At 42.5% G+C, this 71,011-nt stretch overlaps 2 protein-coding genes across 2 annotated transcripts in view; both read left to right on the forward strand.

Annotated features, from left to right (window-relative positions):
• Positions 1-282: 282 nt before the first annotated feature.
• Xpot (exportin for tRNA) lies at positions 283-39,551 on the forward strand. The gene is made up of 25 exons (XM_027392298.2): positions 283-619; positions 4,927-5,060; positions 8,860-8,942; positions 10,727-10,783; positions 11,225-11,294; positions 12,714-12,932; positions 14,356-14,540; positions 14,653-14,821; positions 16,726-16,962; positions 18,734-18,772; positions 19,257-19,319; positions 20,927-21,051; positions 21,551-21,695; positions 21,867-21,986; positions 22,245-22,339; positions 23,306-23,375; positions 24,298-24,536; positions 25,407-25,692; positions 27,940-28,129; positions 29,195-29,311; positions 29,585-29,700; positions 30,574-30,621; positions 32,853-32,924; positions 35,965-36,021; positions 38,966-39,551. Exons 2-25 carry the CDS (start codon positions 5,001-5,003, stop codon positions 38,990-38,992), a joined length of 2,889 nt encoding a protein of 962 aa, XP_027248099.1. The 5' UTR covers positions 283-619; positions 4,927-5,000; the 3' UTR covers positions 38,993-39,551.
• Positions 39,552-42,708: 3,157 nt separating this feature from the next.
• Positions 42,709-71,011, forward strand: part of LOC100770091 (serine/threonine-protein kinase TBK1) — a 38,908-nt gene continuing 10,605 nt past the window's right edge. The window contains exons 1-11 of the mRNA XM_027392299.1: positions 42,709-42,808; positions 45,369-45,514; positions 49,980-50,120; positions 52,383-52,512; positions 56,352-56,533; positions 59,003-59,163; positions 63,293-63,403; positions 65,332-65,511; positions 68,335-68,531; positions 70,017-70,075; positions 70,402-70,493. Of these exons, the coding sequence (XP_027248100.1) occupies positions 45,428-45,514; positions 49,980-50,120; positions 52,383-52,512; positions 56,352-56,533; positions 59,003-59,163; positions 63,293-63,403; positions 65,332-65,511; positions 68,335-68,531; positions 70,017-70,075; positions 70,402-70,493 (1,340 nt within the window). The 5' untranslated portion in view covers positions 42,709-42,808; positions 45,369-45,427. The remainder of the gene's footprint in view (positions 42,809-45,368; positions 45,515-49,979; positions 50,121-52,382; positions 52,513-56,351; positions 56,534-59,002; positions 59,164-63,292; positions 63,404-65,331; positions 65,512-68,334; positions 68,532-70,016; positions 70,076-70,401; positions 70,494-71,011) is intronic.

Consider the following 71,011-nt stretch of genomic DNA (forward strand, 5'->3'; position numbering starts at 1 on the left):
CTGAGAACCCCATAGGACCTCAGTAACCTGCTCAGGGGAGGGCCGGATGCTCTCTCCCGACATGCACCACAGCCCCGTCGGCCCCGCCCCCGCCCCCGTTCCCTGCGAGCTCCAGGGAGCACGTGTGCGGACCGCCGCCCGGAAGCGTCCCTTGTGCGCGTTGCGTGCTGGGAGTTGTAGTCGGGGGGTCCCGGCCCGCGGGCGGCTGTCTTGCACTCTCCATGAGGCTTCTGCTGCTGGTGCTGCTGGTGCTGCTGGCGCCGGTCCGCGCGGCACGACGCGGGGGGCGTGCCTCGCGCTGAGTCAGCGGCGGCGTTAGCGGGGGCCCTTGCGCAGTTTCCCTTCCCAGGCCGCCGACCCTGCCCGCCCGCCGGCCGGCTTGCCAACCTGCCCGCCCCGCTCCACGCCACGCAGGAGAAGGCGCTCGGGGACGCCGAGCCGGCGCCGAGAGGAGCGCGGCCCGGGCCAGCTCGGCTCCGGCGCTAGCGCTGCGGCTTGTAGCGGAGGACTACAGCGACAAGGACGAGGGCCGCTCGCAGTCCTCCCTGCGTGCGGCGCCGCTCCCGGCGGCTGGCCGACCCATCGGGAGTGCCGGCGAGGAAGGGAGCCTGGAGTGATGGTGACTGGAGGCTGGGGGGCGGAGGGCCGGGGACCCTGCGTGGCCGGGTGGGCCGGGCTTGGGGTTCGGGGACGAGCGGTGGCGGCCACGTCCCGAGTGTGTGGCTGCCGGTTGCCGGGTGTTTCATCACCCGGGCGGCCACGAGGCTTCGCCCAGGGAGGGATCGGGGCTTAAGATAGGGGGCGAGGCCGGCCTTCAGGAGGCTGCCCCCCAACCCCATTTGTGATAGTTTTGGAGTGTATCCCACCATTTTCAGCTGTAGAGACCTCAAGTTGATATGCTCCCTTCCCCGGGACAAATAGGAGATAGAAGTGCTGTTTCTGCGTAGTAATTTGCCAGCACGAATAGCCCCCCCCCCGCCCCCCATCTTTGCTTCTTTTACAGTCTTGCAGCAGTGGAGAAGCGTGATGTTTCCCTGTAACCTGAAAAACGAGTACTTTTTTTGAGAGCCTTCAGTAGTGTTACTGGGGGAAGTTACGTTGTATTTAAGCGACTTGTCAAGTTGATGTTAAAAGGTTGGAAAGATTAAGACAGTCTCAAACAGGCTTAAGTAGATGTGCAGGAATTTTCCACATTGTTTGATTATTGACTTGATGGCTAAGGAAAAAAAATTACAGCTTCGTAGTTTATTTCTCGACCCCACCCCCACCCCGGCTTTATCCACCTTTGCAGGTTGTGTAAAATGTTTGCCATATTGTAACAAATGTTTAAGCCGGCTAGGCTCTGTGGGTCAGAATACTAGGAGTCCTTTCCCAGTCTTTATTAGGAGTTTGTTACCTTTTAACACTAGCTATAGCTTTTCAATGCTTAGTTCACAGATAGGTGAACATTTATTTTGAGCACCTTAGTGGTTTTTTTTTTTTTTTTCCCGGAATTTGTAGATGGCCAGGGTTTGAGAGGGATTCCTTCTCTATGGATAACTGTAGCAAGTTTGCTTAGGGTTTGTTGTTGTTGACGATCATGTGTTCTGCCCCCCCCCTTTTTTTCCTCTCTCTGTTTGTCAAGATTCGAGTGAAATGGCAAAGTTTAAGCAGTTTTTTTCTCCAAAGCAGTGGATAATTGAAAGGAAGTTTTATAAGGTTCTCAATCAGGGGTTTTCATAAATTCTTAAACCGACTTTTCTCTCGGAACATTTATAAGAGGAATAATACTTTACTTTCCCTGGAGGAACCATTTTGCTTTCCCATCTGTTCAAAATACCATTCTAGTTTTAAGAATGCTTCAAATAGTTCATCCCATGTGCCTACCTCTGAATTTATCAGCTATTGGAGACATGCTTTGCCTACACAGTATTCTTTAGAACTTTGCCTTTTTTTTTCTCTGATAGAAAGGAATGCATACTTACATTCTCTGTGTAGCCTCAATTTTTGTTTTGTTTTTGAGACAGGAATCTCACTGTAGCCCTGACTAGCCAGATAATCTGTATGTAGATATACCAGATTGGCTTTGAAGTCACAGAGATCCTCTGCCTCTACCCCCTCAAGCAATGGGATTAAAAGGAGTGTGCTACCTTGACTAAAGACTGGGTTTTGTTTTTTTGTTGGTTTAGTTTTTTGGTTTCTCTTTTTCTTTTTTCTTTCTTTCTTTTTTTTTTTTTTTTTTGGTAAGTTTTTTTTTGGTTTTTCAAGACAGAGTTTCTCAGGTTGGCTGTCTGGAACTCGATCTGTAGACCACGCTGAAGTCACCCAAGACCTACCTGCCTCTGCCTCCCCAGTATTGGGATTAAAGGCAGGAGCCACTACTACCCCGGCTGGTTTTTTGTTTTTTGTTTGTTTTTTTAAAGATTTTATTTATTTATTTATTATGTGTTCAACATTCTGCTTCCATGTATATCTGCACACCAGAAGAGGGCACCAGATCTCATAACAGATGGTTGTGAGCCACCATGTGGTTGCTGGGAATTGAACTCAGGACCTCTGGAAGAACAGTCAGTGCTCTTAACCTCTGAGCCATCTCTCCAGCCCCTGGATTTTTGTTTTTTAATGACAAGATTGGAATATAGCCGGGCGTTGGTGGCGCTTGTCTTTAATCCCAGCACTTGGGAGGCAGAGGCAGGCGGATCTTTGTGAGTTCGAAGCCAGCCTGGTCTACAGAGTGAGATCCAGGACAGGCTCCAAAGCAATACAGAGAAACCCTGTCTCGAAAAAAAAAAGATTGGAATATAAAGTTAGGACTTAAAATTTTACATGTATGTGTTTATCTTGTATGTATACAGGTGTGTATTTGTGTGTACATACAGAGGAGTCTCTTCTTCCACCATGTGGATCTAGGGAATGAAGAGCCTGTACCCCAGTCATCTTCCTGCTTCAAACCCAGAACATTTTTTTTGGTTGGGGGGAATTCAAGACAGGGTTTCTCTGTAGCTTTGTAGACCAGGCTGGCCTTGAACTCACAGAGATCCATCTGCCTCTGCCTCCCAAGTGCTGGGATTAAAGGCGTGCGCCACCAACACCCGGCCTAAACCCAGAACTTTTAAAACCCCAGACTGGCATTTTTAAATTCCAGGAACAGCCGCCTCCCAGCATGGGAGGCAGAGACAGGTGGATCTCTTGTGAGTTCCAGGACAGGCTGGGCTACAGAGTGAGTTCCAGGACAGCCAGGGCTGTTACACAGAGACACCCTGTCTCAAAACAAAACCAAAAAATTTCCAGGATAGTGATGCATGTTTCACAGTCATTGTTCTTGACGGGTAAGGAGAGAAAACAGAGCTTGTAAGGAGTATCTAACCCAGTTTGGTAGGGTCAGACAGCAGGGGCCAGAGCCACATTAGTGCATGAGGTGATCTGTGAGTTGAAGGCCCTGCAGGAGCCTTCACCATGGAGCTGAACCGAAAAGAGCAAGTGTGTGCAAAGGTGAATAGAATAGAGTGCCACTTGAGAGCTGCCTGGTAATACGGTGTTGCTGGCCCTGCTGAGTAAGTAGCCTGCAGTGTGGAGGAGGCTGGTTGTTTAGAAGCGTTTGGATCTTCATCCTGTGGGCAGTCGGCATTGAGATTGCCTTGCCATGGTTTGCAGGTTGGCTATGAGTGGTGAGAGAAAAGGCTGACCTTCCTTTCAAGGCTCTCAGGATCTCATATCCTGATTCTGATTCCAAAAGGACCTCAGAGAATGGGAGCATTAGGGAACCTGCACCCTGGCGTTGTCATGGACGTTTCTAAAACACGAGACCTCCGTTCACCTCTTGGTCTCTTTAATTTCCCCTTAGCGGTAATTAATTTAAAAATAGACACACAAAAAAAGCTTTATAGCTTTACAATAGGAATGTAAGACCTAATTTCCCTGACCTCACAGTGTTCCAGAAAAATGTGTTTTGTGTATTTGATGTGTCTATGTGTGCTTATGTTTTGCACTTGGAAGCCAGAGGTCTATATCAAGTGTCTTCCTCCATTCTATTTACTCTCTTGTATCCCGCCCCCTGTAAACACTCCCCACCACTTTTTTTTTTTTTTTTTTTGAGGCAGGGTCTTACTGAACCTGGAGCTCACCAGTTTGGCTAGAGTAGCTGGCCAGAAAGCTTTGAGGATCTGCCTAGTGTTTTTCCGCCACCTCCCCAATTCTGCCACACCTTTATGTGGGTGCTAGGGAGTCAACTTTATCCAGGTCAAAGTGCAGGAAGTACTTCACCACCAAACTCCTCATCCCAGAGAACACAGCATTCACATGGTTTTAAGTTTGTTCCAGGTGTGTTGCAGAAAAGCATGTTGTGTGTCAAAGAACTAGCTGTCTTTGGAAGCTTATCCTGTTCTGCTTTGAGTATATTAGACTCTGTGTTGTGAGGTTAGGTTACTTTCCAGGGATTCAGGGGAGAGGAAAGCTGGTGTGGGGATGGGGGAGTTCTGCAGTTAGGGAAGGCATTTATGAAATGCATTTCTAGTATTGGCTGCAAGACCAGAGACCTGTAAAAGGCAGAATTAACTCTGTTCCAATGCTAAATGAGTCAAGCCATTCTAACTTTTTAAAAGATGTCTTATGATCATACTAAGTGTAGGCAAAGTCTTACAGTCACTAAAACAAGGGAAGATGGATATCATTTTCCCCAGGTAGACATTGTTTGACAGGCAGCCCCAACACTGACTACATGCATGCATGCATGCTTCTGGAAGAGTTACTTTCCGTACTTGGCTGGTCAGCTTTGCAGGACAGTACCATCTGAGAGCCTTCATAGTGTACTTGTTTAGACTCCAAAATTAGACCCTGGTGTGTGCTGCAGGCTCCCTTGACCTTAGGGTGGACTTTGCCTCTTCAGAGTTGTGTCTTTTCAGCCGCTTCTTATATTCCAGATAATCGTCTATTGTTTTCTGTGTGCAGATGATTGTGGATTCTTCTGTGGGATTAGAAGCCACGTCTGTTGTGATCGGAAAACTCCAGGAATAACAGCAGACATGGATGAACAGGCGCTTTTAGGGCTAAACCCAAACGCTGATTCAGACTTTCGGCAGAGGGTAAGTCGGTCGGTTTAGTCCTTCTTAAACGCATGCCATCACAAATGTGCATTGGAGGGTTTAAGCAGAAATCACATCTGACTTGAGTAAACATTAATAGGACCAGACAGATTTGAGGTGGGTATGTTCTGAATATTGAAACATCATGTGTTGTGATTGACTTTTGTTAAATGGGCTGAACCAGGGTGCTGAAACCTGACCTGTGAAGGCAGGTCCTTGGCATTTCTCTTGTTGCAGAGTTGTAACAGTTACAAAGGTAGAGAATTTTTGCAGAACCTTAGTGCCTAGTGCTGTGCTCTACTTTCCCATTGCTTGCCTTGGACTGGAAGTTGTTTCACTCTTGTGTTGTGGACAGCTAGCCTCACTGTTATTTAGCCTTTGCAGACTAGAAATAAGCAGTTTTGATATGCCATACCTTAAGTTGTATGAAATGATTTTGTGACAAATCCATTTGGAGATGCTGGTATCCTTGGGTAAATATAAACAATTAAACCCAATATAGCCTATAAATCCACTAAGGACTTTAACTGAGTGATAAAAGAAGACACTAAAAGAACAAGCCTTTAATTAATTTTTAAAGACATGAGTGTTCTGAAGTTTAGGACCAGAGGAAGGAGGGGTTTTTCTTTCTTCCTACTCCTTATAGCAAAGTTGAGAGCTTCTGTAAGTGAGCTAAAGTTAACAACTGAAGCATTACAGCTGTATTGGAGTAGAAATTTCTTTTAAAGTGGTTTTAAAAACAAATGAGCAAATACTTCCCAAACAGTTTCTGGTGATATGATATATGCTTCTGCTGATAAATAAATAACTAGCCCCCCAAATATGGCATATAATAGGAATCTAGATGTGAGTATCTCAGGAACCTAGAAGTCCAGGCTTTTTTATGTATAAATGCTTGTATTTTCATAGGGATTTAAACCAGCTGCTTTCACAGTAGCTGAGACATTGCAGTCTGACCTTTAGCCTAGCTTGATGTTGCACTCGGATTATAATTAAAAGCTTTTGGCTGTTTTATATGTGTCAGGTGATGGGGGGGTTGTTTGTTTTTTATAGTTTTTGTATTTATTATTTGGGAATTTCACATCATGAACCCTCGAGACACACTTCCCATTCTTCCCAGGTCTCCCAGGTCTGGCCTCCAAACCACCTTCCCCCACAAAAAAAAGGAAAAAAAGTTCAAATTGTGTGCCCATATACTCACAGGAGCATGGTCAAACTCCCAGTGGCTAGCCCCTTAGAGAAAACTAGTCCTTCCCCACCTTACCTCTTCCAGAAGCCCTCAGCTATGAGGAGCTACCCTTTAGCATCCTTACCATGATTTTCTATTGATTGATTGGGAATTTCATATCATGCACCCCAATCCCACTCATTTCCCAGTCCCTCCATATTTCCCCTTCACCCTTGAAGCACCCTCCAAAAGAAAATTTTTAAAAATTCAAGAAAATAATTTTAAAAAAACAAACACTACACTCTTCCATCTTCCCCACTGTCCGTCACCCCTTCATTTGTCTTAGTGGCATTGGGAGCTTTTGTATACCCTTTATCCAAGCAGCTTCACTTGCAGTTGTTCACTGTAATGAGTTATTGCCTCTGGCTTTTGGTCCTAATCTCAATTTTTTTTTTAAATAACTTAATTTTAAATCATTTAATTTTATGTGCATTGTAATTGTAAGCTACTATGTGGGTGTTGGGAGTTGAACTCAGGTCTTCTGGGAGAGCAGCCATGCTCTTAACCCCTGAACTCTCTCTCCAGCCCCCTTATCACAATTATTATTTTTGTTTTGTTTTGTTTTGTTTTTCGAGACAGGGTTTCTCTGTATCGCTATGGAGCCTGTCCTGGAACTCGCTCTGGAGACCAGGCTGGCCTGGAACTCACAGAGATCCACTTGCCTCTGCCTCCAGTGCTGGGATTGCTTCCCTCTAGGCTGTTAACTGGGAATTGAACCTAGGCACGGTCTCCTACTACTGAACTTTACCCTAGTTTGTTTTGTTTTGGCTTGGATTTTGTTGTTTTTTGTTTGTGAGAACAACTTTTTCACCATGTGGGGTCCCAGGGATTTTATCGGAGCTATCTTGCAAGCATTGTTCAGTTTGTTTCAGGAAGCATCTTGCTGTGTTGCCTAGACTGGCTTGGTACTCACCTTGAACTCCAACAACAGTCCTCCTGCTCCCGCTTCCAGACTGTTGGGAGTTACTGCAGTAGCCCACCATAACTAGTTTTCCTTTTAAGAAATTCTACAAAAAAAAAAAAAGAAAAGAAATTCTATTATTGTGCCAATGGCATATGTGTTGATGTTGGGGACAACTTGGAGAATCATCTGTCTTCTCACTTTTATGTGGGTTCCAGACTCAATCTCAAGTCACGGAAGCACTTTTCACCTGCTGAGAAATCTCCCCACTCCCCAGCCCCTTTTCTCAGCTTTCATTTGTTTGTTGAACTGGTAGGGGTTGGGGGTTAGCTTTTATATTTATCTATTTGATGGGGCAAGAGCATGGTGAGCCTGCCATAGTGTAGAGTATGTATTTAGAGGGCAAATTGCAGAAGTCTGTTTCCTCTTCCTCCACCAGGTGGGCTCTAGGAATCAAAATTCAAACACTGAGCTACCTTGCTAGATCTGTTACTTTGTTTTGTTTTGTTTTGTTTTGTTTTGAGACAGAAGCCTCAAACTTCTTATGTAGCTGAGAATGACCTTGAAGTTTGGTCCTACCACCTACACCTCTGGAGTACTTAGATAACAGACAAGCATGGCCACACCTGATTTATATGGTGCCTAGGGTTTAGCACCCTACCACCTGAGCTGCATTCCTGACCCTTGCTGCTGTTTGAAGAAAACTATGTGTTAGTGAGAGTTTTAGCTGATGAACACCTCCCCTTTATTGTGAGTGGATTATTAACAGCATGCATAAGTGACTTCATTTGTCCACTGTCCTAGCTGTCCTAGCTGTTCCCAATGGTAGCCCTGGGTTTTATAGGAACTCTGACATTACCAAGGATTAGAGTCAGGTCTCCCAATACTGCCCTCCATCTCAGATACCAATTGTGAATCCAGACCATCTGTGCTTATGAAAGGCGTGTCCCACTACCACCTGGCCCCTCTGTACTTCTGATGACTGCCTGCTAAATGAAGAACTACTCAGTCCTTCACAGATTTGATAATTGGCTACAATGAGTCAGGACTCAGAAAAGCAGTGTACTTTTGAATGCCAGTTTGATATAAAGGATACAGCTCAGAAACAGCCAAATGGAAGAGAGCATTAGAAGGGCCAAGGGCTTCTGTGCATTTGTGCCTCCTTCCTAGCACTAGCCTAGAAAGTAGAGTTTGTTAAAGAGATTGGCATCTTTCTCCCCTCTCACCTGCTACCCCCTGTCCATCCTAGATTAGTCATTGGCCAGGAAATTCTGTGTTTTTTTGTTTAGCATTTACTTACAGTCTGCTTTGTGCACCCTTCATAGACCCCTTTACGAGTGTGCATACCTTAATATTATTGCACCTGATAAGCACTTAGGCATTTCTTCTCTGTCATCTTCTTAACCCAGTGGTATCTGCAGGGTGTTCTTGCAGCATCTCGAGATCTTTACCATAAGGAAACTGTTCTGGGTGTCTGATAACTGGTCACTGATCTATTTCTGGCAAACATCTGGACTTTGCACATATTTGGAAGCCTGGGTTGGATGTTTTCGCTGACGTATTAAACCCAGATCCGTTGTTGATTATTGGTTCACTCCACTCTTTGTTTAGTGTGTGTACGGCATCAGAATTCAGAACCAACTGCACTGCTTTATTTTGCATTCTTTCAGGCCCTGGCTTATTTCGAGCAGTTGAAGATTTCCCCAGATGCCTGGCAGGTGTGCGCCGAGGCTTTGGCACAGAAAACATACAGGTAATTAAGGCAGATTCTCTATAGTCTATGAACATGAAGCATTTTAAGTTTCTCTTTGGAAAGTATTTTCATAAAAACGTTTTGTTGGCTTGCCTTTTAGAAAACTGTTGGTAGCATGAAAAGAGAAAAATAGCAAACCAACTTTTGAGCCATTCATGAATTGATTTTTCAATAAAACTATCCTTTTTTTGTAAATTTATCTATTTTTGCTTTATTGGTGTTTTGCCTGTCTGTATGTCTGTGTTGAGGTGTTGGATCCTGGAATTACAGTCAGTTGTAAGCTGCCGTGTAGGTGATAGGAATTGAACCCAGGTCCTCTGGAAGAACAGTCAGTGCTCTTAACCGCTGAGCCATCTCTCCAGCCCAAACTATCCTTTTCTTTTGTGTATTGTGCCGTGGAATAGGCTACACTAAACATGTCCTTGTCTTACTGTTGGAAGTTGGTGAAGGAAGTAGTCATTATCTTAATCTAAAGTTTTCACTTAGGGTGTCTCAATGTTCAGTTACTATTCTTTGATGTTAGGACCAAGGTCCTATTGATGACACTAAAAGTCTACCCGGGGCGTTTCCAGCATGGGCCTCTGAGGAGAATTCAGGAAGGGTGAAATATATCTCACCCGCTTTCCCTGCAGCTCTTCAGTTCTCTGATTACTGAAGCCACACACATACCAAGTGTGGAAAGGCTTCCCCTGCTGCATGCAGTGTGGCTTTCTGGGTAATCTTTCTCAAGCAGCAAAAGTAGTTCATGGAAGTAGAAACTCGTATACTCACTTCATCCTTGGTTAACTTCTTATTAAGGAAGAAAAACCGGCTTGGGAAGCTTGTGGGAAACAGCTAGCTAGCAGGACACAGGTAGCCCGCTGATGGGAGCAGAAGCATGGGGCCTTAGTGTGGCTCTCTAGCTGGAGTTCAGGCCTGTAATCCTGTTCAACTGCAGCCTGGTTGAGTTTATTGAGACTTGTTTTTCTTAAACATCTTGGAGTGTCTGCATTCCTACTTGGACTGCTCTTTACATAGGAGATAGTGTCCCCTCACAAAGCCTGTTTCACGCCCCTCCATCTGGACTGAACCAATCCCTGGACTCCAAAGGAATCTGGTCAGAATTGTTGGCTGTATTACCCCTAGAGGGAGTTAGATAATGGATAGCTGTGGGGTTGTTTGGGTTTTTTTTTTTCCTTTTTCCTAACAAAGGTGGGTTTTTTGTTTAGTTTCTGTGTGAACTTTGAGTGGTCCTACCCTGTTTATTTTGAGTCTGCCTGTAAGAGGACTGACTAATATTTACATTCAGGTCGGCCGTAGACAGCATCCTTCAGTCTCTTACTGCTGTGACGTTTATTTCATCTTGCATCTTCCTAGCTGTTCTAAAGCAAAACACAGAAATTGTTCCAGGAACCTTGACGCTGCACACTAGAATTTGGGGCAGTGGCCTCTACTTAACAGAGTACTGTGTTTAAGGAGTGTATCAGAGCATGAGCTTATGTGGCTTATAAAATGTCAGGGTCCTGCCACATGTTATGAATTGTATTTAGAGCTCTCTTAACCCTTTAAACCCAGGGCTTGGGCCTGGGGCTGATTGGTGAAGCCTTTGCCTATAATTCATGAGGCCCTGAGTTTGGTACCTGGTGCCATAAAACAAGACAACAATAAAAATAAGTAAAATAGAATTGGTAAGTAAAAAGCTGGGCAATAAGCCTAGCTTTAGAGACCTCACAGTTGTTAATAGTATTTTGCCATTGTTTTCCCCAATTTGTTTTCTGATTATCTAACCTTTTTTTCTTTTTCAGTGATGATCACATAAAGTTTTTCTGCTTCCAAGTATTAGAACATCAAGTTAAATACAAGTAAGCCTTTTCATTGTTTTTAATCTCAAAGATTTGTTGGAACAGGCATGTTGTTTAGTTTGTTTTTCTGTCCTTGAGGAAGCCAAAGTACAGATAGCAAACTACCAGTGTAGTAATTATATCTGGGCTACAAATGTGTAGACTGAACTAGCCAGTCTACAGGCTTATTCTGTGGTTCACAGACCTCAATGCATGGTTGGTTTAAAAAAAATCAAATAGCTGTCATTTGTTTGAATGTAAACTGAGCCACAAATCTGAGATCACTGAGTATCGCTATCTGACAGGCTCATCTGTGCATTCCTTGCAACTGTATTAATGGATAGTGCAGTGTCTTTTAGGAAATACAATGGGATGCTGTAAAACTCTCTCTTTTGATAGGTAAGATTTGCATTCAAAGCCACAGACAGCAAATGTATTTGGTCACTCTTGTCCTTTTAACAGGTACTCAGAACTCAGCACAGCTCAACAACAGCTGATCAGGGAGACGCTCTTGTCGTGGCTTCAAGCTCAGGTAAAATAGTCATTTCATCCGGTTCGTTTGCTGTCTCAAATCAGCGGTTTCCTGTCTTGTACTTAAAGGCTGCTCTTGAAGATAATGGGTTGAAACAGTAATAACTTAAATTGTATTCATAACCAAAACCATTGTATCTTCCATAACATATTATGGGAACTTCTTTTTGGAGACAGGGTCTCACTTTGTAGCCCTGGCTGGCCTGGTACTTCTGTCTCTGCTTCTCAACTGCCAGGGTTAAAGGAACCTGCCACCACACCTTCCTGAAACTTGGTTATAAAAAGTAATTTAAAAAAAAATTTTTAAGCTTTCATTTTTTTCATTATGTGTATATGCCTGTTTCTGTGTGTACATATGTGCCCCTGATTGCAGGCACCCACAAGATCCCTGGAACTGGAGTTACAGGTGACTGTGAACTGCCCACTGTGGGTTGCAGCTGCTGAACTCAGGTTCTCTGCATGAGTGGTACATGTATTTAACTGCTGAGCCATCTCTCTAGCCCCCAGTGTTTATGACATTGTTAAACTATGTGACAGCAACTGCTTTTTTGTTTGGTCCTCAGAGGTTGCCTGTGTTGACGGCCTCTTTATAAAGACGCTTTTAAAAGGCTAGTATGGTTTTTTTCACAGCATATTTATTTTGGTTAATTTTAGTTAAGCTTAACATATAAAAAGCCGCTAATGTAGCTACTTGGGTAGTGGTCGTTGTGGTGTACTCCTTTAATCCCAGCACTCAGGAGGCAGAGGCAGGTGGATCTTTGTGGGTACAAGGTCAGCCGAGTTCCAGGACAGTCAGGGCTACACAGATAAACCCTGTCTCAGTGGGGAAGGTGAAGGGGAGTTGTGTACATGGAGCTTAGTAAATGAGATCCCTTAGTTCATGCCTATATCTCAATACTCCAGAGGCGAAGGCAGGAAGATTATGATTTTGAAGCTAGCCTGGAGTTTGAACAAGTTAAAGGCCAACTTAAGCTGCTTACTAGACTTTGTCACATAAAAACAAGGCCTGAGCTAGGCCAGGTGACTCAAACCTTTGATCCCACACAGGCAAATCCCTTTGAGTGAGGCCAACCTGGGCTACTTAGGAAGACCCTGACTCAAAACAGGCAAAAAACTCCCTGCTCCCCCAGCCCCCTGGGGGAGGGGGAAGAGCTGGGCTGCATCTCTGGGAGAATGTTTGAATACCATACAAATTTATCCCCAGCACTAGGAAAATAAAATTCTAAGAGGCAGGCATTATTCTCTTGCTCATCACGTGACCAGTCACTTGCACACATGGGTAATTTTGCAGTTTGCTGTGCTGCAATCTGGGCAGTGTTGACGTTTAATTGTGTTTTTTTGCCAACTGATGATAAATAGAAATAACTAATGTGCTTTTGAATAGTTTGGATTTAATTTCATGGATATTTCTGTTTGCCAGATGGTGAATCCACAGCCAGAGAAGACCTTCATACGAAATAAAGCAGCCCAAGTCTTCGCCTTGCTTTTTGTTACAGAGTATCTCACTAAGTGGCCCAAGTTTTTTTTTGACATTCTCTCAGTCGTGGACCTAAACCCACGGGGAGTGGATCTGTACCTGCGTATCCTTATGGCCATTGATTCAGAGTTGGTGGACCGAGATGTGGTTCACACATCAGAGGCAAGTAGCTTGGAACCTTTTATAGGGGAAATGAGCATATGATGAAAAGGACAGGGAGTCTTACTTTTTTAAAAAAATAATTTACTTAACTTTATTTTTATGTGGTTTGGTGTAAAGGTATCAGATCCTCTGGTACTGGAGTTACAGACAGTTGTGAGCTACCATGTAGGTGCTGGGAATTGAACCCTGGTCCTCTGGAAGAGCAGTTAACCTCTGAGCCCTCTCTCCAGCCTGGGAGTCCTATCTTTTGCATGTTCTTTTTGTTTGTTTACCCCACCCCACCCCCAAACAGGTTTTCTCTGTGTAGCCCTGACTGTCTTGGAACTCACTCTGTAGACCAGACTGTCCTGGAACTCACAGAGATCCACCTCTGCCTCCTGGGTGCTGGATTAAAGGCGTGCATCATCCTGCCCATCTTTTTGCATGTTCTTAAATTACAAATGTACCTAGCGTCTTGAATTGGCTGACAGTGAAATTTAACCCCTCCCACCACTGAAGATTGAAATTAGAGCATAACATGAGATTTGTAAACTAAGGTAGTATTTTCACCAGTGAAGTGCACGTTTATTTTTTCATAGTTCCTGTGAAATGCTGTTTATACTGAATGCTTGAACATGTGAAAAGCAATGGCTTATGAATGTGCATGCCAGTGGCACTGCCTCCATAGCCTCGGCCAGTCATGGTGCCCAAGCCCTCCGAGTTACTCTTTATTTATGTATCTAGACATCTCCTTTGCCTTTTGTTTGTTTGTTGTTAAGTGGTGCTAGTAATTTACTGTAGTGTTTTCATCACTGCCAAGGAATCTTTACGGCTGAGGTGCAGCCTTAGTTGAGCCTATTCCTGAAGTAAGCAATACAAAGCGATGGTGAAATAAGGAGAGCCACTGCCTCGTGTGCAGGAGGCCCTGGATTTGATCTCTATCACTTAATTATAAAAGTAATTGGTAAAGAGTGTGGGAATTTTAACTGGCTTGGGAAACTGGAGTAGGGTGGCCTGAAGTTGGAGGCCCTCCAGAGTTGCATATGGAGAGCCTTATCTCAATCAAAAACCCACTGGAAATAGCTTTATATGTATATAATATTTTAAGATGATTATAACTACAATACATTTAAGTCATTGCCAATTTTTTTTAAATATCTTAAGTGTCATTTTTGTCTGATAGAAATAATTTCACATAGTTAAAATTTCTAAGCAATGCTTATTTATAGTTTGTATTTAATGAATGAAGTCTGGCACCAAGGAATAGAACGGAAAAGGAAACATGAAGAATCACAGGATGTAATTTTAGAGAAGATAAATAGGAAGCCATGGTGGGGGCTGCCTAGTAAGCCTGGAGGTTTCATGTAGAGGAAGTCACTGTGTGCAACTGTACTTGGATGTCTAGCGCTGTTTCATAATCTTCCTTGTCTTTTGTGTTCTTTAGGAAGCTCGCAGGAATACCCTGATAAAAGATACCATGAGAGAACAGTGCATTCCAAATCTGGTGGAATCTTGGTACCAGATTTTACACAATTACCAGTATACTAATTCAGAAGTCCTGTGCCAGTGCCTTGAAGTAGTTGGGGCTTATGTCTCTTGGATAGACTTATCCCTTATAGCCAATGATAGGTTCGTATGCCTATAATTTTTAAACTGAAAACTGTCATTAAGTTAAAAACTTGAGTTGGTGTCTAAAACTGGTGAACCAAAAATGTTAATATCTTTATTCCCCCATCACCAGGTTTATAAATATGCTGCTAGGTCACATGTCAGTAGAAGTTCTACGGGAAGAAGCATGTGACTGTTTATTTGAAATTGTAAATAAAGGGATGGACCCTGTGGACAAGATGAAACTAGTAGAATCCTTGTGTCAAGTATTACAGACTGCCGGGTTTTTCAGCATTGACCAGGTCAGTATCTCTTACATGTACGCTTTGAAAACTGTCACAGATACTGAACTAATACGGCTTTTTTTCCCCCTCGAGTTTTGGGTATGTCCTTGATCTGACAGTAAACTACTATATTTTGAGAGCCCCAAGTAATATCTGTGGCATTTTCCTTGCACATTTGGCTATACCCATTCTGACACCATTCAGAATGGTGCATGCAGTTTGCAAGTTTGCAGTGTTCCTCACTCCTGAGTAACAAGAAATACAGTGTTTACACTGCATTTGGCCCAGGTTAGACCTAGTGACCATAAAAGTTTCATTTTCATTGTAGACTTTTCCATACCCTTGTTTTGTTTATGTTTCTCTCTCTCTCTCTCTCTCTTTTTTTTTTTTTTTTTTTTTTTTTTTTTTTTTTTTTTTTTTTTTTTTGGTTTTTCGAGACAGGGTTTCTCTGTAGCTTTAGAGCCTATCCTGGCACTCGCTCTGTAGGCCAGGCTAGTCTCAAACTCAGATCTGCCTGCCTCTGCCTCCTGAGTGCTGGGATTAAAGGTGTGCACCACCAATGCCCAGCTCAATGTGAAGGCTTCTTGTTCTTGTTTGTGTGCTAGGAATCGAGCGGAAGCGTCCCAAAGCTTCTTGCTAGCACTGTCACTGAGCGGCACAGCAAGAAAGCTGCAATGGCATTCCAGGTTTGGCCACAGTTGATCAATAGTGTTTCTAAGACATCTTGGAGTTTTTTATTGCTTTTAGTGTGTGTGTATGTATGTGTTTTGGAAAGTGGGTGTGCTCACATGTGCTTGAGCTCACACCAAAGGGCACATGGTAAGGGAGTTCCCAGGACAGCCTCCAGGGGTCAGTTCTCTTCTTCCACCAGGTAGCCCAAGGATGGAACTCAGGTTGTCGGGCTAGGTGGCAGCCCTGCCTGGCCCTAAGAGATCTCTGTATTGGTGATAATGTCAGTAATAAGGCTTTAGTAGGTTCCTTCTTCATGCACTGAAAGTAGTTCTGTTACCATCTATTGTCTTATTTAATATCTGGGGCTCTTTAAGAAAAAGAAATCTAAAATAGTAGAAGTAGAGCCTCTGTGGGAGAACAGCTTATTGATAACTACTGAAAATAATCAGGTCTGCCTATCTCATCGGCAGTGACTTAAAGTGAGCCTCTATAGTAGCAGCGCTGTGTCTTTGTAGGGAAGTTGAGGCCTAAGTAATAACTGCCCGGGTCATTACATGTGCAGTGCCGCAGCACAGACGTCATAGCTGAACAGTTAGGGAAGGTGGCTCTAAAACTTACTTTTACTTAAGCTCTTTTTTCCTCCTCCCACCCCCCAATTGTTAATATCCATAGGACTGTCATTAAAACCACAGTTGCAGGGATGGAGAAATGCCTCAGGGGTTGAGAACACTGGCTGCTCTTCCAGAGGCTGTAACTACAGCTCCTGGGAATCCAGTGCCCTCTTTTGGCCTCTCTAAGCACCAGGCATACATGTTGCACAGATATAGGTGCAGGAAAAACACCAAACGTGCAATATTTCTCTAACTCAAAAAAGTAAAACATAGTTGCTTTTAGACTACTATCAGATAATAATGATAGCAGAAAAATTCAAATTCTGATAATTTTCCTGGCATAATGATGGAGTTGGTAGCTGTTGTCATAACATTGAGCCCTAGGGCCAACAAAATGCTCAGCAGATAAAAACACCCTTATCTTGATCCTAATGACCTGAGTTTGATCCTTGAAATCCATGGTTGTCCTGACAGTGGCATATCCACACCCACACCAACCCTCTGTGACGTACACAGATCACATGATAATATTTTTAGAGATTGAACCCTGTAATTGGCACTACATTCATGCTAAAGGTCAGGGTTTCCTCTTCCCCGAGGCTGGTGGTTGTAACTGTGGTCTTTGCTTACTGCTCATAGGAAGAAGATTTGGATTTTGTGGCCAGATTTTCTAAGCTGGTAAATGGAATGGGACAGTCCTTAATAGTTAGCTGGACTAAGTTAATTAAGAATGGGGCTGTCAAGAGTGCTCAAGAGGCCCTTGAAGCTATTGAGACGAAAGTACCACTTATGTTACAGCTGCTAGTTCATGAGGATGATGACATCTCCTCCAACATTATTGGATTTTGTTATGATTATCTGCATATTTTGAAACAGGTGAGTCCTTGCTTTGTTCTTATCCAGTAGATATGTAAAGAGCTGTTGAAAATAAGAAAAAGTAAAAAGAAAACACCCATAATCCTTGTTCAGCTTTATATATATATAAATTCTGTTGATTAGACTTGGTGAGCCCTGCCTGTGATCCCAGCATTCAGAATGGGGGAAGGTTTTCACCATCATCTGCTCCACACATAGCAAGTTCAAGGCCAGCCACGAACAACATGAGTCCCTTGCCCCAAGAGACACAATACATTCATAAATCATAAGTGTGGTCTGGGATTATTTTTGTTTTCTTTTTGTTGTTTTAAACCTGTATTTCTAAACACAGGAACAACTTGTTAAATTCTTTCTTGATGGTTGTTTCCCAGTTACTGCCGCACACTGAGAACGTAGATGGCAGCACCCTCTGTGGGTATAGCATATTTACTTAAAAGGTGATTTGAGGGCACAGCAGCAGCAGTGGCTCCTCTCTTGGTTGTACCTTCCCCAGCCTCAGTCTTGGTCTGGGGCACAGTACTTTCAGTGAATTCCCATTCTCTAGAGTGTGCCCCAAATCCAGTTTGAAAGTGGTTGATGTACCCTTTATCAGTGGGCACATTCTACGTGACCAGCTGATGCTGTTATATACGGAGTAGATAGCTGAGTGGACTGATCATCACAGTTCTCCCCCAGCAATGCTAGGTTTGATTTATATTTGGTTAATTGACTTATTCAAGCTTAAAGTAACATCTTTGCAAGAGGAGTATAGCTTTCGTTACTTGCCTGTGTGTCTGCGTGTGTGTGTGAGTGTAAAGACTAGGAGTCAGTGTGGGCTGTCTTCCTCGTGCATTTCTCCACCTCACATTTGAGTCAGGGCCCTTGCTGAACCTGACTGTAGGCTGGCTGGTCAGTGTAGTGCTGTCTGCACCTACACATCGTGCTCTCCATGTGTGCTACCATGTTTGGCTTACACAGATGTTAGGGACCTGAACTTGGGGTCCTCTGCTTGTGTAGCAGGCACTGTAATAGCTGGGCCATCCCCCCAGCCCTGTTTTCAGGGCTAGGTTTGTTTGCAGTGCTGGAGACCGGATCCCGAACCTGGAATTTGCTAGGCATCCCCCGTCACTGTGCTACCTCCCACCCCAAGCTGTCTTTATTCTTAGAAACGTAGCTGTTTCCGTGCACAAGTTAAGGGTCTTTAGGATTGTGGAAGCTTTGGTCTTTGCTTTAAGAAGCTGAGCATGGTCATGCACTCTAATCTCATCTGTTGGTGGGGCAGAGGCAGATTTCTGTGAGTTTCAAGGCCAGCCTGGGCTGTATAGTGAGTTCCAGGCTAACCATAGCCACATACTGAGACCCTCTTTCAAAACAACAAAAACATCATTTGCTGTCTTACAGCTTAATTCTTTGTAAATATACCACAAACAACTTAATCAAATTAATCTTATTATTGCATGTATGTCAAGTTATTCACCAGGCATTATTATATCTGAAGTTATTATATCTGAAGTTAGGAATCTGTTAACTATAGATTCGCTGTCAAACTACTCAGCAGAAATTTGTGTATCTTATTTTGTTATACTGGAGATTGGACCCGGGGACTTGTACATGCTAGGAAAGTGCTCTATATGTAACTGTACCACCAGCTCCTGTGTGAATGCTTTAGAAGATAAGCAATTGCTTAGAAAAATACTTCAATAAGCAAATATAACATTAGAAATAAATTATTGTTGACTTTGATTAGCAAGTATAACATTAGAAATAAATTATTGTTTGCTTTTATTTTAAGCTTTCAGTGCTCTCAGATCAGCAAAAAGCTAATATAGAGGTAAGTGGTTTCTTTAAAACAGTGATAGATTTTTCTTCCTCCGAATCAGTGAGTTTACTGGGGTTCTTTCCCCAACGGTGAGTGAGCAGAGACAGTGCATCACAGAGAGCCCACCCCAGCTTTGGGTGCTACTCCCAGAGGCTGCAGTGGTGAGGTGTCTTCCCAGCAGCCCCTCATGAGTGTACAGCCCTGGGGAGGGAGGGAGGGCTTAGTGGACCTGGTGAGATTAGGGCCTTGTGAGTTGTTTCCTGAGTCCTGGGTAGCCTCCCTCCAGGACAGATTGTTTTAATTTGGATTTGTACACAGCACTCTCCCTTTGTCATTCTTCACGCCCTCTTCATAAGATTCCCTGAGCCTTGAAGTGAGCGATGTAGGTGCCCATCCAAGGCTGACCAATTCTTTGTCTGAAATCTACCTTGAAATAAAGCTCAACTTCCAGATGAAAAAGAACAACTAACAAATGTTATTTCCTCATTAATTTTAGGCAATCATGTTGGCCGTTATGAAAAAATTGACTTATGATGAAGAATATAACTTTGAAAATGAAGTAAGTAATTTTTTATTTGTTTTTGTTTTTGTTTTTTTCCAAAACAGGGTTTCTCTGTGGCTTTGGAGGCTGTCCTGGAACTAGCTCTTGTAGACCAAGCTGGTCTCAAACTCACAGAGATCCGTCTGCCTCTGCCTCCCTAGTGCTGGGACTAAAGGCATGCATCACCACCGCAGGGCAAATAATTTTACATCAAAGAAAAACTGGTTTTCATTTTTCTTTGCTTGTTTGCATTAAATTAGTATTTTATATTTTAGTTTTAGAGCCTTTTAAAACAAGAAATAATGTCCTAAATCAATAGTGTTTATACTGCTGTAGTTATTTACATTAATGTCAATTTGGGGCGACACTTATGGAGACCTGAATCCTTTGCTGTCTAAAGGGTTGGAAAAGTGACTCATTAGATAAAGTGCTTGCTGTGTAAAAATTTGGATCTGTGTGATGACTGTAGACCTCTGGATTTGGTGGTGCAGTCCAGAGCTGGGAAGGCAAGCATCTGTGAAGCCTTGGGGTACATTAGCTAGCCAGCCTATCCTGGGCATTGAGTCCCAAGACTTGATGAGAGAACCTGTCTCACGCACACCAAAGGTGACTAGCTCCTGAGACTGACTTCTTGTCACATGCACACGCACGCACGCACACATACAGAATCTTGTGAGCTAGGTTTAGTGATATATGCCTGAAATTCCAGCAGTTGGCAGCCTTAGGCAAAAATATTGCCATAATTGTTGAGCCAGCCTGGGCTATAAGCTGAGTTACAAAATAAGACCCTGTCTCAAAAAAAAAAAAAAAGAACCTTATAGCTCAATGGTAGAGCCTTTGCTTACTACATTCAGGCCCTAGATTATATCTATAGCAACCCAAAGAAGGAAAAATAATAACTTTTAACATTGAATTTATTAACACTATTATAATGCTCCATTTGCTAAGTACTGGATTGAGACCCAGTCAGTGAAGGAGGGTAAGAATGAGGCTTAACTGGACTTCTTCATCTAAAAGTTTGTCCAGGGTCATGAGAGGATGACTTCCCACTAACTATAGGGCTGTCCAGTACTTCCTGAACACTCAAGGTATGAGTAGCTTAGGTCTGTGCTTCACAGGGTAATAATGGTAAGAACCAGCACATTAGCCCCAGTTGTAACCCTGTTAGCACTTTGGGGGAAATAAAAGGTGAATGAAGACAGTAGGCAAGTCTTGAAGCCTAATGTGGACCCATGTCGACTGTATTCTCTCAGCCCTGTTCCCTGTTCCCTGTCCCCTGTGTGTGACCCCGGCCTTTGATTTTAGAATTACTAATTAGTGAGCAGGAAGGGAAATGTTACTGAGCATTTGTGATTTTGTTTTCTATTCAAATATAAAAGGTAAACATGAACTGACCATTTATGTAAATTTAAAGGTCTCAAGTTTTACATATTTATCACTATCATGAGGGTGGGCCAGGGTGTTGCTGCAGAGGTCGGAGGATGGCTTTGGTCAGTTCCCTCCTCCCTCCTCCCTGGGCTGCAGGTAAGGAGTACAGCCCTCAGGCTCTGGGGACAAGTGCTCCTAACCTCGGTGCCATCTTGATGGTGACGCCTTAAAGACTGGGCTTTTAACTTGTGTCGCAGGGTGAAGATGAAGCCATGTTTGTAGAATACAGAAAACAACTGAAGTTGCTGTTGGACAGGCTCGCTCAGGTGTCACCGGAACTAGTGCTGGCTTCTGTTCGAAGAGTGTTCAGTGCCACACTGCAGTAAGTTCTACTGTTCTACTCGTTCCTGCTGTGATCTGCAGCAAATGAGTCATGCCATGCTCGTCGCTCCTTACATCTCAAGAGACAGTTTTGCTGCTTATCCTGTGTCTCCTTCTGTGGTATAGACTACATTGCTTGACCAAAAAAGAAAAAAAAATGGCTTGACTTTTTAATCATTCAAGACATTTTTAGAAATGGTTTTTATTAGCATGTCAGTTATACTTAACAATGAGTTTCATTATGGTATTTCCATACACACACATTCAGCCATTTTCAACTCCCCCTCCCCCCAATACTGTTACTTCCTCTTGTCCTCTTCCTGCTGCTTTGGTAACCAGTGGGTTTCACTGGGGTCGGTTCGTTATAGGAGTGTGGGCACCTCACCAGCAGCTGTACCTTTGAAAGAAGTTTGTTGTTGCATTACTGTCCTGAGTATCACGAGTTTTATGAAAAGTTTATGTTCAGATCTCACAGACACACACTTCCTATGCTTTGGTAGGAACTGGCAGACTACACGCTTCATGGAAGTTGAAGTGGCAGTAAGGTTGCTGTACATGCTGGCAGAAGCCCTCCCAGTGTCACACGGTGCTCACTTCTCAGGTGACGTTTCAAAAGCTAGTGCTTTGCAGGACATGATGCGAACGGTAGGTATCCTGAGGGCCCTTTACTGTAAGCGTGACTTGCTCTTTGTGTTGTGCTGTGAGCTCACAGAAGTTTCTTAATTGTTGGAGCTTGGTATGTTTTTACAGAGGGAGTCATGGATGCTTCGGTAAACAAAACTGGGTCTCTTCTTTTTTTTTCCCCCCCCTTTCTAGTTGGTGACGTCAGGAGTCAGTTCCTACCAGCACACGTCTGTGACGCTGGAGTTCTTTGAAACCGTGGTTCGATACGAAAAGTTTTTCACAGTTGAACCTCAGCACATTCCATGTGTACTAGTAAGTGTGACCTCATTCCCGTTTTTAATGATCAGATAGTTTTCTGTCCTTGTTTTCTGTAACTTTTCTTAGAGTCAAAAATTTACCTACCTAATGATGGGTGGTGGTTTTATGTAAATCAAGTCCTTAAGAGCCTATTTGTGTGTAAAATAACATTCCCAGTCCTGCCTACGAAGTTCAATTTGATGTGAGTAAAAATGCAGTATGACAATGAAGTCCTTGAATGAGACCGGAAATGATGAGTATCTCTTTCTTCAGATGGCTTTCTTAGATCACAGGGGTCTGTGGCATTCCAGTGCTAAAGTCCGGAGCAGAACCGCCTACCTGTTTTCTAGATTTGTCAAATCTCTCAAGTAAGTACTGGCTTTCAGTGCTGTTTGTGGAGGTGGCTGAAGATAGAGGCGGCTCCTCCCACAAGGACAGGTGCACAGGGTTGGTGTAGTTGTGAGGGCTTCTCTCCCTACTGCCTGACTGGCTGCTGCATTCAGCACTGGCAGGTGGCTTGTTTGCATGTTTTTATGCAATTTAATGTATTATATTTTATAGGCTTTATGTATTATTATTGTTTGTTTGATGTATGTGGGGGTACAGCTTTCCCACTAGGATCAAGGTATCAAACTCAAGTCATTAGGTTTACAGAGTAAATGCATTTAATTGCTGTGCCATCTCTCTAGGCCAGGGTACATGTTTTTTGTTTGCTTGTTACTGGAGATGACACACTCATGATTCCATTGCCTTTGTCTACCTCCTAAGTACTGGGGTTTATATAGGCTTTCGCCATGATGCCCTTCTTGAGAGTCCATTTTTAACATAATGTGTTGTAGGCAGTATCTTTTTTTCCCCCTCTGGTTTTTTTGAAACAGGGTTTCTCTGTAGCTTTTGGAGGCTGTCCCAGAACTCGCTCTGTAGAGCGGGCATATATATATATATATATTGTTCTGTCTGCATGTATGCCTGCAGACCATAAGAGGGCACCACATCTCAATTACAGATGGTTGTGAGCCACCATGTGGTTGCTGGGAATTAAACTCAAGACCTCTGGAAGAGCAGCCAGTGCTCTTGTTCCCTGAGCTGTGTGTCTCCAGCTCCATATGCAGAATCTTTTTAAGTACCTTTTTTTTTTCAATGAAAAGTACTTAAGTAGGGGCATCATCTTGGCAGTATGTCACTACAGAGCAGGTAGACCTTCCAAGTGGCTCGCAATCAGATTGGCTAGCATAAAACTGATCCTTTTGTCCTTCTGATTTAAAGGAGGGTTGTTACTTTAGCAGTTTGTGAGCACATTACTTACCCATGCTTTTCCTCTTGATTTCATTCAGTAAACAAATGAACCCTTTCATTGAGGACATTTTGAATAGAATACAAGACTTATTAACCCTTTCTCCACCTGTAAGTATCTCCCGGGTGTCTTCCCCAGATATCTTTGAGACTGCCTGTGCCATTATAACAAGCTTCACCCTCTCGGGTTTTGCTTGTTTGTAACCAGTGGGAGGGGAGGTGTGTGTGCAAAGTTTATTTGGATCTGTTTCCTGAGACTTGATGACAAGCATATTTGTAATGGAAGGAATTTGGCAGTGTGGAATATGTTCTCATTTCTCTGTGGTTAAATGTAGCTGAACTATTAGTGGAGTAGAAAAGAGATCAACTTCTAAGTCTCTAATGTGATCATATTTGCCATTCTCGGTGCCATTTAAAACTGAAGTTTTTGTCTGCAGATTTAGTGTTTAAAAAATTCTGTCATAGCTGGGCCGTGTTGGTGCACGCCTTTAGTTCCAGCACTAGGGAGGCAGAGGCAGGTGAATCTCTGTAAGTTCAAGGCCAGCTGGGCCACAGAGTGAGTTCCAGGACAGCCAGGGATACACAGAGAAACCCTGTCTTGGAGGGAAAAAAATTGTCAGTGTCACTTCACTAAAAGGATTTGAGTTGAGAATTTATAAGTACATTTTGCTTTACATGTACTTATACATACACACATATACGTGTGTGTGTGTGTGTGTGTGTGTGTGTGTGTGTGTGTGTGTGTGTGTGTGTGTGTGTGTGTTTTAAGACAGGGTTTCTCTGTGTAGCCCTGTCCCTCGTGGAACTCACTTTGTAGCCCGGGCTGGCCTTGAGATCCTCCTGCCTCTGCTTCCAAAGTGTTGGGAATAAAAGTGAGTGCACTACTACCACCCAGCAGAAATTTCATTTTTTGTAAATGCTTGGTTATATGAGCTGATGTGGGTAGATTTATTTCCTGTGTCTTGTGCTTACTCTGGGTTAAGTGAGAGACACTAAAATGTAAACATTCAGTTAAGACAAAACTCCCTTCTAGGAGAATGGTTACCAGTCCTTGCTGAGTAGCGACGATCAGCTCTTCATTTACGAAACAGCGGGCGCATTGATTGTTAACAGTGACTACCCAGCAGAAAACAAGCGGGCTTTAATGAAGGACCTCTTGACACCACTGATGGAGAGGTTTAAGGTTCTGTTGGAAAAACTGATGATGGCACAAGATGAAGAGAGGCAAGCATCTTTTGCCGATAGTCTCAACCATGCAGTTGGGTTTGCCAGGTGAGCCCAATAGCAATTAAAATTTTAAAAACGTGTCTGTGTAGGCAGAACTTCTTCTATGGATCTTTTTAGCATGGGCACACTTAACTGTTTTCAAAGTTCAGTTCCTCAGATTCTCCACACCCTTGTCTTTCCAGTAAGTTAAACTGTAGCTAGTGAAGAGGACAGGTCATTTGCTGGCTGTGTTTTTACCATGAAGACTGTCTGAATCCTTAGTACTCTAGCTTCTGACTTTAGTGTGAATCAGTCTTGTATTTCAGGTTAGCCAAAGTGTGTATACCAAAAGCATGCCAAGACATTGGTTTAGTGTTGGTATCTTCAAGAGAGGGTGTTGTTACTCCTTAGCTGTTATATTGTGTCCCAAAGACCACCAAGCAACCACTTAACTTCCTTATGTACATTTTTTATTAAAAGTGTGAAAATTGAAGTGATTCTAGTAAGTTATTCTGGGAAGTTGTTCTACGCTGTATACACCAGGCCCCTGGGATATGAATAACTTGACTGTGAATGTCATTCGGTTGTTTTCTAAATTTAACAAGTAGTTCGGACAGATTGCCTAATAGATTAGTCATAGTTAATACGTTTTTTTCCTGACGCCTTTGTCAGGATCTTAGAGAAGCAGATAGATAGACTCAAATTGTGTTAACTGCATCTTATTTGCTTAATTTATTTAATTTTTTTTTTTCTGGGATGACATCTGGAAGCAGTCGTTTTCACATAACCATTAACGAAGGAGGAAAGTAATTCTGTTGTAGGAAATGCTTGGTTTCTTAGTGTTGTCAACTTGCCATCTGTTGTGTGTTGTATTTTGATAATCTGAACTTGTAAAAAATAAGACTAAACTTGGTTGTCTGGTTTTTGGTCATGTAGTCGAACTAGCAAGGCTTTCAGCAACAAGCAGACTGTGAAACAGTGTGGCTGCTCCGAAGTTTACCTGGACTGTTTGCAGACATTCCTGCCAGCCCTCAGCTGTCCACTGCAAAAGGACATCCTCCGAAGTGGAGTTCGGACTTTCCTCCACCGGATGATCATCTGCCTGGAGGAAGAAGTTCTCCCTTTCATCCCGTCTGCCTCAGAGCACATGCTCAAGGACTGCGAAGCCAAGGACCTCCAGGAGTTCATTCCACTCATCAATCAGATTACGGCCAAGTTCAAGGTAACACAGACCTTCAGAGACAGGATGCTTGTGCCTGCCTTACCGTTCTCTGCAGGCTTAAAATCAGACGTATGCATCCGAAGATATCTGTTTGGTCTTGCCCTCTTTTACTGTGTGCTGTGGAGGTGCTCTTTTACACGTGGAGGCCAAAACCATCACCTTCCACGTTGTTTTTTGATACGTGGTCTGTCACTGAACTTGGAGCTTCTTGATAGGGCTAGACTGGCTGGCCAGTAGTAGGCCCTGGTGGCCTCCTCCATCTTTGGGAGCACCACCACACCCAGCCTCTGGTTAACAGGGGTCTGGGGTTTCAGACTCAGATCCTCGTGTGTGCAGGAAGCTCTTTGCAGATTGAGCCCCCCTCAGCCCTGCATTTACCTTGTAAATACCCTGAGTTATCTGGTTGCACGGGGTCATGGGATGACTAACATTCCCAAAGTCTACTGTCATGATACACAGCAAGGCAAGGGAGAGTTCTAGGTTGAAAACAATAATTGGTTTATGTGCATGAGTGTTTGCCTGCATGTATGTTGGTGCACCATGTGCATGCCTGGTTCCTGAAGAGGTGAGAAGACAGTGGGCCACCTGGAACTGGAGGTACAGAACATGGAGTTGCATGCCTCTATGTGGGTGCTGGGGAAAGGGCCTAGGCCCTATGCAAGAGCAGCAAGTGTTCTCAATTTCTGAGCCTTCTTTCTAGCCCCCCCCCCAAGATGTTTTAATAAAAACATTAATCATTGTACCAGGAGAAAAGTACCAGGAAAAGCAAGTAAATCTGGTGCTGAGTTTTAGCTGTGAACACGGTACACTGTGACTTGGATGCTGGGAAGAGTCTAGAAGTAAGCCAAGGCATTAACAGGTCTGAACTGGCTAGGGAGAGCAAAAGCCAAGCACTGGCACAAGGCTTTAGTTCACAATCTGCCCTGAATGTTTTTGGATATTGCTCTGTATTCCTCATAGTAACCTTATGTGGTAAAAACACCGCCTTATAGACTAGGAAACTGTGTCCCAGATAGGTTAAGGGAGTCACAGATGTTAGTTTAATTTTTTTTTTATTAACAGTTTCTTTTTTTTTTTTTTAAGATTTTATTTATTTGTTATGTATACAACATTCCGCTTCCATGTATATCTGCATATCTGGTATATCTGCACACCAGAAGAGGGCACCAGATCTCATAATGGATGGTTGTGAGCCACCATGTGGTTGCTGGGAATTGAACTCAGGACCTCTGGAAGAGCAGCCAGTGCTCTTAACCTCTGAGCCATCTCTCCAGCCCAATGTTAGCTTAATTTTACAAGATTCATTTCTTAGTATTTTTCCACCCTTAAGAATTTATTTTACTTTTTTAAGGTTTTATTTATTATGTATACAACATTCTGCTTCCATGTATATCTGCATACCAGAAGAGGGCACCAGATCTCATAACATGTGGTTGCTGGGAATTGAACTCAGGACCTCTGGAAGAGCAGTCATTACTCTTAACCTCTGAGCCATCTCTCCAGCCCCCACACTTAGGAATTTAAATTTTAAAATATTTCTTGGCCAACTTTAATTAGGATCACTTGTTATCTCATCTTAAATTTTCTCGTTTTTTAAAATTCTTAGTAAGAACGTGTGTGTGTGTGTGTGTGTGTGTGTGTGTGTGTGTGTGTGTGTGTGTGTGGGCGCACACGTGCATGTGCGTGTGCATGCATGCATGTATGCATGGGTGTACATGCATGCTAAAGAGTGGAGGTCAGAATACAGAATACACACAATACAGAATACAGATCCTTCCATCTTTTCATGTGTTCTGGAGGTGGAACTTGGGTTACCAGGCTTGCACAGAAAGTGCCTTTTTTTACACCAAAATTCTAAGATACAAGATCAACTTCTTAAGATTTACTCTTATGTATGTGTGTGTTGTTTGGCCTGAGCATATGCCTGTGCACCATGGGCACGCACTACCTGGAGAAACCAGAAGAGGGCATCAGATTCCTTGGAACGGAAGTTACCAATGGTGCTGGGAACTGAACCCATGCCCTCTAGAAAAGAGCAGCCAGTGCTCCTAACCCCTGAGACATCTCTCCAACCCCATACATGTTGAATTCAATCTTGAGTTTTTGGGTATTGTACGTGTTTGTAAATTCACTGAGTCGGCAAATACCTCCATAGACAGCAAAGAGCTGTTTTAACACAGCCCTCAAAGACTCATGGTGCGATTCTTCACCACTTCTGGGGTGCAGTAACAGTGTTCTTCTTTCCAGATCCAGGTATCTCCGTTTTTACAGCAGATGTTCATGCCCCTGCTTCATGCCATTTTTGAAGTACTGCTGCGACCAGCAGAAGACAATGACCAGTCGGCTGCCTTGGAGAAGCAAATGCTAAGGAGGAGTTACTTTGCCTTCCTGCAAACGGTCACGGGCAGTGGGATGAGCGAAGTGATTGCAAATCAGGGTAGGGATGTGCACCACACCTAATGTGTCTGCTGAAGTCCCTGTCACAGTTGTACACCCCTTGATCAGCAGTGGTCTGGTGGCCCTGAGATTGTTGAGTACTTTAAGACTAGAAATGAGTTTGTGTGTATGCGAGTGTGCGTGTGTGCGCGTGCGCGTGTGCGTGCGTGTGTGCGTGTGTGTGTGTAGGGCACTTTAAAATCAGTTTGTATTCAGTTTCTCTTTTTCTGTATTCTTTCAATTGCTAGAAAGTGGGATAGTGAGCATGTGCCAGGATTGGCCTTGGGTCTTACTGGCCAGTTTGCTATCTTGAAATTGAAAATAGTACTGGCCAACCATGGTGGTGCAGTCTTATAATCCCACTTATCTGGGGCAGGGGTGGAGGGTGCTGAGGCCAGACAGTCAAGTGCAAAGCCTTCCTGACTGCACAGTATTCAGGGCCACCCTTAGAAGGGAAGAGGGGTAAACTGGGCATGGTGAGAGTCATAGCTGTCTATTGCTGTGATGAGACATCATGACCAAGACAGCTTATAAAATAAAGACCTTATTGTTGCTTACAGTTACAAAGGGTGAATCCATGACCACCATGGCAGGGGGCAACAGCCGGCAAGCATGGTGCTGAGCAATAGTTGAGGCAGAGAGTCAACTGAGAATACTGTGGGCTTTTGAAACCTCAAAGCTCAACCCCAGTGACACACTTCCACCAACAAGGTCATACCTCCTAATCCTTCCTAAATAGTCCACCAACTGGGGACCGAGCATCCAAATGTATGAGCCTACAGGGGCCATTCTCGTTCATAGTGCCTTTAATTCCAGTATTGGTAAGGCAAAGGAGGCAGACATCATGAGTTTGAGGCCAGCCTGGTCCACTCAGCAAGATCCAAGAAAAAAAAAAAAAATCAGCAGAGCAAGATATTAGAGGAATCCTGGCTTCTCTGGTGCTGAGGATCTAGGTGTTTGGTTTTGAAGGAAATGAAGGGATTTTTATCAACCCCATAGATTAAAATGAATGCTTCAGGTTGTGTTTTTTTCCTTTTGAAATTAAAGCCTAGTATTTTTTCCTCAGGTGCAGAGAATGTAGAACGGGTGCTAATTACTGTTATCCAAGGAGCTGTTGAGTATCCGGATCCAATTGCACAGAAAACATGTTTTATCATCCTCTCAAAGCTGGTAGAGCTCTGGGGTGAGATGAACTTCTTGTTTTTGTCTTGTTTTTCGGTTTTATCCTGACCTCCCTCCACCCCGAGTGCTAGGACTCAGAACCCAAGACCTTGCACACTCAGATGAAGCGGTCCTGCTGAGCTACACCTCCAAACCTGCTTCATGGGGGCTGTTAGAAGTGAAGTGGAGCTCGATCCCCACAGAAGCGGGAACGAGGACTTGATTTTCCCCTAATGTGACCGTGACCTGACTGAGTTCATTTTCAACGAGATGAGAATGTGGGTTCTCTTGACAGGAGGCGAAGATGGACCGGTGGGATTCGCTGACTTCATTTACAAGCACATTGTCCCTGCGTGTTTCCTAGCGCCTCTAAAGCAGACCTTTGACCTGGCCGATGCACAGACAGTGCTGGTAAGCATCTCAGAGTCTGTTCATCTCGTAGGAGCTTCTCTAAACACAGGTTGATTTTGCTTCAAGGGGATCCATGAAGTTATTTTTCCTATTCTGGGGACAGAACAAGGATGTCACACATTTGGCAGGTGCTTTACTACTAGGCCACATCCCTCCTCTTTGTCACCCCCCCTTTTCTTCTCTGTCTACCTCACTCTCTCCTTTTCTCACCTTCCCTCGTCAGTTTCCCTCTTTTCCTTCCTCCTCACTTTGTTTTCTGGCAGAGGGTTTTGCTCTGTAGCCGTAGCTGGCCAGGATCTCACTGTGCTCAGCAGGCCACCCTCAGACTTGCAGGCAGTCCTCGTGTCTCTGCCTCCAGAGTGTCTGACGATCATGCCCTCCAGTTCGGCTTCCCCTGCCAGATCTCATTTCAGAGCTTCACGTTAAACGGCTGCTTTCTCACTTCAATGCTTGAGTAAAAGCCATACATTAGGACTGCGCTTTGTATTTTTTTTCTTTTTGTGTCTATGGGTGTTTTGTGTTCATGTGTGTCTCTGTGCCATGTGCAAGCCTAGTGTCCCGAAAGGCCAGAAGAAGATGTCAGATCCCCTGGGACTGGAGTCACAGATGGTTGTGAGCCATTGTATGTGTGCTGAGGATCGAACCTTGATCCTCCAGAAGAGTAGTCAGTACTCCTGACCCCTGAGCTCTCCCTCTAGCCCTTAGTGACTTCTCTCTTGCTTTCTTCTGTGCAGCCTACTTACTTATTCCTTACTTCCTGCAGACACTAGCTGTGTATCTTTTCCTGCAGTAGCCTGGAGGTGGGAGGGATAAAAGTGTAGTTTTGTAATGAAGAACTGCCCATGTTAAAACTTGAAACTTGCTTTTTTACAGGCACTTTCTGAATGTGCTGTGACTCTGAAGACAATTCATCTCAAACGGGTAAGGCCCACAGCCCTTGTTCCTTCCCTCATGCTTGTCCCATAGGGGCTGCGCTTTCATTGGGTCTGACTCATTGAAAGGTGACTTCAACACCGATGTGTGCGTGTATGGGAAGGACTGAATGAAATTAGCAGTGACTGTCACTGCCCTTCGCATTGTGGGTCACAAGTTGATTTCAATATTCAGCTTCTGTACAGGCTGATTTCTGTGTCGTGTGTATGTGAAGGCCAGAGGCTGCCTGTGGGGAGGGCTCACCCTCAGGTGTTGTTTTCTGAAAGGGGTCTGTCACTGGGTCCTGGGGCTCACTCTTAGGCTAAGCTGGCAGGGCATGGCAGGGAACCATTGTTTCTGCCTCCTAGCACTGGGGTTAGAAGAATCCCTCAACACCTGGGCTTTTTGTAATTAAGGTGGGTGTTGGGGGTGGAGTCTAGGTGCCCAGGTTTAAACAGCAAGTACTTTGCCTTCTGCTGGGATTGTGGTACACATAAATGCTGACTTTGCAGTCCTTATTGTTAGTCTGTCAGAACTTGTAAGATCAGGACAAAAAGAACATGGCCTAATGCAACAGGAAAGACATACCCAAAGGTGGGGAGAGAGGCAACTCTACCAGAGAATTGTGTGTGCTGTCCTGTAGGGGACCCGCGTGCATTCCTCTTCTACACAGGAAGTCCCTCAAGTGGCCTGGCCCTCCAGCTCAAGGGATCCAATGTATCCAGTCTCCGTGGGTGAGCACACACAAGCACACATGTGTGAGCCCACACACAGAGAGGGAGGAAAAAAGGAGAGGGAAAGGAGAGAGAAAAAAAAACATCTTTAAATTCTGCTTTAAAAAACACAAAACAAGGATATCTTGGTTTTATTCTGGATTAGTAGCTTGTACTCTAATATTCAAAATCAGGAAACAGAAACAAACAAAACTGTTTAAATTGGGATTTTTACTAATTTGGATCGAAGGCGTGCTTCAGGTCTCTGTTCTAAATTGCTTCTCATCCTTTATCCTAAACTCTCAAGCATCCTCTGTTACTACTCTGCCTAATATGGGTTCTATTTTCAAATAGCTATCTCGTGTTTAAAAGTTATTTATTTTTGATTATGTGTTTGTGTTTTTAGTGGTGTGTGGTGTGTGTGTGCCCACACAAGTATGTAACTGATAATACAGTTGTATGGACTGCCGTGCAAAGTGTTGGAAATATGCAGAATGGGTAGACTGCCAGGAAGGTGAGAAGAGAGAAATATGCAGAATGGGTAGACCTCTGGGAACATGAGAAGAGAACTGAGAAACCCTTGAGAACCAGTGTGGTGTTCCTTCCCCACAGAAGACAGACTTCCTCTGAGGGGTCAGGAAATTGAGACCTAGGCCTTTTTAGGTAGAGAGCCAAGAGTCAAGGTAGAAAGGAAAGATAAAAGAACCCTGTGATTAAGAAGTACTGATAATAGTAAACAGAAGAATTCAGATGTTATAGGGGTCACTTTTTGGGTTGTTTTGAAACAGTTTTCCTCCGTAGCCAGGCTGACTTCACACTCAGAGCAGTCCTCATCCTTCAGCCTCCCCAATGCTAGGTGTGGACCACTGATTGTATGTGGAACCATCATCTTAATAAAGCTCTTAAAAGTTATCAGATGCAGGCCAGAGAAGATGACTCAGCCCATCAGGTGCTTACTATTTAAGCATAAGAACCTGTGTTCGGTCCTCAGCACCCACGAAATAGGGAGACATGGCTGTGCACGTCTGTGATGTCAGTCCTAGGGAGTTGGGGGGTTCACACAGGTAGATCATCCCTGGAGTGTGCTGTCTGGCCAGACAAGCCAGATTGGCCAACTCTGGATTTAATGAGAGACCCTGTCTGAGAAATAAGGTGAAGAACAGTATATGAAGACACTAGATATGTTAACATGTACTAAATGTTAAGTGTCCCTCTAAGAAATGTACATTTGTACATTTGTTGTGTATTATCTATTACACAATGTTATTTGTACATAACATACACAGATATTATTATAGTTCATCAGATCCATCCAATAACTTAATTTTTCAGATGGAGAACTTGGAATTTAGAGCAGTTAGTTCAAGTTGGCTTAGAGCCAAGGCTTCAGATCAAGGCTGTCTGACCTAGAGTCTGTGTTTTTATGCTAATACTGAACTGCCTTTGTGTAGGTATGTTGGTCTAATCTCCCAACATCATTAGTGCTGAGAAGGAATATAGCTAACTGGGTTGTCTTTTCATCCACAGGGCCTTGAGTGTGTTCAGTATCTTCAACAAGAGTACCTGCCCTCCTTACAGGTTGCTCCAGAAATAATTCAGGTAAGAGCTCTCCTAAGAGATTTTGCTCTAATTTTATTAAATAAATGTGAATGCATACTTCAAGTCTAAATTTTAATTCAAGAAAGCCAGATAGTGTTTAGCTTGTTTTACTGTCAATAGCCTGGAGTCTAGACTTAAGTAATCCATGAAATTGAATGAGAACAATTTTATGTTTTTATTCTTACTAACCTCCAATACAAATCCAATTTCCTACCATCCATTAAATGACAGGTCTCAATAATAGTAACACTGGCTGTAACCATACCTAATAGAAATCATGTTTTCCTTTTCTGTGTGCATGTGTGCACATGTGTGTGTAGAGGCTGGAGGACAGCTTTAGGTACCATCCTGAGGAACACCACCCACCTCCTTTGAGACATCTTTCATGGGCCTGTGACTCCCTAGAGCAGCTGGTCCACAAGCCTCTGTTGCTTCCTCCAAAGTGCTAGGGTTACCATGACATGCCACCACACTTAGTATTTTTATTAGGTTCTGAGGTTTGGTCTCTGGTGCTTTGCTAACTGAGGAACTTCCCCCAACCTGACGTCACATATTTTCATGACATATGGGTTGGAGACACTTAGAAATATGATTTGTGTGTGTCACTATTTTGAAATTATGAATGATTGGGTAGTACTACTTACATTGTTACCTAGGAAGATGCTAAGTTTTGTTACCAAACTAAATATAGTAAAAATACAAATTCCTGGGGCTCAGTGGTTGAGAGCACTGGCTGCTCTTGTTCAGGACTTGGGTCAGTTCTCACCACCCATATGTCAGCCCACAGCCACCTGTAGCTGCGGTTCCAGGGGATCCAATGCCCTCTTCTGCCCTCTAAGGGTTTGTGGTACACATAAACTCATACAAGCCCATACACATACAAACATATCCTTTTTAAAGGCCACGTTCATTCCAGTTGCTTTCTTTTCTAATCCTGGAGTATTCCATGCTTTTGAAATGAAAACATTGAGGCGGGCATGGCAGCTAAGGCATGTAATTCCACCACTTAGGAGACTGGGCAGGAGGACTAGCATGAATTTGAGCCTGCCTTAGGTTAGACAGTGAGTTCTGGTCCAGCCTGAGCTGCCAAGAGAAGACATTCTCTAGACTACCAGCAGTGATCATAGCCTATGAGGCATCTGCTCTGGCAGGCATGCAGTCCAATGGTAGCATGCTTGCTTGCCTACCATGTTCAAGACCTTGGGTTCAAACCCTGACATGCATGGCAAAGAGGAAAGAGGAAACTGAAGGGAAGAAACAAAAGAACTTCTGCTCAGGTTTGTGTGTCAAGGTTTTAATGTTTAAGTCTGAAGTTAGGTTTTGAGGTGGGTGGTTAGAAAGTTGCCACATACTGTGACACTTAAAGTGTAATAGCACATACATCGTTCATACAGCTTCCCATACTTCTTGTGCTAATGAAGTACATGAGCTAATGAAGTGTCGAACTGAACTTAATTTGTCAGCTAGAGTTAGAACCTCTTGTAAAAGGCTGCCAGGCCTGAAAAAAATCAGCTTATCTAGATTCCAAGATTTGTTTTATTCTTCAACAGTATTTTGGGTTTGTTTTTTGTTTTTTCTCTTGTTGCTTGATTGGTTGGGTTTTCTCAAGTTTTGAGTTTTTTTTTTAATTATGATAAAGAAGACATATCAGATATACCTTAACGTCTACTGTACAGTATTATTAATTAAGAAACAAAATTATGTTTATATAGCTTTAGATAGGTCTCTAGAAAATTCATTTTACATAATTTAGATTTGGGGTTTTTTTTGTTGGTTGGCTGACTGGTTGGTTTTTCGAGACAGGGTATCTTTGCGTAGTTCTGGCTGTGTGTGTGTGTGTTGTGTGTGTGTGTGTGTGTGTGTGTGTGTGTGTGTGTGTGTGTGTGTCCATGCTTGTGGGCACCAGAGGTCAACCTTGGGTATCATTCCTTGGGAGCTCCACCTTATGGAGCATACCAGCTGCCATTTGTATTCTCACTAACAGTGTGTGTGTTACGCATTCTCAGTGTGGGAGTGTGGCTGTGTATTCCCACTGTGTGTTGTATATTCTCACTAAAAGTGCATGTTATTGTGTATTCTCACTAACTGCGCATTAGGGTTTCTCCACATCCTTGCTGACTGGCTTTTGTCTTTTGTTTGTATGTGAGGAGATGTTGACCTGAAATAAAAACCCTTTCACTTCTGTCTCCCAAGAAGCCACAATGTCATCCATGTTATACTGTGTCCAGTTACTTCATTTGTTCTGTTTTATTTCTCTTTCTCCTTCTCCTCTTTTTTCTTTGCCTTTTGAGACAGGGTCTTGCGTTTCCCTTGAACTTCTGGGCTGGAAGGCCTTTCTCAGGTTCTGGAGTAGCAGGGACTATAGACATGAACAGTTGTGCCTGGCTTTGGGGTTTTGTTGGTTTATTTGCTGGTGACCATCCTACCAAGTCTGAGATAACACAGGTTTTGGTTTCTTTCTCCCTGATGATTCAGAGAAAATGAAAGAACAACTTATCTGGGTGTAATGTTTGAAAATCCCATGTATAACCTTTGATAATGAGAGATGGTTTGACTTGATTTTGATGAGCTTGTAACAGAAATACAGTGGACTTGAAGTAACATTACTGCCCATTGATAGGTGCTCAAATAAAGAAAATATGGTATATGCTTGCAATGGTATTATTCAGCCTTGAAGAAAGTCCTCTGCTACCACATAGGTGACATTGGGGACACTATGCTAATTAGTGTCTGCCACTTAGGCAGAAAAAATCAAACCCTCCATCCTGACAGCAGAGATCCAAGGTAGTAAGACTCAGCAAGGCAGAGAGCAGAATGGCAGCTGCGGGTGCCAGAGAGGTGTTCAGTGGGCATAGGTGCTCGTGTCTGTAGGTGAGAAACCTTGTGAGACCTGCTTGCTGAATACCAGGGAACACTGTACTGTGCATGTAGAATGGCAGCGATGGTAAGCTATGTTCATCAACCACAATTGAAAACAAAAAGGCTATTACCGGCTTGAATTTAATGGACTTTACTACTTCTCTCCCCCCCCCCCCCCCAGGAGTTCTGTCAAGCACTTCAGCAGCCTGATGCTAAAGTTTTTAAAAATTACCTAAAGGTAGGTATTTGGGGGATGTCCCTGTCTTTATACATCGAGGTAATGTCTGAGGGTGCAGAGTCTGACTCACTCACTTTGGGGTCTCTTTATTGTAAGAGGTGAAATTACAGAATCCCCTTTTGAACTAAACTGTTGGAAAATTATTTAAAATTGAGTATTTGCACTAATTGTCTAAACAGCCTGAGCGTATTGATATGAAAATGCCAGTGTTTGGGGTTTTCTTGTTTTATAGTTTTATGATGTAATTAAATGGGTACTAGAAGGTGGACAAAACAAGAAATGTTGTTGAAAGAAAGGATCATTAAGTTGAAAGTATCTAAAAATACAGAAGCAGACATATATAAATTACTTGTTTTATTTCATTTTGAAACAATTGGAAGTATAGCAAACAAAAGGGATACCCTTTGAATTTGACCAACAAGGCTGTTTTTTACATTCAAAAAGCATTAAATTTTATAAATAAATAAAATAAGACATCTCAGTTAGTGGTGCATGCCAGTAATCCCTGAACTTGAAAATGGAGGCTGAGGAACACAAGTTAACTAGGTCAACACAAGTTAACTAGTGAGACCCTGCCTAAAACTAGGGAGAAGCAGTTGGAGATTACTTTTTCTTTTTTGTTTTGTTTTTGTTTTGTTTGTTTGTTTGTTTGTTTGTTTCCGAGACGGTTTCTCTGTGTAGCTTTGGAGCCTGTCCTGGAAACTTGCTCTATAGCCCAGGCTGGCCTTAAACTCACAGAGAGCCACCTGTCTCTGCCTCCTGGGTGCTGGGATTAAAGGTGTGTGCTACCACCACCTGGCAGAGACTACTTTTTCAAAATTAAGACTTTTTTTTATGTACCAGACACCAGAAGCTGCAAGTATCAGAACGAGTGACTGTCCCTGCTCAAAGAGCTCAGTCACACTGTGCCAGAACCTGAAACTATTTCTCATTTGTACTTAGTACTTTCAGTAAACTGAACAGCAAATCCATACTAAATTTCTTGGTAACAAGTTACAAGGAAGTGGCTCCCTGGCTTAAGTTAGCAGCTGGAGATGTAGGTAGTGGTGGAACACCTGCCTAAAATGTACAAGACCCTGGGTGCAATTCTTAGCATATAATAATTATTATTAATAATACAAACTAGGCTAAGGAGAATTTATAAGTCAAAAGCATTTGCTTTTCAGTTCTGACATTGTCCCTCAAGAGTTATCAGCATAAAGAAGTTTTTTGTTGTTTGTTTTGTTTTAATTTTCTTAACATTGGAAGAAAAAAAAGGAAAGCACTATGAAAATGCCTGGCTCTTACTTGGTAGGTAGCAGAAGTCCTGGAGCACGGCAGAAGGCTTGCTTGTGCTCGGGTATGTTTGTTCATACGTAAGCACTGACAGGCGTGGCTCAGCTTCTCAGTTACAGAGAGCAGTATCTCAATGTTAGCATTTTCTTCTGATCAGAAGCAGTCTCTGTCCTTTCTCCCTTCCTATCAGCCTGATCACTCTACTGATTACTCCCCTGTTCTGTCGAATGCCTCATGCTATCTCACTCTGTTCCTTCCCTTGTTCTAGCCTGGCTGGTCTAGCAAGTATTCCTTCATCCATTGCTCTTCCTGGAAATGCTACTTACTAAGATAAATACATGCTGCTTATCTGGGCTTTCATTGTTTCCATATTCTAATGTCAGATCTCTTTTTATTTCTCTTGCAAGAATTATCTTTGCCATTCTTCAACCCCAACTCATGATCAGGCCTCCCCCACTAGGAACTCTGCTGCTCTTCTCAGCGTACCTTTGCCATGCTCTGTTCTGGTTTCCTTCTGATGATATGACAGTCACCATGGCCAAGGGCAGCATAGGGAAGAAGAGTGAATCCCCTGCTTGCATGTCACAGTCCATCATGAGGGCAGTCGGGACAGGAACTTGAAGCAGAAACCATGGAAGAGCACTGCTTGCTGGCTCGTCACAGGCTAATGAGCAGCTAGTTCCTTACCCAGTCCAGGACTACCTTCCCAGGGAATGGTGTGCCCACAGCTGGCTAGTCCAGCTTCTGTCGATTAACAGTCAACCTGGGAAGTGGTGACGCATACCTTTAATCCCAGCACTCAGGAGGCAGAGGCAGGTAGATCTCTGAGTTCAAGGCTAGCCTGGTCTGCAAAGTTCCAGGACAGCCAGGGCTGTTACACAGAAAACTCTCTCTCTCACACACACACGCACGCACGCACGCAACTACCAGTCCCAACTGTGTCCCACAGGACAGTGTGATCTGGGAAGTCCCTCAATCAAGACTCCTTTTCTGGGGCTCTAGGCTGTGTCAGCTTGACAGTTATAGCTGACAGGGCGTCCTGAGAAAGCCTTCTTTTGCTCATTCAGTCAGTGGTCATTCCTGGCACTTTAATGGTTTCGGTTTGAGACAGGATATCTCTGATGTAGCCCAGGCTAGCTTGGAATTCACTGTCTCTCGATTTGGCCTCCCAACACTTGGGATTCTCAGATGTATGTCACTGTGTCCACCCTTTCCCTGGCTTAAACTGTCAGGTGAGCCCAGCTATCTAAGTCTTAGGAGTATGATAATAGATACGATCCTTCTCCATGAGCTCCCTGCTGGCCAAGACCACCTCTAGGGTTCATTTAATTACATCACTGCAGATGCACTGCATTGCTGGGCCAGGGCTTGCTTAGCGAGGTCTCTAGCCCACTCTTTTATCATCTGTATACTGAACTGGAAATAACTTTTAATCACCAAATACATAGTAACTCTTTAAAGGCTTAAGATTTCTATCTTAGGTTTGACTTTTTTCTTCCTTAAATTTAATTTTCCACTGTTAATTTCACCAATAAAAAGCTAACAAAAGCTATTTGCTCTGACTGCTGTTGCTCATAGCAACATTGTTACCAAGAAGTGACTGCATTCTGACCCTCGAAGAGCTAGCTACCCTGCCTGACACTTGTGCTGTTTCCGTACTGTTTTGCAGGTGTTCTTCCAGAGAGCAAAGCCCTAAAGACTGGATTTCCCCGTCCTATGTCATGACCAGGAATCCAGTTAATAACTTATGAAGAAGCAGTTTGTGTGTGCCATTCACACTCGTCTGTTGACATTGTTCTGAGCTTATGGCTGTGTATGTGGGGTTTTCTGTAAAATGGGTGTAATTTTTCCCTAAATACAGGCATGTGACAACAGGAAAAGTTGCCTGCATGCCCGTTTAAATTGTTTATGTAAAAATGCTGTTATAAGACATAGATTTATCCTAGTACCTTAATTTTTTTCTTTATATGAAACTTTAAAGTTCTTTATTAAAAAAGAAGCTATAGCAGTGGGAAACTGACTCTAACGATTGAATGTAAAGTTGGAAATGTTCGGTTTTGTGTATGCAGACACAAGCTATGGGATAACAATCAAAACATCATTTTTGTAGATAGCCATTACATTTCTTCAAACTGTCTCAATGCCAATGTGTATCCTATAAGAGAGTGGGTTCCTAAATTAGTCAGTTTAAAAGTAGCTGCTGGTGTTACACATTTTTTTTTTTATAAAAAATAAATTTTACATAGTGAAATACACCAAGTCTTTTCCGGAATTATTATAAATAGCCTCATTTTCCCACCTTAATCACTCTCTGATTTCCCACCTAAAGGTTTGCAGATATGAATGTGGATGCCTTATTTCACTGACTATGCCCCTAATGTTCACTCAACTTAGGTCTGTTAAGTTAGTCTTTTTAAATGCACTAGAAACCGGCTCTGTGAATCTTTGATAGGGTTATAAACCCCATTGTTTTTCTATGATACTAGGTGTACTTACAGTACAGTACACTTGGATTTTTGTTTGTTTTTGTCTTGAGACTGGGTCTCGCTATTTAGACCAGGCTGGCCTCAAATTCACAGGTCTGCCTGTCTCTGCCTCCTAGCTGCTGGGATTAAAGGTGTGAATCACCAGGTCTGACCACCTGTGTGTTTATGATTTTGTAGTCAGTTACTACTTAATTACTACAAGTACTGCTGCGTGCCACAGGAGAAAGTTGGTGGGTACAGTAGAAGCGTTGGAAAAGAGGGACAGCAGCATAGCTATAGACTTCCAAGTTTAAAATGTAAAGGCCCAGTTAAGGCCTGGGTCTAACACCCAAGCATGCAGAGTCCCAGGTTCCATCCCCAGCACTTCATAAAGGCAGAGGAACAGAAAGAGAGAGAAGGGTCAGAGGTCCCAGGCTGTCCTCAGCGACACCGTGAGTTTGAGGCAAGCCTGGGCTACATTAGAACCTGCCTAACATTGTAGTAAGTGGAAGCCTGATGGCTTTCTGAGAGGGAGTTGTGGGGATATTGCTTAGTGGTAGAATGGTTGTTTAAAAACCTAGTCCCATAGAACAGGGAAGAGACAGATTTCAGGAGGGATTTGTGTGTTGTCAGTGGGTTTATGACCCATAAATTCCCTAGTCTTTGTAGTGTGTGTGTGTGTGTGTGTGTGTGTGTGTGTGTGTGTGTGTGGTGTGTGTGTGTGTGTGTGTGTGTGCCTGCCTGTGTGTGTATGTCTGTGTCTGTACATCTGTGTGTGCACCTGTGTCTATATATTCGACTGTCTGTGTTCGTGCATTCAAGAGAGGGTGGACAAGAACCTTCTTTTTTGAGTGTCTTCCACTGAACCTGGAGCTCAAAATTTGAGCCAGGTTGACTGTCCCAGTCCTCAGGTTGCAGATGTTGGCTGTACTAGCTTTTATGTGGGTGCTGGGGATCCAAATTCAGGTCCCCATTCTTGTTCGGCAAGCATTTGCCTGCTGAGCACCCCTCCCCCCATTTTACTCTAAATCGTGCACATGACTCTGATTTTAACTCCATAAAAATGTCAGCATTTTTCTGACATTATACAATTAAGGCAGTAAAATTGACAGTTAACTGAGAATAGTCTTCTATTGAATGGTAAAAATAGATCAGTGAAGTACATATAGTGCTTCAATAAATAATGGATTTTTTTGTTGTTTTTAAATAGGTAAGTGGGCCAGGTTTGGTGGCTCATGCTTATAATCACCAAATTTAGAGGAGGCCAAGGCCAGTCTGGGCTGGAGTGAGACTCGGCTTCAAAAACAAGACAGGCAAAACTGGGTGTTTCTTTGCTATTTTCCTGTACACCGTGAGATGCAATAGCATCAGTTCCAGCAGTGTGATTGTGCAAGGTATTATAGTGAGTAGTGCAGCATAGTAGTGAAGACCTTATATGCTGTGGACTCTGGACCCAGGTTAAGTGGGTTCAGACATCACTTACACCACTAACTGATTTTATGACCTTGAGCAAGTTAAACGACTTCTTCCTGCCTTGGTTTCCCCCTCAGAAATGGGGGAAATAATGGTAGCTACCTCATAACTTGTTAAAAATTCAAGGAGTTAAAACATAGGTCTCAGTATTAGCTTGCATTACTGTACTATTGAGTCCATACATGGCTCTCTAAAACCCTACAGTAGATTCACATGTGTTTAGACCTGAGGAATCAGGACATGGAAATCAGTGTGTAAGTAAGAAACTTCATGTCAATGTAATCATGTATAAGAATGCTCATTTTCATTCCTTGAGGTTACCATCATGACAGGAAACTTTTCCATCATTAAGTTCCTTGTTGTTAAAAGCAAGCACCCAAACAATTGTCTCAAGAGTGAATCTCACTTATTACAGGTGAGAAAACAGAAAGACATGGGCTTTATGGTGCCTGATTTAGTTAGTAGTCCTGTGCCTAACCAATTGCTTCAGTCTCCATGCTTGCTAATGGGCTCTCAAGTGTCTTGACTTTTTAAGAAAGTACTACATGGTATTTGAATGTGTATCACTTATGTGGTAAACATGTGAAGTCCTTTGGCTTAGTCATATTTCCTCCATAAGTTTTGAGCTGTGGGTTTTTCTGTTGGAAGAAACTTGGATGGACCTGTCACTCATGTCATTACCAGAACTAAAATAGGTTTTAATTGTAAGCAGAGAGTACATTTGCTGTTAGAATGATTTCACTGCCTAAACTGTTTAAAATTCTAATAAAATAACTTCCTTTCTAAGAATTCATTGTTTTGTTTGTTTTTGTTTTTCGAGACAGGGTTTCTCTGTGTAGCTTTGGAGCCTATCCTGGCTGTCCTCGAACTCACAGAGATCCGTCTGCCTCTGCCTCTGCCTCTGCCTCCCGAGTCTGGGGTTAAAGGCGTGCGCCACCAACGCCCTGCTTTTTCTTTTCTTTTTCATCTCCATTATGCTTTTAATGAAGACAGGGCAGGGAGTTTCAGGTCTTGGAGACTTGGACCCCTTGTCTGTGTGAATCTGCATCCCTGTAGATCTGCTCTGGGACCCACCCCTCCCTTTCCTCCACTCAGAACAAACACCTTCCACCCCCTGGAGTCCGCCCTGGGCAGGACCTGATCATAGTTCTGGTTGAGCGCTTAAGTTGTCAACTTAAGTGCTTAAACTCTCCAGTATTAACGGTTTCAAAAACTGAACGGGCATTATGATGTTTAAAACACAAATCGGCTCCCCACAACCTTCTACTCTGCACCAGTCCTCAGCGGCCAGCATTGTGCCCACCCGCGGCTGTGGGCGTCGCCTCCTTGCGGCACTCTCCGGGAACCCGAACAGTCATCTGCGGAGAGAAGTCCCGAGCTCCGCCCGCGGGATAAGCGCCGTCCCGCACCAGCGGCTGCACAAGCTCGACCGCCGTGGTACGCACGCACGCGCAGGCTCGCCCCGCCCCGCCGTCGGTCACGTGCTCCGTGGCCCGGGCTGGCGAAGCCGGAAGTAGCCTGGGGCGCGAGAAGGCCCCGGAGCCGCGGGCTGTGCGCGGCGGAGACGCAGCTGGGTAAGAGGGGTCGGGCGGGGTCGGTCGGAGCCGGCTGACGCGCTCCGGGGTCGGGGAGGCAGGCGGGCGGGGTGCTGAGTCAGAGCGGGGCCGCGGCCCTGAGGGTCCCGCAGCCTCGCGCTCGCCCCGGCTGGGCCCTGGCGGCCGGGGCAGGACGGCTGCCCAGCCCGGAGTTGACTCGCCTCTCGCACCCTTGGCCCAGCAGACACCATGTTTTAAATGGACTGGCGACTGGACAGGCGTTCTCAAAGGTTGACTCACCCGAGGCTGCCAGTACAAGACGAGACGGGTTTTTTCTTGATGTGCACAAGCAAAAAAAAGATGCAAATTCCCATGTTTTCTAGTTCCTCTTTGACCAAGCTTTGGGATTTCTTCGCCTAATCCGTTTCCCTGATATTTTCTGTCAGTCGTCCCAAGACAGGTTCTGTCAAATGCATAATCAAAACCCGATCCTTTTCCACTCCGGAACCGCTACTGTCTGTCGAATAAATGAGGTAGAGTTTGGAAATCCTGGAACTTTGTCCGTACCCCATGCCACCAAACCTGTTTTATCCTCGGTAACTTTCGTTTTAAACAATTAAAGGAAGTAGACTGACGACGGCGTCACCAATAATGTACTTGTTGAATGCCAGTTTATACGCTTGTCAAAATTTATGGAGACTTGATAGCAAGCATCTGGTGGGTGTGCTGAGTCATGTTTTAGTCATGAGGGGGTTATTGGAACAAAGTTTCAAACCATCACTGGTGGGCCCATCTTTTTATATTGGGATATAGAGAGCAGGTATCCCAGCTAAGAGTGTTTTCATTATCCACCAGATATAAGTAAGTGCTTGGTGATACTGTTGTCTTTCAGTTATCTGACAGCAATGTAACATCAGCTAGGGAAGGTTTCCCACTACATATTTGGGTTTACTGCCACTTGAATGAAATGCAGTAACTGGTAAATGCATTCACTACTTATGAAAAGTACTCTCTCCCACACACACACAGAGGACATCTGGCCAGTGAGTGTTATTATTGCTTACTTCAAATAGATTGGATGGGCAATTGCTTATCTAAATTACATTGATGATAAAATTATAAAGACAGCTAGTGTATAAGAGATTAGTGAAACTTGGACCCTTGGCCACTTGACTGGAGTTCTAACTTAGGACTGTAAGGTCATTTTTGTGTTCTGAACTTAGAGCAGACTGTAGGAGTCTGATGTGTCTAGCAATTGTGCCATTCTTTCACTTGCTCCACTTTCCCGTGTTAAAAGGACAAGTCTGTCATTGTTGCCTCTTAAGACTTGGTAATATGTACTTGGTATGTGTATCTTTGTCTGTTTAGAAGTTAGGGAAACTTTTTAATGTTTTTTATTTTAATTTTTATTTATTTTTATTTAATGTTTTTTAATTTAATTTTATTTATTGTGTGATGGGACTCTTGCGTGTTGTGGGACAGATGGTCTATTAATGTCTTCTGCCACATGGGTTCCAGGGACTGAACTTCAGTTGCCACATTTGGTAGCAAGCGCCTTTGCCCACTGAGCCATTTCGCTGGGCCAGGAACCTATCCTTAAACACCATTACAGCAGTTATTGACTTTTCAGGAATAATAAGTCCTGTACTTCTCAATTACAGTTTTTCTGTAGATGAAAGTTTGCGTTATGGAACTATTGTGCAGAGATGGATGGCTCAGTGTTGAAGAGCACTTGCTGCTCTTGCAGAGGATGGGAGTTGAGCTCCCAGCACCCACAGCAAGTGGGTTACAGCTGCCTCTAACTCCAGCTCCTAGGGGTCCAACACCCTCCTACCTCCTCCAGAATCACACCTACAGAGTCATACACTCATTCACAGAGAATCCAGATACACCTGTAATTCCATCATTCCAGAGGCCAAGGCAAAAAAAAAAAAAAAAAAAAAAAGGCTGGGTTATATACAGAGCTCCAGGCTAGGCTGGGAAATACTGTAAAACACTACCTCCAAAGCATATCAAAAACAATTGAATCTGTGTCAGTGGTTTAACATTGAGGGTTTTCCCTATAATGTCCACATAGCATTTTATCCTATAATATTATTAGAAACATATTCTTTTTTTTAGATTTTTTTTAGATTTTCTGAGGTATTTCCATTGTCTTTCACTGCCCCTCCCAAATCACTTAAAGCCCTATTGCTGTGTTTTGTTAAGCCTGGACTTGAAATTTAGCTGCTGTGCTTGCTGCCGAATTGGAGCCCTTCCTAAGTGCTACCATGAAAGTGTTTCAATTATAATTGCTTTTTTTTTTAAAGATTTTATTTATTTATTATGTACAGTCTTCTGCCTGCATGCCAGCAGAGGGTACCAGATCTCATTCATGGTGATTGCGAGCCATCATGTGGTTGCCGGGAATTGAACTCAGGACCTCTGGAAGAGCAGTCAGTGCTCTTAACTGCTGAGCCATCTCTCCAGCCCCTAGAAACATATTTTTAACACTGGACTGCTTATGCGTGTCCAATTGCCAGTAAATAATGAGTAGTCCCACTTCAGACTGAATGTGGCTAATAACATTTGTTTCTTGGCTGTGTTATTTCCTGAACAGCATACATGCAAATCTCTTCTTTCCCCTCATCGTGAGGAGAAGCGCCCGAGCAAGCCGAGATGCAGAGTACTTCCAACCATCTGTGGCTCTTGTCTGATATCTTAGGCCAGGGGGCCACTGCAAATGTCTTTCGAGGAAGACATAAGGTAGGTACCATGCTGTCACTCTTTCTGTCACTTTATTTTCTTCTGACAAGTGCACTTACATTTTGATTTTTTTGGGGGGGCGGGGGTTGTCTAAAGAAAAAGGGTTTTACAATTTTTGTGATTATTTAAGGTTTAGTTTGTTTGGGGGCAGTGAACCCATCTATCCAGTAGTGCTAGAGTCTGTGAGTTTATGGAATTGGGGAAAAAAAAAAAAAAAAAACCTGGAAGTTCATTGGAAAGTGTTTCCTGCCTTCCTGCTTAACTTTCCGATGGTGATGTATGGTGGAGGGAGGCATGGTAGGCAGGCAGATGCCCACAAGTGATTCTCATCTGCTCAGCCAAGGGCTCACTCTGTCTCTAAAATAGCATCCTACAAGGTAGGTTGGAGTGAAAAAGGAGTCTCAACATGGAAAGCAGAGTTAGCAGGCTGTGTCCTACTGTGAGGCCATCTGAACCTAGTAGGAGTGGGAGTGGGATTAAAAGGAGTGATCCCAACAGCAGGTGAGCAACCCAAACAAAGACACTGAATAAATGTGAAGCAAGCTGGAAAAATAATAGAGTGGGAATTCCTTTTATAGGTCAAATGCCTGGTTTTGGAGGCACTTTGAATGTGTTTTAGGGTAAGTGATGTTTGGAGCCTTGTAATTCTTATTTTCAGACCTAGGAACTCTGAACGATTTAGGAGGAAGGGCTCTTCTGTTCGGTAGCTTTGAGATTGTCATCGAGACAAGCATGCATGGGTGAGGGGCTGTCCTCTGGAGAGAGAACATGGTTATAAACAGCTATATGGCTCATAAAAAATGAATCATAAAAGTCACATGATGGCTTTTAGCCGTTTCCTCTTGACTCTGGAACTGTGCAGGGGCTCTGGGTTCTTATTTAAGTTCACTTTGTTCATGCCTGGATAGTTCTTTGCTAGAAATTGTTTTTTGTTTGTTGTGTGCTAAGAAGAGAATAACAGAATTTAATGTTGAAAGCACATCTGACCTTGTGTCTTCCTTTGTTTGAAATTACTGTAATTGTTACTTTGTATCAGGCACTATGGTAGGCCTGAAGTTGTTAAAGTATAACTAATGAGCAATCCCTACATAGGACAAGTTTGATTTCTGTATGGAGGTGCTTTCAGGAAGGATATAAGTTGGAAACTAAATAATAGTAGTGATAACTTGGTTGACATGTGTTTAAAGAGCTGGCACTACTGGATAGTTTATGTCTTCTGGTCCTGTTCCCTACTTAGGTACACCGTATCCTTCGTGTAGGTGCCTAGACATGGTAGATCCTCTGAAGTGTTCACTGAATGAAAGAATGGATGGATAAGATCAGTTTGGATACTTCAAGGCAACATGAAGTTCTTTTTATTAAAAACAAAAATGTGCTTTTAAACATATATCGTAGAAACCAAAAATAACAGATTTTGAGGAGGATAAGAATGGACCAAAGAGGTTCCTATGATCCAGTGTCATGGAAGTCTCAGTGTGGGTGTGGGTTCACGAAGGTCAATAGAAAAAAAAAAAATCAGAGACAGTGTAAGAATGAATTTAGCCCTTGCAGCTGCAGAGGACCCTAGCTTCAAGGAATTGAAGTACCTTCCTAACACCCAGGGCAATTTTATTTTTTTCTGTGTTAACACTTTAGCCAGTTGATTACCATATGCTCAGAACAGCTTGAATGAGGCTTCCAAAACACAATGCCATGTGCAGAGTCTTGATTCATAAGTGCCACAGTTTTCCTGGTTTCCTGAACCAGTTTTTGCATAGGCCTTTGTCATCCTGGGAAAGTCCCAAAGTTCACATCGAGGGAGAAAAGGTATCCATTTGGTCAGAGCTAGGCCAGGTGTGTGCTTAAGACTAGTTGCTCTCCAGAAATGTATTTCCAGAAGCTATGATTGTTCTTAGTGTCATCAGTGTCAACTCAAGCATTTAAGACTATACTAAATAAAAAAGCAGGCTGTGGGGTGGAGAGATGGCTCAGGGTGAAGTGCACACATACACTGCTCTTGCAGAAGACCTGATTCCAGCACCCATGTGAGCTGGCTCACAACTGCCTATAACTCCAGCTCTACAAGTGCCCGCACTCAATGTTTACATACCTGCACATTGACACTCAGATACCCATGGTTAGAGGGTCCTGGAGCTCTCACAGAGGGCCCAGGTTTGATTACCAGTGTCCACAAGGCAGTTCACCGTGGTCTATACCCAGTTACAGAAGACATGCTTTCTCCTGCCCTTCAAAGACACCAGCAAACACACAGTGAACAGACATACATACAGGCAAAATGCCCACGTACATAAAATAAATATAATAATAATAAGGCAAAATAAAAATAAATCTTTAAAAAAAAAAAACCAGAGTCCTGCTTCCCCTTTGATTGTTTAAAATCTATTTGATCATGATATTCACCCTTTGTGTACTGCTTAGGACACCATGTTCTTAAGTGTACTGTTATTAAAAATATAGCATTTATTTAATCTTTCAGACAGTTTTATTTATTAGTATATGTGTGCAGGCACACTACCATAGCATACATGTTGGAGGTCAGAGGGTGACTTTTGGGAGTCAGTTCTCTCCTCTGTTTTCCTGGGGATGGAATGCAGGTCATCAGGCTTGCATGACAAGTGCTTTTTTTTTTTTGGAATTAGTTTAAATTGTAATTTTAATTTTTTTATTAGTTCAAATTAGGAACAAGCTTGCTTCACATATCAATCCCCCCTCCCTCTCCCCTCTGCTCCCCATGGAGGGTAGGGCCCTCCACAGGAGGGGGGGTCCCCTAAATTCCTCAACATCATCCTGGGCCGCGCCTAGGCCCGACTCCATGTATAACAAGTGCTTTTATCCACTGAGCCCTCTCACTGCTCCTTAACCTAGTCTTCCTTATTAAAGTGGTCATTAGCTACTGTTTCGTTGGATGGAATGTGTGGGCATGATAACCATGGTCAAGGTGAAGAGAAGTGACTTGAAGGAAGGATGTGCTAATTGCATGTCTTTATAATTCATATGACTTTGACTTGTGGCAACGGATGACTGTGCAGGTGACTACATGGAAATGGTGCGTTCCCATAGTCCAGTTACCTCCCAGGTATGATAGATTCCCAAACTCTCCCGAAATTCGGACCCTGATTATTACCCGGGGTGCGTTGCCATGTTATATTGTTGCCACTTCTCCATCCTCTATGAGAAACCTCCCATTTGAACTGGCAGATGGCTCAGTGGTCAAGGCAGTCGACTTGTAACAACTTAAGTGTGATTCTCAGGTCACACATGGTGGAAAGAGAAACTGGCCACTGTACACTGCCCTCTGACCTCTACCCATGTGCCCATACCCATCACACACACACACACACACACACACACACACACACACACACACAGTAAGATAAATACATGTAATGGAATTTTTTTTTAAGGGGAAAAATATCTGTTAGACTGAGCCTGAGACAATTCCAAGGGAATATACATTTCTATGTAATTAATGTGACTTGGGCAGTAGGGGTCATTTAGAGTTGGTTCAAATATTAGTATTGAGAGGTGGGATTATTAACAACAGCAAAATAGTTTTTAAAGACCACTGTATCTATGGAAAGATGAAGCATGGTTCAAAGGAGAGGTCCTAGTCAGAGTCCTAGGGTGTCCTTAAGCAGGCCATGCTTGAACCCCAAGAAGAACTGGCTTTGAGGAAATTCAACATTGAATAAATAAGGAGAAAGTGAGGCTGAATGCAAAAAAGGCCCATATTGCCACCAGGGAGAAGCTTGCTGGTTCCAGGGACTGAAAGTAAGTGGGCAGACCTGGATGAGTTTAGAGCAAGGTTGATTTTATACTGCTAAAAAGCTGTAGTTGTGTGTTGTGATAGTGCATGTAACACTGGGCAGAGGGCTAGAGGGCTACTGTAGCATGTCAGTGGATGCTTGAGACTTCGTCACTGATGAAGGAGCAAACCTTCCCACTCCGGCATCTAGGCATGTTGGGGCAGCAGTGGCATGATCCATCTAGGAAGTCCACTTTGCCCTTCCATGGCATAGTCCAGGAGCCAGGAAGTCCACTCTGACCCCTATTCTCAGACTCCTGCTTACCAACACACACATCATAGGTAGTTGCTTTGATAATGTTGATAAAAATTTTTGTAGGTAGAATGTAATTTCTCATCTTTTTGTTCTGATTTGCAAATGTTTGGCTCAGGGAAATCCTTGGAGTTTCACTTTCATTTTCTTCTCCAGAAGTTCCCTTTTGACACTAGGGCTGCTACCTTTTGCTATGTGAATGACTATCTCTGCCACTAGTGTACCATTTGTAAGTTCTATTTGTAATGTCAAAAACAGCGACCTTGGGGAACTTCCTGATTGTTTACCTTTTTGTGTGTTTGGGAGCTCTGATCCCAGAGCTTGGTCTGAAGGGTGCATGGTGCATTGCAAATACAGATTGCTATATCATGTTACTGACTAACTCCTTCCCCTCTTTTATCTTTCAGAAAACTGGTGATTTATATGCTGTCAAAGTATTTAATAACATAAGCTTCCTTCGCCCAGTGGATGTTCAAATGAGAGAGTTTGAAGTGTTAAAAAAACTCAATCACAAAAATATTGTCAAATTATTTGCTATTGAAGAGGAGGTAAGGATCCGAGCTCTCCATTGTGTTGTGGTAGTTCCCATTCAGAAAGCAGGAGCTAGCAAAAGGGGTTACAAACACTACATAACCGAGAGTTCTATCCCCAGCATTTCAGTAGATAGAGAATAGAAACAACGTCGCAGAGAAAGGGTATAAAGAGGAGATATGTAAAATCTGGTCACTCGTATATGAAAAAAGAAAAAGAAGAGAAAAACTCACAAGTAAAATTCATCTAATTGTATAAAGAGCTGGAGATGGTTCAGCAGTTAAGAGAACTTGCTGCTCTTCCAGAGAACCAGGGTTCAGTTCCTAGCACCCATCCACAGCAGGAGCTCACAACCACCTGTGACCCCAGCTTTAGGAGATCCCATAGGCTCTGATGGTCTTTGTGGGTACCCAAACACACATACCCATAAATAAGAATAAAATGTTTTACAACAAAAGAAAAGGACACTGATAGAAACCTTTGTTTTGCCGGGCGTTGGTGGCGCACGCCTTTAATCCCAGCACTCGGGAGGCAGAGGCAGGTGGATCTCTGTGAGTTTGAGGCCAGTGTAGTCTACAAGAGCTAGTTCTAGGACAGTCTCCAAAGCTACACAGAGAAACCCTGTCTCGGGGAAAAAAAAAAGAAAGAAAGAAACCTTTGTTTTTTGTTTGTTTGGTTTTGATTTTTTTTGGGGGGGGGTTCGAAACAGAGTTCCTCTGTGGCTTTGGAGGCTATCCTAGAACTAGCTCTTGTAGACCAGACTGGCCTCGAACTCACAGAGATCCACTTGCCTCTGCCTCCCGAGTGCTGGGATTAAAGGCGTGTGCCACCAATGCCTGGCTTGATAGAAAATGAGTAAAGCTCATAGTAATTTAGAGATTAAAGTCTCAATTATAAAAGAATTGATTTTAGGAATATCATTAAGTAGAAATATTCTAAAATGAAGTGGCAATCTTTGCTTTTAGATATGAATATTCAACAAAGATCTTTTCTTAAAATATTGCACTGTATATTCCTTACAGTTCATTCTTAATGGTTTCTTAGGGTTGATCAAGAGTAAATTATAGTTTCATGCATTAAAATGTGAAATGATATCCTAATATATAAAAACTGATTGGAAAGTCTAATAAGTGAAAATGTATGGTAGCTAGTGAAGGGAATGGTGTCAGCTCAGAAATCCCCAATTCCAAGCCCTCAGCACAAAGCCAGGCATAGTGTTCACATCTGTAATCTTAGCCAGGCATAGGGTGTATGTCTGTAATCTCGGCACTTGGGACACTGGGGCAGAAGAATTTCTGAAAAAGTCAAACCATCCTAGGCTGCAGAGTAGTGTCTGACATTGTCTCAGAAAACAAAACTAGCAACAAAAGAAGAGAGTAGCCTTCCCAACTGCCGCAGCTGGAAGTCCCTACCTCTGAAGGGATTGTCAAGTGCAGAAAGCATAGTCCACAACACTGCCCTCACTCAGACACCAGCCCCCTTAGATTTTGTTTTTATTTTTATTTTTGGCTATGTGCATATGTATACGTTATTGGTGCAGGTACCCTTGCAAGCCAGAAGGCAGCATCAGATCCCCTGGAGCAGACATTGAAGGCAGGTGTGAGCTGCCTGACAGGGGGGATGGAAACTGAATTCAGGCCCTCCGGAGGAGCAGTATATGCTCTTAACCACTGAGCCATCTCTCCAGCTCACCCATTGCTTTTGAAGGCTAGGACTCCATTCCTTGAAGTTAAAGTACTTATCATAAAAAGGAGATTTTCCTAAGTATATTGTTATTCATACGAAACTAGATGATTTAAACAAAAACAGTATAACCATGATCTTGTGGTTCATATTTAGTTTTCATTGATTTGTCTTCTAAACAAACTCCACTTTAGTTTATATATAATATACCTATATATTAAGATTTCTTTTTTCTTTTCATTTGTGTGTGTATGCTCACATGTGCTCCAGTGCCTGGGGAGAACAAAAGACAGTGGTGGAAGCCCTGGACCTGGAATCGCCCAGTGTGGGTACTGGGAGCTGAACTCAGTTCCTCTGGAAGAGCAGCAAGTGCTTGTAATTGCTGAACTCTCTCTCCAGCCCTCCACTTCATTTAGTAGAAACTGGAAGCTGTTTATTATATAAGCATAGCATTTATCAGTACTGGAGGCAAAGTAACTTTGTCATTACAGCAGATTCTGCATTTGAATGAGGTCAGGCAGGCAAGTGCTGCCCTGTAAACAGATTTGCTTTCATGTTTTTCCCATTGATTCTCAATCAGTAACTTTTTTTTCCAGACAACAACAAGGCATAAAGTACTTATTATGGAATTTTGTCCCTGTGGGAGTTTATACACTGTTTTAGAGGAGCCATCCAATGCCTATGGACTACCGGAATCAGAATTTTTAATCGTTTTACGAGATGTGGGTATGTTTATTTATATGGTTTTATATGTGTTCATTTATATGGTTACATATATTATTTAAAGATATAGAATGAAAAGTTGATTTCCTATATTCAAAACAAAAAAAACTTTAATGCAGTGTTTTCTTAAGAACCACACCAAAAGCACAAGTGCCTAAAAAAAGTTAGATAAATTGGCCTTTATCAGCATTAAAACTTTCTTCAGGACTGGAGAGAGAGCTCAGCTGCTAAGATCGCTGGCTGTTCTTATAGAGGACCCAGGTTCAGTTCCCAGCAGCTCACAGGCATCTACCTATCTGTAACTCCAGTGCCGGAGAATCTAGTACCCTGTCCTGGCCTCCACAGGCACCAGGTATGCATTTAGTGCACAGATAATGCATGCAGGCAAAATACCCATACATGAAATAAATACAATTTTAAAAGCCACCGCTTATTTGAGATGGTAACTGAAAAAAGAGCCCATAGGCCACAAGAGTGTTTGTAGATCACATGTAAGATGCCTTGTCCAGACACCCTATCAAAAACAGTTTTAAGATTTGTCAAAGGATTTGACCAGATACTTGTCAAAAAGAAAGGATAGACAGATGGCCAACGAGTGCATTAAACAGTGATCAACATTATTAATCACTAAGAAATTTGTAATGAGAAGGCTCTTCTTACCATGAGGATGAGCAAATCCAAATAACAATAACAGACATTGGAAAGTGGAGAGTAGAGCCTGTCATGCACTGCTGTGCATGTAAAGGGATACAACCCTTAGGAAATAGTCCAACAGCTCTACAAAAGACTAATATAAAATAGCTGCATGCTTGTGGCAATTCCAACAGGCATACCCAAAGAATTAAAAACACATCCACATAAAATTTTACACATCTTTGTTTGTTGTAGCATTATTCATAATAGCCATTAAATAAAATCTAAACAATACAAATACCCATCAACTGACAAATGGATTAAGATGTTGTATATCCATATAATGGAATATTACTCATTCATGAAAAGGAATGAAGCCACATGTGATGGGGCAAGTCTGTATTCCCAGCATTTGGGAGGTAGAGATAGAAGGTCAGGAGTACAAGGTTACAGGTCAAGTTTAAGACAAGCCTCCATTACATGAGATCCTATGGTGTCCCCCCCCCAAAAAAAAAACCCACAGCACAATGTCTCTCTGTCTCTCTCGCTCTCTGTCTCACACACACACACACACACACACACACACACACACCACATGCTTACTGTTCTAGTTTGATTTTTGTTGCTGTCATAAACATGACAAGAAGTGGCCTGGTGAGGAAAGGGTTTGTTTGGCTTACACTTCCTGTCCCAGGCCATCATTGAGGGAAGTCAAGTTGGGAACTGAAGCACAGACCTTAGAGGAACACTGCAGACTGGCTTGCTCTCAGGCTCAGTTTCTGTTACTTTGCTTATACTTCCCAGGGCCACCTGCCCCAGGGTGGCACTGTCCAAAGTGACCTGTGTCCTTCCACATCACTCAACAATCAGAAAATACCACAGACATGGCTAAAGGTCAGTCTGATGGAGACATTTACCAGGTGAGGCTTCCTCTTCCCATGTGTTGCCAGTTTGTGTCAAGTTGGCAAAAACCAACCACACCTACTGTGGTAGTTTGCATATAACTGGTGCCCATGAGCTGACTTTGATTTTATAGGGGAGTACACTTAAGAGATTGCATGGTATTGGTGGTGCACACCTTTAATCCTAGCACTCGGGAGGCAGAGGCAGGCAGATCTCTGTGAGTTCGAGACCAGCCTGGTCTCCAGAGCGAGTGCCAGGATAGGCTCCAAAGCTACACAGAGAAACCCTGTCTTGAAAAACAAAAAACAAAACAAAACAAAACAAAAAAAATTGCATGAATCACAGAAGAGACTTTGAACTTTGTGCTTTTCAACATTGTTGAGACTGTGATAGACTATATGGACTTTTGATGTTGGACTAAATGCATTTTGTAATATGATATTGTTAAAAGTTTAAGGGGGCCAGGGAGTAGAATGTGGTAGTGTGAATGTAATTGGCTCCCATAAGCTTGTAGGGTTGGCACTATAGGGAGGTGTGGCCTTGTTGAAGGAAGTGTGTCACTGTGGAGGTTCTCAGGTCTCGCTTGCTTGAGTTTCTCTCATTGTCACAGTCTACTTCCTGTTGCCTTCTGATCAAGATGTAGCCAGTGTCACATCTGCCTGCATGCTGCCATGCCCCCCACCGTGATGATAATGGACTGAACCTCTGAACTGTAAGCAAACCAGCCCAATTAAACTTATAAAGTTTCCTTTGTAAGAGCTGGCTGTGGTCATGGTGTCTCTTCACAGCAATAGAGATCCTAACTAGGACACACACATACAAAACAATAAATATGTTTCTTAATTGAAAAGTAAAAATGAAATCTTGACACGTGCTAAAATGTGGGTGAATCTTGAAAGAATATAAAAGGAAAGAAGCAAGAGACAAAAGATCGTAGTGTCATATAATGCCACTCACAGAAATGTACAGAGTCAGTCCATAGGACAAAGAGGCAGTGACTGACTGCCTGTCTTAGAGGACAGAATTTGAGAGTGTCTGCTAGTGGCCACAGAGCTGCTTTGAGCAGGTAGAAAAAGAGTTTTCATTTGCAGGATAATAAAACTGTTGTGGTGTTGATGATGAGAGTCGTACAACTCTATTAAAAATACATTATTGAATGGTATGCTTTTTAAAAGTGAAAAGTAAGTCATAAGAAATACACACACATACACACACATATACATACATATACATGTTTCAATTATCCTGTTATTTTTTAAAAGACAAGTGAAGTAATGCCCTCTTGGAAAGAAGTGAGTCAGATGTGGTGAGGAGGCCAGGATATAGCATGTGCCTTAATCTCATCTCATGACCTGCCTGCCAGCCTCACAGTGTTAATGTCTTATGTCCAACAGTGTCAGTGCCTTTGCCTGTACAAACACAAGCTGACTGGCACTAATCATAAACACGTCTCCATGGAAACAAGGGCCACAGTGTGCCCTCCTTTTGCTACTTCTTTACCGATTTGTGTGTTGAAGCCAGTTCATTTTTTGTGACTTTTTTTTTTTTCCCAAAGTGAAATAACCATAAAACAGGAACTGGACATGGCATACCTTTAATCCCAGCACTCAGGTCTCTGTGAGTTCAAAGCCAGCCTGCTCTATAACAGGTTCCAAAACAGTGAGGGCTGTTAGACAGGGAGACCCTGCCTCCAAACAACAACAACAACAACAACAACAACAACATATAAAACATTTGGATCTTTGTTATTCTGTCTGTATTACCAAAAGTAGTTCAGGAAGTCATCACCTCAAGCCCCTTGCTCCGTTCGCCTAATAGTTCCGCAGACAGCCGACTTCAGTAGGTCATAGTTGTTATCTAAACCTCCTTATGGTTGAAACTTGAGACTGTACACATGCACACTTGTGCATGGAGTGTGTATGTGTGCGTGCATGTGGGTGTTTGTAGAGGGGAGGGATCTGTTTCTTAGAATAAAAGGACATTGAGCCAACTTGAACTTAAGTTGGAGTGAATATGAATGTATCATATCCATGAATTTGAGATGTGTGTACACACAGAGGTCCCCATCATGATTTCCTGTGTTTTGTGTTTACTTTAGTTTTTAGAGTCAGGAGGGCAATCCATTGAATACTGGATGCCCCAAATTTATTCTTCAACATTCTTAAATACTCCAGCCAAAAAGGGGAAAATGGCAGAAGATTTTATCAAAATACAAAGAAGAAACAGACTTTCTTCCTTAATTCTCCAAACATGTGGTAACCACCGCTCAGACTAACCCTCTCAGTGCTGTGTGTTTCCTGTTGCAGTGGGTGGGATGAATCATCTCCGAGAGAATGGCATAGTGCACCGTGACATCAAGCCGGGCAACATCATGCGCGTCATAGGGGAAGATGGGCAGTCCGTGTACAAGCTCACAGACTTCGGTGCCGCCAGAGAGCTGGAGGATGACGAGCAGTTTGTGTCTCTGTACGGCACAGAAGAGTATTTGGTAAGTCACATCTTCCTGGAAATTTCATTTGAATGATCAGATAGATGTGTTACACATGGGTGTTCACAAGTCTGTAAATGTTGTATAATTTTTACAACAAAGATTCCATTTTCTGTTGAAATTAATATTTGTAAGCAGGGAATTAGGGTTGCTTCCTAAGGATGCTGTCATTTCCTGTTGGACCGTCTCAGAGGCTGTCCTAGCAGTGGTAACTCAAAGCTTTGATTCCAGCACTTGAGAGGCAGAAGCTAGAGGATGGGTACAGTTCAAGGCCAGCCAGGTCTGCATGCAACATTCCAGGTCATCTGGGCTATATAATGAAACTCTGTCTCAAAGCAAAAAAGCCAGTAACAAAACTTCTTGGGTTTTTTTTTTTTTTTTTTTTTTTTTATAGCTATATATTAATACACTGGATTTGGCTTTTGTTGATTTTTTGTTTGTTTCTTTGTTTTTTGTTTTGTTTTTTTTTTTTCGAGGCAGGGTTTCTCTGTGTAACATCTTAGCTGTCCTGGAACTAGCTCTGTGGACTGGATTTTGTTGTTTTTGTGGGGATTTTTTTTGTGTGTGGGGTGGGTGGTTCGAGACAGGGTTTCTCTGTGGCTTTGGAGCCTGTACTGGAACTAGCTCTTGTAGACCAGGCTGGTCTCGAACTCACAGAGATCCCTGTCCCGAGAACTGGGACTAAAATCACCCAGCTTGTTTTTGTTTTTTTAGCTATTTATGTGCTTTGGTGTTTTGTCTGCATGTGAGTCTGTATGAAGGTGTCGTTTCCCTGGAATTGAAGTTTATAGATATTTGTGAACTACGGTGTGGATGCTGGAAATTTAACCCAGGTCCTTTGGAAGAGCAGCCAATGCTTGTAACTGCTGAGCCATCTCTCTTTCCCCAATGTAAAGGCACCTGAAGCGTCTGACCAGAAAGAGCCCAGTTTGCAGTGAGGAGTGGGCAGTTTTGCTTTGGTGGGAAGCAGCAAATTGAGTAATAGCTGAAAAGGAGTGTGGGGCAATTTAGGGTTGTTGAGTTTTAAATTTTTATTACATGTATTTATTGGGGAGGGGCATGCATGTGCTATAGCACCCCTGTAGAAGTCAAAGGACAGCTGTGGTAGTCCACCTCTCTCCTTTCACCATGTTGGTCCCAGGGATTGGGCTCGGGTCATCAGACTTGGTCTACAGGCACCTTTACGCACTGAGCCATCTCTCCAGCCCAGGGTTTATTAACACTTCTGTTTGTTTTGGGGGTCGGGGTTTAGTGTAACAAAGGACGGTCTCAACCTCGATATATAGCTAAGGCCAGCCTTGAGCTGTAATCTGCTTCTACTTCCTGAGAGCTGGGATTACAAGTGACCACTGCACCCCTGAAGAGCAGTGTGATAATGGTGTTGGCGTGTGTGTGTGTGTGGGGGGGGGGGTGTGTGTGTGGGTGTGTGTGTACACTTGTGTACACATACACACATGCTTTCATGTGTTTATGTGTGTGAATAGGTGGTGGGTATAGGTGAAGACTGTAGGACAACCTCCTGTGCCATCCTCAAGGATAAATACTGTCCATCTCCTTAGAGACAGTGTTTCACTGACCTGGAGTCTGACATTAGCCTGTGTCTCTCCCTTCCCAACTCTGGGATTATGAACACATACCACCTTGGCCAGAATGTTTATGTTGTTATTTGTTTGATTGAGTTTCTTAAATGGAAGACATTTTTAAGCAGAGATGAATGACCCAGTAAAGAGAGGAATACTGATTATAAAAATAAAAGGGATAATAGTAAGTACGAACTGATTTCTGGAATTGGTGAGGTCACATGATGGCGTAGCACAAATGCAAAGTTAGTGTTTGATAGGAGTAAGTTTGTAACAGGACAATGGGCATGACAGACACACAGGTTCACTAAGTGAGTCCGTGTTTGGAAGGGTCCTAAAGGAGAGTTGATCTGATTCTGTCAGCTTTCTCCGGCTGAGGTCATGAAATCTGAGGGCCAAACAAAATGGTATCAGAAGTATAAGGTAACAGGGGAAGTTATGCCAGCCTTTTGCCTTGTTTTTCCCTCAGTTTTGAGGGGTACACCCAAGTGTGTTTGTAGAGATCAGAGGTCAAGGTTAAATATCTCCAGCTGTTGATCTTTACATGGTCTCTTGCTGGACCAGGACCCCAACAATTGGCTAGACTGACTGATCAGCAAGACCCAGGATCCTTCTGTATCTTCATCCCAGCTCTGGGGTTATAGGTATGTTCCACCTTGCCCACCCTTTTATGGTCATTGCTGTGATTTGAACTCAGATCCTCAGGTGTGAGCAGCAAGCACTTCACTCACTGAGCATCTGCCCAGCTTGGACAAAACAGCCTTTCAAGAGCAGGAAAGGGAGATTATTGGGAAAATGTGATGGGACTTCTAGCACTGTTGAGCACTAGTTTTTTTGTTGTTGTTTTATATTAAGTAAGTCGTAAGTTCATAATGCTTTTCTGTCTCAGCACCCTGACATGTATGAGAGAGCAGTACTAAGAAAAGATCATCAGAAGAAATACGGGGCTACAGTTGACCTTTGGAGTATTGGAGTGACATTTTACCATGCAGCTACTGGATCCCTGCCATTTAGACCCTTTGAAGGGCCTCGTAGGAATAAAGAAGTGATGTAAGTGGTTTCTCTATCTAAAGTGAGAAACAGTTTTTTAATGTATATTATCTTGTTTCTCCATGTTTGAGGAAATGAAATTGATGAAAATTCCTTTTTCTGATACTTGATGCTACCTAGATTTTACTAAGAATGCAGCTTTCTAAGAGTATTAGCACAGTTTTCCAAATCATATTTAAATGTCTACAAAGTATAAATAGTATCTAGTCTTGTTACATACATGTCTTCTAAATTTTACTTCAGCGCATTTCATTTCCTTATCCCACTTTGTGTGCTTGTCACTTTTCTCCATGCTGAAAAAAAAAAAAATATATATATATATATATGTATATATATATATATACATATATATATATATATTTCTGTAGAGAAATAGAATCAAAGAAAAAAATTTTTTTTTTTTTTGGTTTTGCAAGGCAGGATTTCTCTGTGGCTTTGGAGGCTGTCCTGGAACTAGCTCTTGTAGACCAGGCTGGTCTCGAACTCACAGAGATCCGCCTGCCTCTGCCTCCCGAGTGCTAGGATTAAAGGCATGCACCACCACAACCCTGCTCTGGTTAGCCATCTTAAAAATGACATTTTGGCAGTAATATTTTTTTCCCTGTTGTTGCAGGTTCCATCCAGAGATAAAGCATTTCAGTAGTGTAATATACATTTACATTTTTTAATTTTTATTTTATAAGTGTTTTCCTACCTGTATGTCTGTGTACCTGGTGCCTGAAGAGCCCAGAAGTTTGCCTGTACCTGAAGTTCAGATGGTTGTAAACTGTCATGTTGATGTTGGGAACTAAACCCAGGTCCTCTGGAAGAGCAGTCAGTGCTCTTAACTGCTCAGGCATCTCTCTAGCCCCATACCATTGTATACATTTATATGCTGTCATATTGTTGGAGAAATGAACAATCCACAAAGTCACTAATAGTAAACAAAAAAAATCAAGGAAAAAATTACAAAATTTCTGGAGTGAAATTTACGTAATTCATCTGTACACTGTGTGTGTTAGGGTCTCTCTGTTGCTGTAATAAAACACCAAGACTGAAAGCAGCTTGGGGGGCGGGGGAGTTATTTCATCTTACAATTGTAGTTCATCATCCCAGCAATCAGGGCAGCAACTCAAGGCAGAAACCTGGAGGCAGGAGCTGATACAGAGGCCAAGGAGTGTGCTGCTCACTGGCTTTCTCCTTGTGGCTTGCTCAACCTGCTTTCTTAACCATTCAGGACCACCTGCCTAGGATTGACACCACCCACAATGGGCTAAGCCCTCCTTTATTAATCATTAATCAAGAAAATGCCTTATATATTTTTCTGTAGGCCAATGTGTGGAGAAGCATTTTCTCTGTTAAGATTTCCTCTTCCCAGATATGTCTAGGTTTGTGTCAAGATGACAAGAGCCAGCCAGCACACTGTGTTTGGTTTCATTTTAAAAGGAATTATCAAAACCTTCTCCCCCAGCTCCCTGAGTGCTGGAATTATGTGTGTACCCACCCACCATCCCCACCTTTCCTATGTGTATGTCATTCTGAGTAGCCACAAGTATAAAGTTAGAGCCTTTCATTTCATCTCAGAAAATTCAGGAAGAAGCATACTTTCCTTTTGTTGATTTCAGGAAGTAAATAAAAGAAATTCAGATAGTACAGTGCTTTTGCTAAAGCTTGAACATCTGCACGAATGCTTGTGAAATACTCCATGTGTATCTGTACATTAGAGAAGACGTCCACTAATTGCAGTAAGATGTTTCGGTGTCAGCTAAGCCTACTTTACAACAGTGCCCTTTGTATTAAAACTCTCCTTTAGCAAAGACCAAGTCTCCTTTTGTTTCCTCATTAAATATAAGTTGTACCTGACAGTTACATACTTCTATTTTCAGATACATTTTTTAAGCAGAGACACCTTTTGCTGCTCTAACAGTGGATGGAAATTAAAGTGTGCAGCTTGTACGAAAGGAAACATGATTCACAAGCCACCAGTGACTGCATGGTCACACTGGGCAGTTACACAGTACTGGAATGTCTTTATTTGTGTAGAAACTCACCTCTTTGCGAGTTACACAGTACTGGAATGTCTTTATTTGTGTAGAAACTCACTCACCTGCTAGCAATGTGTGGTGGTGCGGTGTCATTGTGAATGACTGTTGGGCTGTATTGGTGAGTGGTATGCTCCTCCCATTACAGCTATGTTGCTCCTTAATCAAATTTGCACATGATTAATGTTTACAAGTGAATCTTATAAAAATGAAACTTCTTGAAGAATTTGCATACCATAGTGATGCTGTCAATAATTCTCTTCACTCATTTTTGCATTAATTTCGCATCTCCATTTACTCCTCCATAATTGGATCCAGCACATGTGAACACACCTTATTTTTAACATTAAATTCTTTTTTTGTTGTTGTTTGGTTTTTTGGGGGGAGTTGGGGTTTTTTTGGGTTGTTTTTTTGTTTTTTTTTTTTTTTTTAGACAGGGTTTCTCTGTCTAGCTCTGGCTATTGTCCTAGAACTGGTCCTGTAGACCAGGCTAACCTTGAACTCAGACATCCACCTGCCTCTGCCTCCTGAGTGCTGGGATTAAAGGTGTGTGCCACCACTGTCTAGCTAATTTCTTTATTTTAAAACATCTCTCTTTTTTTTAAGATTTATTTATTATGTATACAGTGTTCTGCCTGCAGCATATATTCCTGCAGGTCAGAAGAGGGCACCAGATCTAATTACAGATAGTTGTGAGCCACCATTTGGTTGCTGAGAATTGAACTCAGGACCTCTGGAAGAACAGCAAATGCTCTTAACCTCAGAGCCATCTTGCCAGCCCCTTAAAACATCCTTTGAACTAGAAGTTATGGCTGCCTCTGTGGAGGAAGCAGCAGTCTGCATCTGTCTTACTGATTGGTCTAGTTTTTTTTTTTTTTTTAAAAAAAAAAAAAAGAAAACAAAAAGTTGATTTTTCTTAGAGCACATTTGTTTAGATGATAAACTAAAAATGATCAGACAGAGACAGGGCCAGTTGGCTATAGAATGCTGCTGAATGATGCAGAATGCTTTCGTGCAGATACAGTGTTCTTAAAGGCACAGCATGTCTGAGATGGAGAGGGGCCCCACTGCCCTGACCTACCACATCCTCATTGTCCCTGCTTCCCCAGCCAGCCCAGCTTCTGCTCATCTGTCTTTATATCACAGTTTGGCTCACATCTGGCTTTATATCACAGTTTCTCTCATCAGTTTGGCTTTTCATTTTAGCACATCTATTCCTACACCTCTGTTACCTTTTGACTATGAGGAGGATTTTTCTGATACTGTGCTTTGTATAGTTTTATCTCCCTTCTTTAAAACAAATAATTCTACAGGTCATTCTGTAGTAACTGTATAGTCTGCTTGACTGTGGTAATATGGGTAAAAAAGACTAGGTACATTTTCTGTACTGGAGAGAGTTCAGTGACAAAGCTTTTTAGTGTGTGTTTGTCCCATTTTTTCAGATGGAAAATTAATGTTTTTTGTTGTGAGCATCAAAATGCTGTTCCTGGCACTCTGGGCTCCCACATGAAAATGAGTTGTGACATACAGATTAATTATGACATATGGCATATAGATGAGTTATGACATATAGGTGATGAGTTATGACAGATGCGTTATGATATATGGATGAGTTATGATGTATAGATTAGTTATGGTATATAGATGATGAGTTATGATGTATAGATGAGCAGTGACAGAGATGAGTTATGAAATAGATTAGTTATAACTGACATTGATGAGTTATGACCTGTAGATGATGAGTTATGACAGGTAGACTAGTTATGACATAAAGATGAGTTATGACATATAGATTAGTTATGACAGAGATGAGTTATGACATAGAGTAGTTATAACTGACATAGATCAGTTATGATGTATAGATGAGCTATGTTGTATACATTAGTTATAACATATAGATGACTTATGACATAAAGTACTATTACAACTACTTTTCACTTCAGTCAGTCAGATTCAAAGTGCTTTGACTGTGTGATGGATCCTGTGATCATCAATCACAAAGTTGGCTCTAGTAGATGATTTTAGGTGCAACTCAGGAAATACTTTTACAGAGTTCATTGATAGGCCATGTAGTAATGACCCGCTTACCTTATTCTGTTCCTCTCAAGGTATAAAATTATCACTGGAAAGCCTTCTGGTGCAATATCTGGAGTACAGAAAGCAGAAAATGGACCGATTGACTGGAGTGGAGATATGCCTGTTTCTTGTAGTCTTTCTCGGTAAGTGTAGTATACCTAATTCTTAACCTTTGACATTGTGTTTAATCTTTTTGTTGCCTAGAAATCACAAACATTCAAATATTCAAGCATATTTTCATGACTGACTTTGTTGTTTCTGGATTTTTTTTTTTTTTTTGGAGGCAGGGTCTTACTATGTAGCCCAGGCTAGCCTTGAACTCAGCATGTAGCCCAGGCTGATAATCCTCCTGCCTTTGTGTCCCACATGCAGTGATAACAGGTTTGGACCACCACTGATAACTTTTTAATGCAGTTTTATTTTGATAATTGAACCATGTGATTTTTGGGGGGTTTTGCATATGGGGTAATGTAAACATTCCGAGCTTTAGGGACAATTTCCTGAGGATAGAGAGCATGTGTTCTTAAGATTGATCCTCTCTTGTCTTGAAATTCTTTCCAATGTAGGATTCCTACTAAGGATTTTCATACTGATGGACCATAAATAGTGATGTAACCAGGAGTAAGTTTTTCCTGGCAGTGGTGGCCCACTTGGTGGTGGCTCAAGCAGGAGGATCTCTGTGAGTTCAAGGCCAGCCTATTCTACAGAATGGTTCCAGAAAAGCCAGAGCTACACAGAGAAACCCTGTCTCAAAAAACTAAAAAGGGAAAAAACACTACCAAGTTTAATAATAATAGTCTCCTTATTTTCAAAAAACATTTAGGTTATTCAAAGAATGAAAAGTAAGTATTTTTAGTTTGGGCATAGTAGCACACACCTTTAATCACAGTACTTGAGAGGCAGAGGCAGAGGGGTCTTTGTAAGTTCCAGGGCAGCTTGTGCTATATAGTGTATCTCTCAAAAATTACTAAAAAAAAAAAAAAAAGAAAGAAAAAATAAGCATTTCTAGTACTTTTTCCAGCATTTCAAATGTTTGCAGGGTCTTATTTAATTTAGCAGTCAGAACTCTAAACATTATATTATCAGATTATCCCAAAGAAAGGATCAATTAATGTCAAATTGAAAGTAGGTGGGCATGGTGGTAACATACCTATAAAACCCAGCAGTCAGGAAGCAGGAGAATCACCACAAGTTCAAGGCTAGCCTGGGCTAATTATTGCTAGGATGATCAGAGCTGCATAGCAGTGATGATTCCCTGACTCAAAAAAACTAACTTAAAAAAACAGGGTGGTAGTTTTTGTCAGTTATCCCAACATTTGGGAGGCAGAGGCAGGAGGATCACCATCCTGGGCTACATAATGAGTTTCAGGATATCCTGAGCTACATGATGAGACTCTGTCTCAACCACCCCACCCCCCAACTCTGGGGTTGTCGGGGGAACAATAGCAACACCACCCTAAGTTTCATTTTCTTAGTGTTTAGGAAAACATTTTCTGAAAGTAAACTCGTGCTCTGTAACTAGATATGCCAAAAGAAATGTGTTGTGTTGGAGAGCGATTTGTGTTGTATTAGGTTTAGGAAATTTACACTCAAGGGACCTCAGGGAACCTGGTGGAATGAAAAGGGCTCAGGCAGGGGTCCTGTGCTGGTTAATTGGATGAGTGATATCATTACTGGATCAGTGATGTGGTCTCAGCTACAGACTTCTGGAGTGAAGCAAAGCTCATCCATAGCAGCTTTTAGCACAGAAGTTCTTCACCAAAATTACTAGGCTTGAACAGGTGCTTTTTGTGATTTTTGTTTGTATTAAATGGTAAAGATTTTAAGTACCTCAAGGGAGCAATGAAAACCACCAACTAAAGTGAGTGAAGTGAAAAAGAAAGAGAGTTAACCATTCTTCTTCCTGTACTTATTAGTGGGGGGGGGGGAAGAAAACACAAAGCATTCAAATACATGAGCCTGTGGGGGCCATTCTTAGTCAAGCCACCACACAATTCCTTTGTGTTTTCTTTGTAGCTGTTGTGGCTCATGCTGTGGCTCTCCCCAGGTAACTTTGTAAAAACTGTTTTAGGGGCCTTCAGACGCTGCTTACCCCAGTCCTTGCAAACATCCTTGAAGCTGATCAAGAGAAGTGCTGGGGTTTTGATCAGTTCTTTGCAGAGACTAGTGATGTACTTCACAGAATGATAATCCATGTGTTCTCACTGCAACAGATGACAGCACATAAGATTTACATCCATAGCTACAATACGTAAGTCCTCTGTGTTCTTCTCCTGTCTATGCATTGTATAATATAAGCATCTCCTTAACCAGGAGAGCAAATGGAAAGAAAGGATGTCTTACCTTCATCAACAGTACCCATGTCTCCTGGGGAAAACTGAGTGTAAATGCTTAGTGAATTCCTCATCACTTAGCAGAAGTAAAAAGGATTAATTTTCTTAAATACACAGGTAAGTTACTGTGTCTTAAACTCCAAGTTTGACAGAGCTTATTCTATGACTTCTTTCAAGTACCATGTACTGGTAAAATGAGCTGTTTTATTGATAGTATACCCTCCTTAAAAACAAAAGTGCATCTGAACAGTAGCGTCACACGCCATTAGTCCCAGCACTGGGTAGGCAGAGACAGGCAGATCTCTGAGTTCAAGCCCAGCCTGGTCTACATAGCAAGTTCTAGGACAGCTAGGGCTACACAGAGAAACCCTGTCTCCAAAACAAAATAAATCAAAACAAAAAAGCCTAAGTTTTAAATATAGTGGAGTTTCTAAATTTAGCATAGTTTTATTTACATAGTTAGCATGAAAACTTTATGGATACTGAAGCATTTGTTTTGCATAAATAAAAATACCAGGTGATTTTAAAAAGACTTATGCAATGACTATGTAACGATAACTCTTTCTGCCAAGCCTCCCATGCCCTGCTGCCACGTGGGCACCCAAAATAACATACAGAGATTAATGCTGCTGGCCGATGACTAGGATTTCTTAATCTATATATTTTATAAAGACTTATCGAGGATGCTGGTGGAATGCATCCTTTTTCTGGTATCACATGGCGGCTCCACAGAGAAGGGAGGAGGAGGAAGAACGCAATTTCCTGCTCGTCCCTGCTTATATTCCAAGTCTGCCTGCTATGTCACTTCCTGCCTGGATCACAAGACTTCTCTTTACTACATTTTCCAGAATCCTCCTCGACTCCTAGTCCCACCTAACTTGCTTCCCTATTGGCAAACAGTACTTTATTTATCAACCAATAAGACAAACATACACACAGAAGAACATTCCCCATCAAGACTACATATGACTAAATATTCACCTGAGTGTAAAACTGGAGAAGGAGTTAGATAAATTGTATCAAAGTAAATAGTTGGGTGGTGACAGTTCACTGTGTTGCTACCATTGAGAGAAACTGGGTGGATAGTATAGACATCCACCTGAGCTATTTCCTATAACTACATGTGAGTCTCTGCAGTGATGTCAAAGTAGAATGAAGAAGCTGTGTGTGGTGATGCGGTTTGGAGACCTAGTACTTGAGAGATGTAGGCAGGAAGATCACTACAAGTTCAAAGCCAGCCTGGTCCACATAGAGAGTTCCAGGCCAGCCCAGAGAAGTCCAGGCCAGCCCATGCCATATAGTGATACCTGGACTCAAAAAACAGCCCCTGCCCCCACAAAAAAATGACAAATCAGATTCCTACTTTGTGTCTTAGTCTGTTCAACAAAATGTATACAGCAGTTTTGCTATCTCATAAAAGTCATGAAAGGGATCTGGATAGTTGGCTCAGTGGTTAAGAGCACTGAGGAAGACCAGGTTTGGTTTTTAACACCCACATGTTGGCTCACAGTTGTCTAGAAGCCTTAATTAGAGGGGATTTGAGGCCTCATCTGGCCTCTGCCAGTGTATCAGACATGTCCATGGTGTACAGACAGACATATGGGCAAAACACGCATACACATACAAGAAAGATCTTTAAAAAAGTAAAAAAAGGGGGGGGGGGTAGAGAGATGGCTCAGAGGTTAAGAGCACTGGCTGCTCTTCCAGAGGACCTGAGTTCAATTTCCAGCAACCACATGGTGGCTCACAGCCATCTATAATGAGATCTGGTGCCCTCTTCTGGCCTGCAGAATATTGTATACATAATAAATAAATAAATAGGCCTTAAAAAATAAAAAAGGTACTTTTTGTTTTAATTCATGAAGAGGAATGAGATGTAGGTGGCTCTACTTAGCACATGTGAGGCCCTGACTTCAATCACAAGCAACAGAGACTGAAAAGAAAAAAAGAATACAGTTTATACAAACTATTTAGATATTAATAATCTAATAATTAGATCTAATGCAACATAAACAAAATATAAATACAGCAATAGTAATATAGCCTTAGATTATTTTGGTTCTTTATAGCCTGAGTCAATTGATGTCATTGTTAGTGGACTCCACTTGAGCTTTAATAGCATCCATGCCTGAGCCAATCAAAACTGAAGCTTCAGGTTGAGCCACGTCAAACTGTTGGCTTTCTTTGCTCTTGTGGACCTGTTCACAGGGAATTTACCTTTTCCCCTAAAACATCATTTTGAAAATACTCTAATTTCTTAGTGTGTTTAACAGAAGTTTTATAGTTGTGTTTCAGGTCCTGTTCTTGGCTCCTCATATATATGCCACTTACTCTCCAACATTAAGCAATCTGACAGGGCCAGGTTATATGGTGTTCCCATTTGAGTACTCGTTTAGTGTTCTATTGTTAACAAGCAGGTGCTAAGAACTGTTAGGGGGCTGGAGAAATGGCTCAGAGGTTAAGAGCACCGACTGCTCTTAGAGAGGTCCTGAGTTCAATATCCAGCAACCACATGGTGGCTCACAACCATCCTTTATGAGATCTGGTGCCCTCTTCTGGTGTGCAGATATACATGTAAGCAGAATGTTGTATACATAATAAATAAATAAAATCTTAAAAAAAAAAAATAAGAAGAAGAAGAACTGTTAGGACACTTACAGATGAGAGGTTGCTGCACATTTAAGTTTCATCTCTAATTCCCTCCAGCACTCTGTCATCCTCTCTTAACTTCTCTCACACAGGGCTGCTGTGTTCCATGAACTGGTCTATAAGCAAACCAAAATTATCTCTTCAAATCAAGAACTTATCTACGAAGGACGACGCTTAGTACTAGAAGTTGGAAGACTAGCCCAGCATTTTCCTAAAACCACAGAGGAAAATCCAATCTTTGTCATAAGCAGGGAACCCCTAAGTACCATAGGATTGATATATGAAAAAAGTAAGTTGTGACCTTTTGTCGTGTTTTTACTGGCCATTAAACGTCAAACATCTGTCACTGTAAAACCGATACTTGTTTTTATAAAGTTCTATAAACATCAAAATGTCATAAATTAGTTTATGAAGATTACAAAACTGAAAAGCCTCATAATTTTTTTTATTTTACTTCAGTATTTTATTTTGTGAAGTGATAGTTTGTCATGTTTTACTGTCACTGATTTTAGTGTTTTGATAACTCACAAAATAAATTCCTATCATAAAGTTCAGCAAATATTTATTCTATCCAGTATATGTAGGACATTCTGACATCTTAAAATTTAAGAAAAAATTAGATCTACATCTTTGAAATTTTTTAAATTGTTTGTCCTATGGGTAGGGAAAATGTGACCCAGAATTTTGCATCCATTTTGAGACTTCAGTGTTAAATTTAGATTGAAAGACAAGCGTGGAGTTCATTGTGTTAGAATATATTTAACAAAAAAAAAAAAAAAAAATGAAACTTGGGACTGGAGAGATGGCTCAGAGGTTAAGAGCACTGACTGTTCTTCCAGAGGTCCTGAGTTCAATTCCCAGCAACCACATGATGGCTCACAATCATCTGTAATGAGATCTGGTGCCCTCTTCTGGCCTGGGAGCATACATGCAGGCAGAACACTGTATACATAATAAATAAGTAACTCTCTTTTTTTTAAAATGAGACTGGCAAGACAGCTCAGTGGGTAAAGGTGGTTTAATGGGAACCTGGCACCTGAGTTCAGTCCCAGAGGCCATGTGAAGGTGGAAGGAGAGAACCGACTCCATGAAGTTGTTCTCTGGCTCTACATCATGCCATAGCATGTATGCACATAATAAAAAGGAAGAGATTAAGCACTTTACAAATACTGGAGGTAGCTGTTAGGGAATGAGCATTGTCTCAAGCTGGTATGGAGGTGGGGTGTGTGTGTGTGTGTGTGTGTGTGTGTGTGTGTGTGTGTGTGTGTGTGTGTGTGTGCATACAAGTGGACATAGTATGCAAGTGGATGGACATGTGTGTATACGTGTGTGTGTGTGTGTGTGTGTGTGTGTGTGTGTGTGTGTGTGTGTACGTACCGCATGGGGGGAGACCAGAGGAGGATGCTGGATGTCTTGCTCTTTACCCCTTGAGACAAGGTCTCTTACTGAACCTGGAGTTCTCTTTGTGTTTTTTTTTTTTATTGTTTGTTTGTTTTTGTTTTGTTTTTCAGCTAGGCTGGCTGATCTGCAAACTCTAGGGATCTGCCTGTCTCTACCTGCTCAGTGTTAGGTCACAGGCACAAACAGTCACTCCCAGCTTTTCTCATGGAGGCTGGATCTGAATTTAGGCCTCACAATTGCACATCAGTTCTCTCACCCACTGAGTCATCTTCCTGGCCTTTCCTTTAAAGCTAGGAAAAGTACCTGAGAGGACTGTCTCTCTTGTGTTTAATCCAAACGTTTCTGATTTTAAGTCTTTTGCTTCATATTTCAGTTTCCCTACCTAAAGTACATCCACGTTACGATTTAGATGGTGATGCTAGCATGGCCAAGGTTAGTATTTAACTGAATTATCAGTAGTGGAAGTAAGAAACATATTGTGTCTCTGTGTGACTTAGGGAAATATTTAAAGCTTTATCCATTCCACATTGTTTTACATTCTAGTTTCCTTTGTTGAACTCAGTAAGAGGAAATTCTCTCAATTAAAACATGTTTATATAATGTCAAGAATTGAAATATTTATTCCAGTTATATCTATCTAGCTTTTAGACAGTGGTAATTTATTTACCTGATGGATATGAAAGTCTGGATGCCTTTGTGTAGAAGCTTTCTTACCTTGTCCACTGTTAGTACCAAAGACTACCTTTCTTTTTCACCAGGCAGTGACGGGGGTTGTGTGTTACGCCTGTAGAATTGCCAGTACCTTGCTGCTCTATCAAGAATTAATGCGAAAGGGGATTCGGTGGCTGATGTAAGTAACAGACTGCAGTCTGCAAAGCATTCTTCCCATTGACCTCACTAAGCCAGGGGCTGTCACCACATCACTGACCCTCTGCCCCTGCAGCAGTTAGGGTCACAGCTTGGTTTTGCTACACCAGATTTACTTCACACTCAGTTTGCACAACAGTCAGCATTATTTTGTTGATTTCCTTCAATAACCTAGTGAGACATCTAGGATAAGCAGTCTGAGCTTTAAACCTCACAGCTCTATGGAGTGTGCAGTTCTCTTTTAGAGACCTCAATAGGGCTCATTTGCTCTCTCTCTCATTTGCCCTGACACTGATGTAATTAAAGCAGTCTGTTTCCTATGGAATAAGCCCTTCCTCCATTTCCTGTCTTCACACACTCCCCTTTTCAGCAGAGTTATTGGGCTATACACTAGATAATTTGTGCATTTAAAATGTACAAGTCAGGGGCTTCCAGTGTGGCCCTGAGTGATTCAGCCATCCCTACAAAGTTTAGACCATTTCGTCACTCAGACGTTCTGTG

The sequence above is a fragment of the Cricetulus griseus genome (genome assembly GCF_003668045.3).
Source record: "Cricetulus griseus strain 17A/GY chromosome 1 unlocalized genomic scaffold, alternate assembly CriGri-PICRH-1.0 chr1_0, whole genome shotgun sequence".
In the NCBI taxonomy this organism is placed as follows: domain Eukaryota; kingdom Metazoa; phylum Chordata; class Mammalia; order Rodentia; family Cricetidae; genus Cricetulus; species Cricetulus griseus.

Bases quoted from the DNA above. Each gene is read 5' to 3' on its own strand.
- Xpot (XM_027392298.2), top strand. From the start codon at position 5,001: ATGGATGAACAGGCGCTTTTAGGGCTAAACCCAAACGCTGATTCAGAC. The intron at 21,696-21,866 runs GTAGGTATCCTG...CCCCCTTTCTAG, and splicing joins TGCAGGACATGATGCGAACG to TTGGTGACGTCAGGAGTCAG. The intron at 36,022-38,965 runs GTAGGTATTTGG...ACTGTTTTGCAG, and splicing joins TTTTTAAAAATTACCTAAAG to GTGTTCTTCCAGAGAGCAAA.